This window comes from Spinacia oleracea, chromosome 1 (genome assembly GCF_020520425.1).
Source record: "Spinacia oleracea cultivar Varoflay chromosome 1, BTI_SOV_V1, whole genome shotgun sequence".
NCBI classification, from domain to species: Eukaryota; Viridiplantae; Streptophyta; class Magnoliopsida; order Caryophyllales; family Amaranthaceae; genus Spinacia; species Spinacia oleracea.
Window position 1 is genome coordinate 140,209 of NC_079487.1, and position 72,089 is coordinate 212,297.

The window sequence follows — 72,089 nt, forward strand, 5'->3', positions numbered from 1 at the left end:
CTTAAAACATGCATAAGATATTTGTGATCTAGTATGGCCCGACTTCATCTTGAAGCTTTAACTTCAAAGTCCGTCTTGAAAATCTCCGTGGGAGGCACCATTTTCTTCAAATAGGATAAGCTATAACTAATTACAACTATTTGATGGTACGCAGACCATATTTGAATTGAAAAATAACTTTGGTTCTTTAGACCAATTACATTCAAATTAATGGTACGCAGACCATATTTTCTATCCTATTTGGGCCATACTAGTCACTTCATAACCTGCAAAACAGTACATATACAATATATACCATTCACCCATTCATTATCATGAATGGCCCACATAGCTGGTTAGTAAAACACATTATGCATCACGTAAACATTTGCAGCAATTAATCAAGGGCACCAATAATCTACCAATTATTCAGTCCTTATTAATTCTAATCAAGTTGTTTTAACCTTAAGGATTTGTAGACCTAATCAAGAGTTTATGACTAAAAAACGCTCCCACTTAAACCAATAAATTTATATGCTTTACTAATTTTAAACATAAAAATGTATTTCTAGTCTAACCGGAAACATACAAATTTAATTAAAATTTAAAGCTCATATAAATTTATAATTGAATCCAAAAATTTAATTTAATTTCAGTCGTATTTAAATTAATTCATGATTTTAATTTTAGTAAAATAATTAGAATAAATAAAATTTATTATAATTACAATATTCAAAATTAAAATCCAAGAAAATAATTTAAATTATTAATTTTAAAATTAATTAAAATTACGTGAACTGAAATTTTCAAATTAAACATTCAAAACGATCTTTAATCGTAACGCAAACACCCTACGCGTTGCACGCCCATGGGCCGCACGCACACAGCCATTGCTGGCCATGTGCGCGCAGCCCATGCGCTCGTCGCATAGCTGCTGCATCCCCATCGCAAGCCTCCGCACGCATTGGTGCTCGCTGCGCGCGCCAGCGCTCATCGCACGCGAGCTATCGCTCGCAGTGCGCGCGCGACATCGCTCGCTGGGCGCGCGACATCGCTCGCTGGGCGCGCGAGCCATCGCTCGCTGGGCGCGCGACATCGCTCGCTGGGTGGGCGACATCGCTCGCTGTGCGCGCGAGCAATGCTGGGCGCAGCGCTCGTGGCACGCGAGCTTGCGCTCGCTGCGCGCGAGGCTGCGCGCTGTTGTGCGAGGCAGCGCGCGTTGTGGCGCAGCTCGCTTGCTGCCCACACGCGACTGCCTTGGCTCGCCCTTCGCCCATGCCCATTCGTCCATTGCTCGTGGCATACGACACAAGGCAGGGCTGCTGCCTTGTGCTCGTGCACTACGCCCTTGCTCATTGCATTCGTGCCGCACGGGCGACGAGCTCCCTTGCTCGTCGTCGCATGCCCGCATTATACAACACCCCTTAAGGGTAACACGAAGCGTCCATTGCTTCGTGCGTGCAAGTTTTATGAACGAATCGCATAAAAATTTAAAATTTATATTTAAAATTAATGACAAATTAATAAATAATATTAATTTCATAATTTTAGGGCGAAAAATCGAAAATTTATTATTCAATTGATTTCCGATTGTTATGGATTCAAGTCTAGGTCATAAAAATTTAAAATTTATCATAAATTTACAATTTTTATGGTGGTTTTTAATCATAGGTTTCTAATTAAATTACAACTAATTATGAAAATCAAATTAATTCTAAATTATTCTAATTTTCATTAAATTAATCATAATTACAAATTAGATTGCATAATTAACAAGACTAGGCATTCAAACTTGTTAAACATATGCAGTAGGTCAATCAAAAATTCAAGATTTATCAACAAGAATCGCAAATATTTAATTTAACATCTTAAATTTACGAAATTTTGCATTCGAAAAACTAAAACCTTCGAAAAGTCATAGTTAGGCTTCGAATTTGAGAATTCTGGGTTCGGCAGAAAAATACTATTTTTGTCAAAATTTTAGAATGCCTTTTACATGCGGAATTGACACAAAAATCACTCAATTCGGATGAGTAACGAAGAAACTGCCGAAAAACTGCGTACGTATAATTAAATAAACGCAATTTGCAATTAATTAACAATTACGAAAATTAATCACCCCTTTTAATTCTTGCAAATTTGTAATATTTAACCATGTTCATGCAATTTTAGATTATGAAAATAATAAGGGGCTCGTGATACCACTGTTAGGTTATGATACATATGACAATTCATAAATCATGCGGAAAAACCATAAACCCAGGAAAACATATTATTTACACATAATCATTTAGCATAGATTAGATGCATACTCTTTGTTGCGTGCCTTCCCTAGCTGCGCCCGAACCGAACAAGAACAAGTCTTTAGGACTCCAAGTGTCGTCCCTCCGTAGATAGTCCACAGCACGTCCGGATCCGCCTTAAGCTTGACCAACTAGGATCGCTGGCCATGTGCGCGCAGCCCATGCGCTCGTCGCATAGCTGCTGCATCTTCCATCGCAAGCCATCGCACGCTATGGTGCTTGCTGTGCATTCGAAAAACTAAAACCTTCGAAAAGTCATAGTTAGGCTTCGAATTTGAGAATTCTGGGTTCGGCAGAAAAATATTACTTTTGTCAAAATTTTAAAATGCCTTTTACATGCGGAATTGACACAAAAATCACTCGATTTGGATGAGTAACCAAGAAACTGCCGAAAAACTGCGTACGTATAATTAAATAAACGCAATTTGCAATTAATTAACAATTACGAAAATTAATCACTCCTTTTAATTCTTGCAAATTTGTAATATTTAACCATGTTCATGCAATTTAGATTATGAAAATAATAAGGGGCTCGTGATACCACTGTTAGGTTATAATACATATGACAATTCATAAATCATGCGGAAACAACCATTTAGCCAGGAATACATATTATTTACACATAATCATATAGCATAATTTAGATGCATACTCTTTGTTGCGTGCCTTCCCTAGCTGCGCCCGAACCGAACAAGAACAAGTCTTTAGGACTCCAAGTGTCGTCCCTCCGTAGATAGTCCACAGCACGTCCGGATCAGCCTTAAGATTGACCAACTAGAATCGCCCTTAAGGTACTATTATTTTCGGCACTTTATAGGCAAATGTGTGACTGAATTTTTTTCTCAAAAACTCACTTTGAATACTTTGAAACTTGTGTTATAAATTGTGAGCCCTAGCCTCATATTTATAGCGGTATGGAAAGGGAATCGAAATCCTATTCAGATACAAATTAATTAAACCTAGAATCCTACAAGAACTCTAATTTAATTAATTTATCAAATAGAATTAGGAATTTAATCATTAACCGAACTCTGCATGTTTTAGGAAACGTGCACGAACACAAACACTTGCACACACACGCACGGCAGCCACGATGGGCCCCATGCGTGCGCGCGAGCAGCAGCCCACTCAGCGCCCGCGCGCGCTGCGCGCTGCGCGTGCTGTGCGCGCTGCGTGCTGTGCGCGCTGTGCGCGCTGCGCGCTGCGCGCAGCCTGCTGGGCCTGGCCTTGCGCTGGGCCTGGCGTGGCTGTTTGTGCGGCGCGCTTGGCTTGCTTGGCGATGGCCTGGCTTCGTGCTGGGCCTCGTCCGGCAGGCCTCGTCCGATGCTTATTCGTACGATGCGCTTCCGATTAAATTTTCCGATTCCGGAATTCATTTCCGATACGAACAATATTTAATATTTCCGATTCCGGAATTAATTTCCGTTTCGAACAAATATTTAATATTTCCGTTTCCGGAAATATTTTCCGATTCCGGTAATATTTCCGATTCTGACAATATTTCCATTTCCGATAATATTTTCCGACACGTACCATGTTTCCGTTTCCGGCAACATCTACGACTTGGATAATATTTATATTTCCGATACGATCCATATTTCCGTTTCCGGCAATATCATCGTTTCCGGAGTATTCATTCCTTGCCTGTGACGATCTTAGCTCCCACTGAAACCAAGATCCGTCGGTTCCGAATATTCATAGATGGAGTATTTAATGCTATTAAATACTTGATCCGTTTACGTACTATTTGTGTGACCCTACGGGTTCAGTCAAGAGTAAGCTGTGGATTAATATCATTAATTCCACTTGAACTAAAGCGGCCTCTAGCTAGGCATTCAGCTCACTTGATCTCACTGAATTATTAACTTGTTAATTAATACTGAACCGCATTTATTAGACTTAACATAGAATGCATACTTGGACCAAGGGCATTATTTCCTTCATAGCCTCCTTTTACGGTGCGACGGTTGGTCAACGTCAAAGCAACCAGTTCTCAAACAAGTAATCTCAAATCACTCAGGTATTGAGGATTTAGTGTCTAATAATTTTAATGAAATTTACTTATGACAGATTTTCATCTCTTACAGTAAAGTTTCATAGGTCTTGTCCGATACTAGTCTTCCCAAAGTAAGTATCTATGCAAATGATTATGACATTGCCATGTCCACATAGTTCAAGAAACAGAACTACTAGTCATCTTGCATTCTAATCGTCTAACGTTTTCTATGCGTCCAATTTTATAGAAAACTCCGACTAGGGACCATTTTCAACCTTTGACATTCAAGTTCACTTGATAGACATTTCTTAGTCACAGGACTGGTCCTGACAGTCTATCTTGAATATATCGTCAAATTGAAGGGACTCATCATTTAATACTAAACCAAGATTAAATGGAATATGAAAATACATTTCATATATGATAAATGTTCAACCCCATTGTTTTACAACCATGGGCCTCAAACCCATCTTTAAAACAGTTCATAGAATTCAAAGCTATGCTTGATTTCCAGTGCTACAACGTGAGTGTTGCTTCTCACTTGTTGCATAGGTTTAGTTATCACGCTTTGCCAATCTTAACATCCTTTTCATCGAATGTTCTTCGAGATATGATGATAAGATCTTTTGAGTTTGTTTATTATGTGATCTAGTCTTTCATACTTCGATAGTGGTTCTACGCATTTTGCAATGAAGAACCATCAAGTTAGCAGACATGTGATCCACCCAAGTTCAATGAAGAACTCATTAATATAAACAACTCTGTTTTATTGCTTCTTAGGCAATAAGTACTTTTACTTCAACTGTTTAGGTTGCTAGTGATGCTTTGTTTGGATTTGCTTATCCAAGCAGTTCACAGATATGTGGAAGACTTTCCAGTTGTATCTTAGAACATAGAAATTAATATTTAATTTCCCACGCAACAATTCATGGTCTCCAATCCATGTTGCCATTTCAAAACACGATGCTCTTTAGCTCGTCCTTGTCATTGGTTAACTCCAAAGGGTCTTGCTTGATCCTTTGCCAGTGTTTATGCGTGTTGCATCAATATTTAGCATATCTTTATTTCCTTGAATCAAGAACTATTCCTATGTACCTTTTCAAGTACCATAAGTGTTCTTGATCTCAATCTAGTTGATCTTCCCTTAGATCAATAGAGATTGGTATATGTTCGTCATGCCTAAAGTCATACAATACGTTTTTGGCGATCCTCATATTATATTATATACATCATAAATTCTTTTGCAGAATAATTCCCAATTGCATTCTATTCATGTAACTTTAGCTCATTCAGTTTCAGTAGATACTGAATCCAACTAAATTCTTTGACATATAATATAGGTGAAGAATCTCATTAGATTCTTTGATGTTTAACTTAGTAAATGCTTATACATAGTTCAAACATTCTTTACTTAGATTTATTCACATGGGTCGAATATCTCCAATGGAGAATTTCGTGTTTGATTTAGTAAATGCCATTACTTAATCCAAAACAATAATATAAAATCTTTGTAAATAGATCTTAATACCCAGTATGTACTAAGTTCCGCCATGGTCCATCATTGATGAATAATCTCAAATCTAAGTCATTAGCATTTGAATGTTATTTCACAATAGAGAGATATGTGTGATACACATAGGACCAAATAAGTTTTACGTACTCCCACTAAACTTCTTATATATCTATAAGAATCATGTATATTTTATGAAACTAAAATGCTTATTAGCTTCACTATAATACAGTTCCAATTCCCAATTGCTTGCTTAAATATGTACTTAGATTTCATAAGTTAGCATTCCTTGTCAAGCATTTATTTGGATCCACAAATCCTATGACATGCCATGTACATAGTTTTCTTCCAAAATTTGATTGAGGAATACGTTTTGTCATCCAATTGCTATATGTACCAATATGCAATCATTGCTTGAATTATAGACTTTGAGCATTACGATTATGCATGAGGTTTCAACACAATCCACACCGTGAATTTGCTTGTAACCTTTTAGCAACTAATCTAGCTTTGTGTGAGAACACAATTTCATGTTTGATGGTTTTTATCCTTAAAACAAACTTGCAACCAATAGGTGTGAAACTATTCTTGCAAATCAACAAAATTTCAATTTTGTCATCAAAACACTGAGTATGTTTTATGGCCTCTAACCATTTATAACATTTGAGTCTATATATGGCCTCTAACCATTTTAGGGAATCTGGGTTTCGTCATAGCTTTCTCACAGGTTATAAACTCATTAATCTATATGATAATAGTTTGACTGCAAGTTGTAGGTTTCTTCACTATCTAATAGAAGAATCGCATAGCTTTAGTGACCTGAACTCCATGTTTCTTCACTATCCAATAGAAGAATATCATAGTTCCAGTGACTTGAACTCTATGCCTACTTTGGGTATAGAACATCAAACAAATAGAATATCAATAGCCACTTGAAAGTCCTTTGAATATTCTGTTCTCCTTGAAGCACTTGTAAAGTCTTCTAAGAGATGTCTATTCTTTAAAAGCCACTTCTAAAGTCCTTAAAGAATACGTGTTCGGATTTTCTAAAGAACTTCGAAAAGCCTCCGGAATGTCCGTTTATGTTTGTTGTTCGCCTCGAAGACTTTCGAGGTCTATTTTCTCCCACTTGTCATTTGGAAACGAATCTCCAAAAGGACATTATTTCGAGCAAACAAACATTATGTTCTCAAAAATTCGTGGTAGAAACAATACCCTTGTGTCTCATTTGAATAAATCATAATGAAACATATATCTATACTTGGGCCTTAGTTTGTGGAATGACAAACACTAAGCTCCCACTGAGTTTTGCAACTCTCTAGATATATTTTATGAAAAGTTATTCTGAAATTACTTTTCAATAGCTTTGACGAATTTGGTTTAATATGATACATATAACAATTCATAAATCATGCGGAAAAACCATAAAGCCAGGAAAGCATATTATTTACACATAATCATTTAGCATAGTTTAGATGCATACACTTTGTTGCGTGCCTTCCCTAGCTGCGCCCGAACCGAACAAGAACAAGTCTTTAGGACTCCAAGTGTCGTCCCTCCGTAGATAGTCCACAGCACGTCCGGATCCGCCTTAAGCTTGACCAACTAGGATCGCCCTTAAGGTACTTAGAATTTTCGGCTAATGTAGGCAATTATATGACTGAATTTTTGCTCTCAAAAATCACTTTTAATACTTGAATACTCTATACAAAATATTGACCATAGGCCTTTATTTATAGAGGTATGGAAAGGGAATTGTAATCCTATTAGGATACGAATTAATTAAACTAGAATCCTAATAGAATTCTTATTTAATTAATTCATCCTTTTAGGTTTAAGAATTTAATCATATGTCGAAACCTGATAGCTTTAGGATTCGTATAGCACACAAACACACACACGCACGCACAGCAGCCCACGAGGGGCACCATGCGCGCGCGCGCAGCCCGCGAGCTCGCAGCCCATTGCCACGAGGCCCACACGCTGCCGCAGCGTTGGCGCGCGCTGGGCCTGCCTTGCGGTGGGCGTGGCGCAGCCTTGGTTGGTGCGTTGTGGAGCGCTGGCTTGCTAGGCGATGGCCCGGCTTCGTGCTGGGCCTTCGTCTGGCAGGCCTCGTCCGATGCTAATTCGTACGATACGCTTCCGATTAATTTCCCGATTCCGGAATTCATTTCCGATTCGAACAATATTTAATATTTCCGATTCCGGAATTAATTTCCGTTTCGAACAAATATTTAATATTTCCGTTTCCGGAATTATTTTCCGATTCCGATAATATTTCCGATTCTGACAATATTTCCGTTTCCGGCAATATTTCCGATTCCGGCAATATTTCCATTTCCGATAATATTTTCCGATACGTACCATGTTTCCGTTTCCGGCAACATCTACGACTTGGATAATATTTATATTTCCGATACGATCCATATTTCCGTTTCCGGCAATATCATCATTTCCGGAGCATTCATTTCTTGCCTGTGACGATCTCAGCTCCCACTGAAACCAAGATCCGTTGATTCCGAATATCCATAGATGGAGTATTTAATGCCATTAAATACTTGATCCGTTTACGTACTATTTGTGTGACCCTACGGGTTCAGTCAAGAGTAAGCTGTGGATTAATATCATTAATTCCACTTGAACTGAAGCGGCCTCTAGCTAGGCATTCAGCTCACTTGATCTCACTGAATTATTAACTTGTTAATTAATACTGAACCGCACTTATTAGACTTAACATAGAATGCATACTTGGACCAAGGGCATAATTTCCTTCACCAAGCCCACCGCAAGGCAGGCCCAGCGCGCGCCCAAGGCTGCGGCAGCGTGTGGGCTTCGTGGCAGTGGGCTGCGAGTGCTCGTGGGCTGCGCGCGCGCGCATGGCGCCCCTCGTGGGCTGCTGTGCGTGCGTGTGTGTTTGTGTTCACTTACGAATCCTGAAGCGTATAGGATTCATTTGTTGATTGAATTTCCTAATCCTAAAAGATAGATTAATTAATTTAGAGTTCTGCTAGGATTCTAATATAATTAATTCGTATCCTAGTAGGACTCGATTACTTATTCCATGGCCTATAAATATGAGTTAAGGGCTCATAATTTACAACGAGTTTCAAGCATTCAAAGGTAAGAATTTGAGCAAAAATTCAGCCAAAACACTTGCCCATATAGCCGAATATTTTAGTACCTTAAGGGCGATTCTAGTTGGTCAATCTTAAGGCGGATCCGGACGTGCTGTGGACTTTCTACGGAGGGACGACACTTGTAGTCCTAAAGACTTGTTCTTGTTCGGTTCGGGCGCAGCAAGGGAGGGCACGCTACAAAGTGTATGCATCTAAATTATGCTAATTGTTATGTGGCAATTAATTTGGAATCCTGGCATTTATGGTTATTTCCGCATGATTTATATTCGTTTATATGTATCATAACCTAACATATTATTTATCAACATCATGTTAGGATTGTTCGTTTAATAGTATCTTGTTAAGATTGTTATTGATTTAGGATGTAGTACTCAGCTTTTCTAAATACTTGCTTTGTTTGTGTGTGTTGATCATGGCTATGCCTTATTAATAATGTGATGACCCATTTTTGTGAGCAGTCTCTAAGGATCAATAAGCATTGTTCATCTACAGGTTTGAAGATGATACATCATTGGTTCGAGATTGGAGAGCTTGTAGTTCAATTTAATGTTCTAAGTTGGATTTGGTTTGTTTAAGTGGACTTCAAACCTGTTGAATTAGTTACTTTGACCTTGCTTTTCGTGGTTTGTTTTTGGGAGTTAATTCCGTAGTTGGCCATTTATAAACTTAAAAAATATTTATCATGTTTTCCGCTGTAAAATTCTGAATAAGCCGTTATGTTTTCACACACGATAATACTTTGATAATTCTCTATATTTATATTTTTATTTATTTATATTAAAAAGGTTATTCTAGAAAAGGGAGAATTGTCGGGGTGTTACACCTTGCCTCTGTCTGACTGGATTCTGCTCCCGAGGCGGTCATGAATTGACCCCCTGGTGGCTGTAGATCGGGTTGACCGAGGGAGACTGGTTGTGAACTGGTCAGTTGGGAGTGTTTGGCTTCTGCTCAGACTAAGCCTTCGGCATAGAGGTCGATGTGCCTTGGTAAACAGATATCTGTAACGATCTCTTCTGCTTCGTGAGGGGGTTAATATTGTCTGATGGTTGGCAGAGAGGGTTGGAGTGGTGTCCTTATCCTTGTTTGCCTAGGCTATACATCGCTGCTTGACTTCCATGGCTGTAACAATTTGTGAAGCGGTCGGGATTGTGTCTGCTCTCGAGCTGGTATTTTCTCTTCTTGTCGACTTGGTGTTTCTCGTCCTCCTGCTTTCAGAGGTTCTATGGGTTGACAGTTCTAGGCTTCAGGATCCAGTGGACTCCGAAGATGATCAACGGACGACACGGGGTCTGGCCATAGTTTTTAGTATCTTCCCCACAGCTTTGATGATCTTGTGCTGCTTGGCGCTGTGGGCTATGATCTAGAATTCCATATTTGTCCATTGGGCTGCTGGGCTTTAGGAATAACAAAGACAATGAGCCCAAAGGTGGAGAAGCCAGTTTGGGCCCCAACATACTCTTTTCTTTTTACGGAATTATTATATATAACCCCGTTACTTTTTTAGAAAAAGCCTAATCATAAGTTTTATTTTGTCCCTCCCTTTTTAATTTTTTCCCTAGGTAGTGTTGTTCTTAGTTCTCATAAGCTACACAATATTTTTATGAGGGTAAAAATATAATGTTTATTAGATACAAAAAAATTAATTACCAATAATGGTTTACTTTTTCTGAAAATTGGATTATGAACAAGTGGAACATTAGAGAATAAGTGAGAGAAGAAAAACAAAATCTAACATACTATTATATTTATAATAAGCTTATGATAAGGGTTTTTCCATTATAAGAAATGGATTTTGAAGAAATAAAATGGGTATAAATAATTAAAATAAAAAAAATCCTTAAAAAAAATATAATAAAAGTAAGACAACAAATTCGGGTAATATTGCAGAATTCATTTTAATTTATAGAATTGTCATCATGTTCATTTTAATTTACCAAATTGTCATCGAGTTTATTTAATTTACCAAATAATTGGCGGATTTATTTAAATTTGTCAAAATTGTCACCGGAGAACTTTTTTTTTTTACTAAATTATCGTCGGGTTCATTTAAACTCATTTTTTCCAATTTGTTCAATTGGTCATATTCCACGAACGACATTAGATCTGGAACATCTTATCTGATGAACTATTGAAGGGTATTTCTTGCAAATAAGTTTTTGGAAAAGTTGATTTATTTTTATTTTATACAATAGTTTCTAGCAAAGTATTATAAAAATAAGAAGGTTGTGTTAAGACACATTTTCCTATGCCCAATAAATATAAATGTATAATGGTCCCAAAATATATGTTCCATGAAGATGGAAAACTGAAAAGGTTCATCGACAGGTTCCTTATATTTTACCCTATAGAAATTAGAAGCGCAGTTCTCTGCTCGTTAACACCCATTTCAGAATAGTATTTCCAACCAGCCAAGCCATTGGGATGCAAATAAGATGTCAAATATACAAAATGGCATAACTAGCTGTTGCAAATCGTCCATGGAGAACACAATAGAATGGAATTCTAAGAACATTCCAGGCCGAAAGCCCTCCGACCATCTCAAATGCCCAGAGTGCTACTATCCATTCTATGAATCACAGTTGAGCTGGTTCTGCAACAGGGGGTATACAATCTACCTTGTAAAACAGAGCCTGTTCCAAAGAAGTGAAATGAGTTGTAATCAATATAGAAATAGAAAGCCAGTGCCAGAAATAAACCAACAATGCGCTACCCTACAATTGCAGGGATAAAATCAATGATTATGAAATAGATACCTTCACTTCTTTAAACCAACTACAGCTTTGAACGGCATTACGGAAATCACAATCCCCGCCAAGAGTAATAAATTGCATGAGAAAGGGTCCAAAACATATTACTCCTATTAGTGTGTTAAAAACCATCATCATCTCAAAGGCTACGAACCCACATCTTCTCCTAGATTACATTTCAACTATCAAAATATCACAAGTCAAGGCTTTCCACCTCTATGATTGCAGAGACTAATTTAGCCTACCATAACATCTTTTTCCCTACCAGCAATTCAAAGTATATAAAATAGAAAGGAAAACAAAACCAGCATTGTGTAACCTAACAATGCATTCAAAGATAAATGCATTCATCAAGAACACACTACTAGCAAGAAGTGGACTGAAATCACATTGACTTGAAACACTTCTACCTTTTTGAAAAAGGTTGAATATGAATTGTCCCATATTAGTTTGTAAGTTCCAGCCATACATGTGCAAAAATTTCCCTGAAATTCATAGGTTTACGTAATTACACAACCTTGTGAGGAAGATCAGCAACGAAACAAAATGTCAACAGAACCACTCACCTGATCAGATTCACAACGGCGATAAGGCAAGATAAGCTGTAGCATGGAAGTCATATAATGTTTCAGTCACAAGTTTGTGGATGTTGTCATGGTGAAGCTCCATTTCCAGAAGCACGATAGATATAAGCATTTCCAATAAGAAAATATTTATTAATTCATCACTTACACTTTTTGCACCAGAAGAGTTGGTATATTCGACACTAAATCCAACATCCTGCATACAGCAAAAGATAAAACCCCATGTTAATCAGGATTAGTATAGCTTAAAGACAGAATGTTATACTTCATATAAATCTAATGACCATACACTACAGAAGTGTGAGAACAGCAGCAGCCTCAAATATGTGACGTCAAATATAGTCATGCCACTGAACCACCCCAGTGTTATCCTTTCTATTGTATGTACTTTGAATTTTATGTTTTCTAGGCCTCTGAGTCATTAACGGTCCTAAAGACGGACCCTTGGTAATGGCCAAGTTTAATTTTCCTAGTTATATGAAAACCATGCGCTGAGAGGTTAGCCACAGGGAGTTCCATAAAATTAAATATAATAAGCCTCTCTGAAAGTAGTGACAATCAAAAGCCTTCACTAGGCTTAGTTTCAATTAATACTTTGATACGAGTTTAAAAACTCGTTGTATAAACAAGGATAGTTGATTAACAAGCTAGACCTTTAACTCGTTGATCGTGAATGCAAGACAAGACCTATTGACTCACAATCGGTTCTTTGAATAGGAAACGCGTCCAAAACAAAGAAAAAGGCTGAATTATAAACTATAATTCGAAATGTAACAAACAAGTGTTTTAATCATCCAGTTGGTTGTTTATTCCAATCAAGAAGCTGACTATAAATAGCCAAAAACCAACAGCTACAAGAGCTTTAAACGGCTAATTAAGAGCCATTTAAGAGCCTTTAAAACTGGCAGTTACAAGCTCTAAAGCCTCCTAATTCAGTCACTAAATTGGAGGTTACAAAGGCTTAAAACTCTCCTTACAAACAGCAATAATCAAAGCTAAGTAATGACTGAATTTAAATTGGGGATTTAAACAAATATCCCTTTATTAAACCGACTTTAACCAAAGCAATTAAAAATAATAAGTGCGTACAATCTGTTTAAACAAGCGAACCAATGTGATTTAAACGGACCAGTTTGATTAACGTACCACCTTGATAATAAGGACCATATAACGAGCTCACTCAATCCAAGTCACCATGCACACAAAATGAGCCATTGAACCCAAATCAGTTTTGGTTCCAATTGCTAGCATAAGACTATCACTTTCATCCATAACCGTATCATCCCCTCCCCCTTTAAAAGGAATTGACCTCAATCCAGCAAGGCCATCATCATCAAGATAAGGTGAAAGATCACCTACATTGAAAGTAGCATGGACACCATAGTCTCCCGGAAGCTCAATCTTGTAAGCATTATCATTCACACGTGCAACCACCTTGTAAGGACCTTCAGCCCTAGGCATAAGCTTGTTCTTGCGTTTGCTTGGAAAACGCTCTTTCCTTAAATGAACCCAAACCAAATCACCTTCTTCAAACAACCTCGGTTTGCGATTCTTATTTGATTTCTGTTTATAAGAGGCATTAATAGCTTCAATTCGCTCACGAACTTGTTGGTGCAGTTTCATCATAGACTTTAACTTAGCATCGGCATCCTTGTGAACCAACTCATCTTTTGGTAATGGAATTAAATCCAAGGGCAAGTATGGATTAATCCCATATACTACCTCAAATGGAGAATGCCCAGTAGCATAAGTAGGAGACCGATTATAAGCAAATTCAGCGTGAGCAAGCTTGACATCCCAATCCTTTTGCGTTTTACTTACCAACCCTCTCAATAGCGTTCCCAAGGTTCGATTTGTCACCTCTGTTTGCCCATCAGTTTGAGGGTGATGTGAAGTGCTAAACAACAACTTGGTTCCCACCTTTCTCCACAATGTATTCCAAAAGTAACTCAAGAACTTGGAATCTCGATCAGAAACAATAGTCTTTGGAATTCCATGCAAACGAACAATCTCCTTATAATACAAATCAGCCACATTACAAGCATCATCCGTTTTGTGACAAGCAACGAAGTGAGCCATTTTTGAAAATCTATCCACCACGACCATAATAGCATCCTTACCTCTTTGAGTACAAGGCAAAGCCACTATAAAATCCATGGATACATCTTCCCAAGGGCGAACTGGAACCGGCAAAGGTGAGTATAAACCGGGTTTGAAAGAACTCTTGGCCATATGACAAGTCACACATTTATTCACAATGTTCGTTACATCACCTAACATTTTAGGCCAAAAGAAATGTTCTCTCAAGATTTCCAAGGTCTTGGCTATGCCAAAGTGACCAGCCAATCCTCCACCATGAGCCTCACGCACTAGTAACTCACGAATTGAATGCTTAGGAATACAAAGGCGATTACCTTTGAAAAGAAACCCATCTTGCAACACGTACCCCCCATAAGCACCAACTGCACATTTCTCGAATGCAACTCTAAAATCACCATCATCATGATAATAATCTTTTAAGGTCTCAAACCCCAACAAACGAACATCAAGTGTAGCAAGCAAAGTGTACCTTCGTGATAATGCATCAGCCACCACATTGCTTTTACCATCTTTGTATTTCCAAGAAAAATGAAAGGATTGCAAGAACTCAACCCATTTAGCATGCCTTGGGCTCAATTTTTGTTGCCCATTAATATACTTCAAAGATTCATGATCAGAATGCAAAACAAAGTGGCTAGAACGCAAATAATGACTCCAATGATCCAAAGCTCTAACAATGGCATAGAACTCTTTATCATAAGTGCAATAATTCAAACGAGCACCCCCTAACTTTTCCGAAAAATAAGCTATGGGACGCTTACCTTGGATCAAAACAACACCAATCCCCACCCCACTAGCATCACACTCGACCTCAAAAGGTTGAGAGAAATCTGGCAGCGCCAAAATAGGAGCAGCACACAAACGCCCTTTAATCACATCAAACGCCTTTTGAGCGTCCTCTCCCCATACAAAAGCACCTTTCTTCAAGCAACTAGTGATAGGACTAGTAATAGTACTGAAATCACGAATGAAACGTCTATAAAATGAAGCAAGACCATGAAATGAACGCACCTCACTTATAGTTTTAGGATTAGGCCACGATTTGATAGCCTCGATCTTGGACTGATCCACGGACACTCCATCTTTTGAAACCACATAGCCCAAGAATACAACATTGTCAACAAGGAATGAACACTTCTCTAGCTTCCCATAGAGTCTTTGAGTTCTAAGTGTTTCAAAAACATCCCTCAAATGAATCAGATGCTCCTCTTCGTTCCTACTATACACCAAGATGTCATCAAGATATACCACAACGAATCTGCCCAAAAATGATTTAAGCACTTCGTTCATTAGCCTCATAAACGTACTAGGAGCATTAGTGAGACCAAATGGCATGACGGTCCACTCATACAAACCATGTTTTGTCTTGAAAGCCGTTTTCCACTCATCTCCTTCACGCATCCGAATCTGATGATAACCACTTCGCAAATTAATTTTTGAGAACAACTTCGAACAATGGAGCTCATCTAACATATCAAGTCTCGGAATTGGAAAACGATACTTGATGGTAATGTTATTCACAGCCCTACTATCAACACACATTCGCCATGTTCCATCTTTCTTAGGCACAAGCAACACCGGAACAGCACATGGACTCAAGCTTTCTCTAACATAGCCTCGATTCACAAGTTCATCAATTTGCTTTTGTAATTCCTTTGTTTCCTCCGGATTGCAACGATAGGCAGCCTTATTAGGCAAAGAAGTTCCTGGAATAAGATCAATTTGATGTTCAATACCACGAATAGGGGGCAAACCTGGTGGTAATTCATCCGGAAATACATCCTTGAACTCAAACAGCAATTCGGCAATGGGACTGCCTTCTTTCTAATTTTGGCCTTCAATTGGACTCTCCTTAGCCACGAGCAAATACACCAACTCTCCATGATCAAGAGCTTGCTCAATTTCTCGTTCACTAGCCAACACGGTGAGATTCGGCTTTTTCTTTTGTTTCACACTCATGGATCGAACCGCTTGAGATGACATAGGCTTTAGCACAATTTTCTTGCCTTTGTCTCTCAATTCATACTCATTGCTTCTCCCTTTATGAATCACGTCCCTATCAAACTGCCAAGGACGACCCAACAAAATATGACAAGCATCCATAGGAATAACATCACAAAGAACTTCATCCACATACGAACCCATAGTCAAACCAACCCTTACTTGCTTCGACACTTTTACACTATTACCATCATCAAGCCAATGGAGTGCGTATGGCCTAGGATGGGCAGTAGTGATTAAGCCTAATTTTGACACCATTTCACTAGAAGCAGCATTGGTACAACTCCCCCCATCAACAATTACACTACACCACTTATCTTTCACTAGACATTTATGAAACAACTGATCTCGTTGGTCTAGATCAGTAGGTGAAATTTGAGTTTGTAGCGCTCTAAGAACCAGATTTGTGTCATAAATTGGAGCCTCATACCCTTCCTCTTCCTCCTCATCACCACTCTCATCAAACACAAATACGTCCCCCAACCTCTTTTCCTCTTCAAACAACTCCTCACGACATTCAACAGCTTCTCTCAAGGTCACTACTCGTTTATTTGGACACGCATTTTGATAATGCCCAAACCCTTGACACTTAAAACAACGCACCTTGGACAGACTTGTTTATTTGGTTGGGTTAGATAGTTTAGGGGCAGCCGTAGAATTACTTGAACCTACGGTACTAGGTGATGTGTTTGGTTTCAAGCTAGGTTCGGATTTAGCCCAAGACTTGGCTTTACCATCCATACTAGACCCTCCCCCATATTTTGCCTTCCCTTGATTTTCCAATTTTAAACAAAGTCCACAAAGAGTGTCAAAATCAGAATATGGATAAAGGTCTACGGTATTGGCAATATTATAATTTAGACCCCTTAAAAATCTGGACAGTTTTTGTTCCTCAATTTCCTCAATTTCTCCCATTAAGGACAACTTTTCAAACTCATCAATATATTCAGCGACACTCATTTTTCCTTGCCTCAATTCGGCAGATAAATTGTTATTCTATGAGTTGTTGGCACATACCTTTTACGTAGCTTACGTTTCAAAGACTCCCAAGAGGTAATTTTCTCCTTCCCTTCACGTATTCTCTTGGATTTCAGTCCCTCGAACCACAATGAAGCCCCTCGTCCTAGCTTCAATATGGCATATTTGCAACGCTTCTCATCATCAATGTCCTTGAAATCGAACATTCTCTCTATTTTGCGCTCCCACTCCAAATAGGCTTCCGGATCTGTTCCACCAACAAATTCAGGAAGTTCGGTGACTTTGAATTCATCCATAGCCCGTAGATCACGCCTAGGAGGCCTACGATACCCCCCCATCTCTAACGTTCTTCAAGGCTTCTTGGAGATGTTGTAGAAAGTCAGGATCATCAAAATCCATATTTCAGTTTGTAAGAATTACGAACAGCAGCTCTCTTTTTTTTTTTTTTTTTTTTGGGCGGATCACACGAACAGCAGCTCTGATACCACTAATGATACGAGTTTAAAAACTCGTTGTATAAACAAGGATAGTTGATTAACAAGCTAGACCTTTAACTCGTTGATCGTGAATGCAAGACAAGACCTATTGACTCACAATCAGTTCTTTGAATAGGAAACGCGTCCAAAACAAAGAAAAAGGCTGAATTATAAACTATAATTCGAAATGTAACAAACAAGTGTTTTAATCATCCAGTTGGTTGTTTATTCCAATCAAGAAGCTGACTATAAATAGCCAAAAACCAACAGCTACAAAAGCTTTAAACGGCTAATTAAGAGCCATTTAAGAGCCTTTAAAACTGGCAGTTACAAGCTCTAAAGCCTCCTAATTCAGTCACTAAATTGGAGGTTACAAAGGCTTAAAACTCTCCTTACAAACAGCAATAATCAAAGCTAAGTAATGACTGAATTTAAATTGGGGATTTAAACAAATATCCCTTTATTAAACCGAGTTTAACCAAAGCAATTAAAAATAATAAGTGCGTACAATCTGTTTAAACAAGCGGACCAATGTGATTTAAACGGACCAGTTTGATTAATGTACCACCTTGATAATAAGGACCATATAACGAGCTCACTCAATCCAAGTCACCATGCACACAAAATGAGCCATTGAACCCAAATCAGTTTTGGTTCCAATTGCTAGCATAAGACTATCACTTTCATCCATAACCGTATCATACTTCACTGGTGGTTTCATCGGATTCTACTTTTCATTCTCACATACAGTTAGCACTTAGCACACTTACTAACACGGACAAAGACAGTATAACAGCTTGGGAGTGAATGATTTGATGAATGGATATTTGATTCTTTTTTCAACTTGAATCAATTCACAAACTTGCATTTTCTCCTATTCATAATACGATCGGCTTTTTTCATGAAATGCCCCTGCGTTTTGAAAAAATTCACCAAGTAACCCACAAGTGTCAAAAATTCACCAAATACCCCAATTTCAAGACTCAGTACACCAACTACCGTTAATGACGTCATCACCCCCTAATTAGTCCACTGACCCCTAATTAACCCATTTGTTTCTTCCTTTTTTTCTTTTTCTTTTCTCTCCCTCTTCCATGTCCATATCCGATGGAGCCAAAGATTCATTTGTTATTTTGACTGCGGGATGTAATGGACTAAATCAAAATGGCTCGTAAAACCTCTTTGCTTCCTTTCCATGAAGTAGAAGATGGTCGTCCCGTTGTCGCCCCGTTATCTCTTTTGGGTCAATGGGAAACAACTTCTTTGCAATTGCAGGGGTAAGATTGTGTACACCCGACCGCCTTACCCCGCTTCTTACGGGAGCCTCTTTGAGGCAATGGGTAATGAGAATGATGATATTTTCTCTCCCTCTTCCTTCTTCCCTTCCCTCCATGGTTGTCATGGAAGCCACCACTTCTCCCTCCTCGCGGATCCCACCCCTTTCCTTCTCTTGTCATACCAATTTGGCAGCCATGGGAATGGAACCACCTTATCTCAATCGTTCCCATAATTCCAAAATCAGTGTAACCCCATTTCACCTTCAATCTCCTCACTACTCCCAGAGACAACAAGATCTCACCTCCGCCATGTAAACCCCTACATTTCTCTCTCCTCCATCTCCTACACGCTCTCCCTCCTTCCCCACCGGCTCCACCACCTCCTCCGGTGGCGACAATGAATTACCCAAATCGAAGAACTCCAAGCAATCGACGACCAAGAAAAGTCGACAATCTTCACTCTTCTTCATCGATTCCTCAATTTTCCTTGTCAAATTTCAATTTTGTGTTGCACATTGATTTCAATCTCCTCTTTCCAAGTAAATTTAGTTCAATTGCAACAATGATCAATTTTAAGTTTCGTTTTTGATTGCCGAAAAGAATAGCTATTTCATAAATTTGATCCCAAATTAATTTGCAGTACTTTAGAACTTTGGAAATCTTAGAACTTTGGAAACCTGAGCTCGATTTTTTTTTGACGATTTTGATTTATGTAACAATTGAATAAGGGAGTGATTTTGGCAAGGTGACGATTGGAGTTTCGAGGTTGGTGGAAGTTGTGGAGGTAAGGTCTGGTGCTGGTGGCAGTGGTTGGGCGGTGTGAGAGAGGGAGAGAAGGTCGTGAAGGTCGTTGATAGAGGTTGCTGGTTTTTTCCGGCAAGCAATAACAAAGCAGCGAAGCAAGTGACAACGACATGCAGCGTGAGAGAGGAGAGATACGGGCGACGCGGTTATTGCCAGCGAGCAACAACGAAGCAACTAAGCAGGCGACGGTGGTGCAGGTTTTTCTAGTTGCTGGTTTGAGGCGGGGAAAGAATGGGAGGAAATGAGTTGAAGGGTTAATTAGGGGGATAATGAGTGGGTTAATTAGGGGTTGATGACGTCATTAAGGGTAGTTGATGTATTAAGTATTGAAATAGGGTATTTGGAGAATTTTTGAAACTTGAAGGTTATTTGGTGAATTTCTTCATAGAGGGCATTTCATGAAAAACTGTAATATTATTATATATTTCACTTCATATTCTATAACTATATATAGAAAAATAAAAAAATTCAAAATAAAATATACATAATAGATTATGGGTAGGATTGGTGGGGGACCATAGGATAAGAATGGTAATCTAATTCGAATCCAGCCTGAATTGAAGAAAAAAAGTACGATTCGAGTCCGCAAAGTAAAGTCTGAATCTGAATTCACCAAAAATAGTCAGATTCCAAATAGGAGGCGGATCGGACGTCCGAAAGTCCGACCCGAGTCTGCATATTTAAAATAAAAGTATAAAACACCACCTAACCTAAATCTGGAAAACTAAACACCCTCCCCCCTCTCTTTTCCTTTGCTCCTTTAAGCTTTCCAGTTTTTCCATCTCTTTTTTATTTCTTCTCATCCTCGATCTACATCACCTCTGCTTGAAATATCCATCATCATTTACTCCCTCCGTCTCGTATAAGTATTTAAACTTTCCATTTACATCTGCCCCGGATTAGTTTTTATACTTCTGTTTTGGAAAAGACCCCGTAATTATTTGAGTACCTTCTCTTCCACTACCAAAAAGTTACGGTCTCGCACTCTCTCACATTTAATTGAATTAAATGATACTCTGTTGTCTTCTACCACATCTACTTTTCAATAAAATAATACTCCACTATCTTATTTCACATCTACTTTTCCAATAAAATAATATTTTGATAGCCAAACAACTTATCTCCCAAGTGCCTTGATAAGTGTAAAAAAGAAAATGGGACAAGGGAGTAACAATTTCAACAAGTGGATGTAGATGGAGGAGAGGAAATAAAAGAGAGATGGAATATTATTGTAAGATTTCTAACAAGCCAATAACCCCACCAAGTCTTGCATCTAAGAGAAGCAGGAACATGTACTCCAAAAGTTCAAATAACTACAACGTTGTCCTTAACTCTAGTATTAATATCTATTGTTGCAGAAGTCAACTTGGGGAAGGCAAGCAGATGAGTTAAATTCCCATATAAAAAATCTTCGTCTTGGGTGAAAACGTTTTAGATGATATTTAAGAAATTTATTTGTTTATGTATTTGTCACTACATTTGTTGGATTAAATTTTTTGATATGCAAATCAACTTCTGGTCGATTATTCAGGGAATTAGATGTATATTTCAAGTAAATTTGAATATTTAAGAGTTTATTTATCAACATATGAACAAGCATTAATGTAATTAGTTTTACTTTGTATTTGATTTTAAGGAGATTCTTTCCGAAGAATGGATGATTGCTATATTCTCATATTTTAGGATGATTTTTCTTTTCTGGATATGTAAAATGAGGAAAATTGAATGAAAGCTAGAGTACTTGGTTCGAGTCAGATTCGGAGGTTGTGGAATTCAACGTACTTGGAGTCGAATTATGTGATTTTGGAGTCAGATTCAGGTTCGGGTCCGTATTTTGCGTTCGGGTCGGAGTTGGATCAGGGTCCGACCCGAGTCTGATGCATTGCCATCCTTGGTGTAAGAAGACGTTAAACTATATTACTCGAACTCTTAGTTTCATCTCAAGTACCCATGCCCGAACCTCGGGCATCAGTAGGACTCTTAGACACTTCATTGTGGGTCAAAATCATAAAAAAAAATCACAAAGCCAAGTTGGACACTTGGACACATACCCTTGTCGGATATAAGTACCTGAATCCTAGTAACATAGCGCCACAATGCTGAGTGAAGAACATTTACAACAATGGTGTGCCATGAGATCTGAGTTTTCTTGTGAGAAGCCAACGCTGACAGGAGGACACGACTAGAAGAGATTGTGATTAGTTCGGTCCAGCAACTTGACCTACAACCGACGATTGGCGACGAACACCAGTTGACCTTGATGAATGAACAATGTGCTTGATAAGTGCACAACCTTTGTGCACATGGTAGGACAGCATGGAGGTGTTGGTGCAGCGAAAATTAAGCTACCAAGAATTTGATATTATGGTATCGCAAGAGACGCTAAAGAAGTTCATAACTCCATCTTTAAAATAGCTCCTCATCATGCTTCTTTACGAAGACCCTTCTATAGTGAAGACTTTCAAAGGGACCATTTTGTCAGAAAGAATTAAAAGATAAATTCTATATCTAACCCAAAACTACTTGGAGCCTCTGAGTCTCCCCATGAAGTTTCCTTCAACTCTCACGCATTTTTTACAAAATGCGGAAGAAGATGGCAAACCACATTTTGTATTATTTAAGTGCCTATTGTGAGGATTGGGGGCTCGCAAATCGTGCAATTATTAGTATACTAATGCGGAATAATAGACATGAATAATAAAGAACAATAAAGAACACAAGAAGATTAAACATGGAAAACTCCTCTTTGCTGGAGAGAAGTAAAAACCACCAATTTCCACAAGGCCATGTTTGGTATCAAATTCTTTTCACCAGTCTTAGTGGTCTAAGCACACAGGATTGGATTATGAGATTCGTAGTGGCAGTGAAAATTTGGTTACAGATGCGCTCTCTAAGGTCTTTCATTTTGGACTTCAACTTGGGGAAGCTAATTCAAGATAGCTATGCACTACAGAAAATTACAGCAGTTAGTAGACAAGTTGCAGTAAGAGCATGTTAAACTAAACTCTAATAGGGGGGTTTATTAAATAAGAAGAAAAGGAAATCTATTGGTTTGTCTTGATGATGCTCTAAAATCAACAATACTTCAACGGCTTCAAACTTCTACTCAAGGAGGCCATTCAAGCAGAGATGCTCTAAAATCAACAATACTTCAGTGACTTCATGCTTCTACTCAGGGAGGCCATTCAAGTAGAGATGCTTTAAAATCAACAGTACTTCAGTGGCTTCATGCTTCTACTCAGGGAGGCCATTCAAGTAGCGATGCACCTTTAAAGAGTGTTAAGGGTCTAATTTAGTAGAGGGGATTAACTATAGTCTGTCAAGTCAACCAGGTTTATTACATCCACTACCAAGTCCTAGAGATGCACCTTTAAAGAGTGTTAAGGGTCTAATTAGTAGAGGGGATTAACTATAGTCTGTCAAGCCAACCAGGTTTATTAAATCCACTACCAATTCCTCTTGGTATTGGTTAACACTTATATACGTTATTAATTCAAGGAAAGGACGTAATAACAACACACCTAAACCCTTATAAGTCCTAAGTCTTAACCAATAAGTGGTACCCAAGCAAAATAAGGAGATAACAAAGAGACAGAGAGACGCTGCACCGCAAACTAAACAGAACCATCTCCTAAACCTTTCAAACAATTCACCTTTGAATCATAAATATAAAAAATATAAAAAAAAATAAAAAGATTTTAACACTTAACCACTCAGATCTTCTGCAATTATCAACTTACGGCTGAATAATAACAAATGGAAACACATGAGAATGTAATAACAACACACTATATACAGGACCAAATTTAAATATAAAAGCACATCTTCTATACGTGCAACCAAATTCAGTAAGACATTAAAAAGTCCTAGAGCGTACCAATTTCATTTTACTTTGTTCCAACGAGAAGTCCCAAGCAATATATGAGTTAATCGAATCCACTGACAACACCACCTAGAAACAAAAACTGTGAGATTAAACAACAAAAAGAGATTTTCAAAAGAATTCAAGTCAAAGAAATAAATATAGTTCCTAAAACAAAGCAAGAGGTATAACTTTTTTCGTATGATGATTTCGTATCCTTCATCATAAAGACGGTCATATTAAAAATACACAGAGGGAAGGTGATTATTAGTAAAGCATAAGTTTAGTATGTCCTGGTGGCTGTTTACTCCAATGTTATTATTCTATATTCCGGCACTCCCACCCCCAAAAGACAAGCATCTCTGAAATATTAGTAATTGGTGTTGCCAACTCAGGCTGCCATTTTAATCTCTTGAAAAAAAGAACAAAGAAATCGAATAATTGAAGACAGGTTTTTAGAGGAGAGTTAAAGATTATGTATAAAATACAAGTGGAGTGCTATTAGGCCTGCAAACCTACATGCCCACACTGGCATGTGCACAATAAAGCATATTCCTGCCTTCTCGCAACGTTAAACCTAGCCAGATAAATCTAAAACGCAAGTCCAGAAATTGTCCATCCATAAACTGCAAATCAGAGATATAACAAAAAATCATCCTCTTTCAATTTAAGACCCCCCAACACAACCATGCTGCTATCCTTTGATCATTACCAAACTAAAATAAGAAAAGATGACAACAGAACTTTCCCTTTTCTACTTAAAAATAGCATCATCAAAAGTTTAATCTCCATGGCCTTTTTCATATATGTACAAGTCTTATATACACATGATGCGTGCTTAAATGTATGCATATTTTCCAATATACTTCTACGATTGGATCACTTGCTACTCAATAACTTAAAACGTGCCCATAACTTAAATTAAAAAAAATTGTAATGATTATCCTTTTTTTTGCTGATGTTCATCTCTTGTTTGGTTATAGTTCTTCGATCTCTTGTTTAATTTAACTATCAGTTGTAACTTCATATATTAGTCACTTGAGAAATCATCATCTCATATTTATAAGTTGGCTATACATGAAATACAATATTTATACTTTGTAGTAATATTGCTTTTTTTATAAAGATGATGCAAATAATAAGTTATTTATATGACATAGAAACACAGCATATAAGGAAGAATACAATTATTATATAACTTATTATGTTAAGGGTTGATGAAAAATGTAACTTATTTTATGAAAGTTATTCAACGGCGGTAATCGAATGGAATGATAAACTATAAAACTTACATAAAAATTGGAATCACATACGGAATATATATGACTCTGATTACCTGAATATGGAGTATGAGTGAACATATTTTATTTTACTTATTATTTAGTTAGCAATACTACCGTTTTTTTTACACCAAGTAACCGTACATTTATCAAAATAAGATTACAGAATACAACATCCTACTTATCTCGGTAATAATCTCAGTAATAAAAAATATTTTATAATTGGATGTCTATTAAATTTTGACTTTCTATTTTCTTACAAAAAATATTCTTTAATGTCAAAATATGAACTGGAAATTTTGGTTTTAAAAAGCGCACTTAAAGCACAGGGAGCGAAGAAGCGCAGAGAAGAACGCAGCAGACCCTTCTTTTTTAGATAAAAATAAAGCCACGTGACTCTTATCTTCTTTTTTAAAGTATCACGTGATTTATTTATTTTAAAAAGCGAAAATTTGGGGGGGTTTTGAAAACGCTGGTGCGATTTCTCCCGTCGCCGGATTTCTCTAGCATTCTCGCCGTATTTCTCCAGCCGGATTGTGGATTTTTCTTTCATCTTTTCGATTTCTCTTTGTTTTCATCTTTTCTTTCCATATTTTATCCATCTTTTATGAACTTTTGAAAATTTATTATTTCTTTCCGGGTGCGCTTCGCCTACGTAAAGCGTGCCCTTTCGCTTTGCAGCTAGGCTCCAGGGCCCTTGTGCGCTTCGCGCTTTTTAAAACTAAGACTGAAATTGCCAAAGATTTTGACTCTAACTATGGCAAAAGTTGATTTAGTGAATTACAAGAATATTGACTTTTTATTTATTTTTAATAAAAAAACTTCCAATGAATATTGTCGATTAATTCTACAGTATTTTTTCAAACTTTGGTTCAGGCCCTAATAAGTAGTGTCGAGAAAGGTATATAAGACAATAATCCATGATTGGTTTGGCGTATTTAAAATACTTCTATTTTATTTAATATTATAATTAAATCCAAGTGATGCATCTATTAAAAAATGGAGGTCGTGTAAAATAGAAATTATTCTTATTGGAAATTTTAAGTTATTTCGTACTTTTGGCAATTGTATTAAGTCCGAATTATTGTTTAGTATTCTTTTGACTTCTTATGTTTTCTCTCCTTCAATAGAATTATGATTGTGATGTTATGTAAAATTTGGGGTACTTTTTTTAACTTTATTTTACTGTTTCAGGTATTATTCTCTCCTAAATTGGGATATTATTGTTTATATATATTTTGGGGTATTATTCTCTCCTAAATTGATATATTAAGGCTTACACATATTATGGGTATTATCCTCTCCTAAATTGAGACATTATAGCATGCTTGAACTGTCAGATTGATTGCAAAGTTTTGTTTTTGGTATTATTTTAGATGTTTTCTTTGACTTTTTTCGCTAAATTTGCGTGAAGAAGAGATTGCAAATTTGCATTAAATAATCGTTTTTATAAATAAATTAAATTAAGTCAATGACATTTAAGTTAGTGAGGGTATTTGAGTCTATTCCCTGGGGGGGCACCAAAAGATCAATTGCTAAAATGAACTTAGGAGTTCCCTTATAGAATAGTGATCATTTCAAATGTGAATGAGGGCAAATATAGACTATTCCATAGGGGCACCAAAAGGTCATTTACTAAAATGAAAATAGGAGTTTCCCTTATAGAATAGAGATACTTCTTTATCATAAGTCCAATAAGAACATCCCCTTCATTGTTCGTCTTTAATCAAATCTGCTCATCATCCAACTACTTAATATATTGTTAAATATTCATTGTCTTCCATAAAGTACTTCAAAGAATAACATGGAATAGGCACCTCCCCCTCCTCCCACTTTGACTAGGTTAGTGGAATATCTTTTTATACGACAAGGACACAAACCTTATCGCCCCTCATCAAGAAAGCCCGAAAACTCGAAAAGGACAAAGATGTAAAGGATTGGTGAGGAGTCTGAGGACACATTACATGAGATATGAAGACATAGATAGTCACCCCAAAATTAAAAGAGACATTTAAATTGCATAAATCATTTCTATCTCCCCATATAAAATGCACTTTATGTTAGGATGAGGGGCTAACTAAGTCGCGTTTTTAGAGAACAAGTCCACACAATCGTGTACCAATACTAAACGACAGTTTGGAAAAAATTCTCATAATGTTCTAGGCAGGGGTACACGAGTACATTGTCATGTGCCCTGAAGTATATGGCAGTGTGCTATCATAATGTCCAATCACAACTTTGATGCCTTCACACATACATGCTTTCAAAGTCCAGCAAGCCTGCCCTTCTCCAAACATTATTCCAACTCTACAAAGTAACTAGGTTAACTGTGGATTAAATTGATGATAAAATTCTGGAGATATCCCTTAATAATGTTGACTTTAGTGGAAAAGTGAAGATTTACTATGTGTCCAAAACGTTAATTGAAGGAGGACGAAGAGACAAACTCTTTGGATATTTAATTGCAACTTATTTTGGCTTTTTTTTATTTCTTCAAAGGCAAGGAGGAAAATGCTTGAAATATGAGCCGTTGCATTTTATTTTATGATTGTTGATCTGGCGAGAACTAAGAGTAGTTCTCACGGTAACAACAACAACAACAACAACAAAGCCTTAGTTTTCACGGTAAGATGCTAATAAATGAAGGATCCACCTGGACCTCCCATTATACTTATATGTTCAAGAAGATACCTCCCTACTATCTTTCATTTTTTAAAATCCCCACTGATGTAGCACATAAAATTAAGAGGTTGAAAGTGGGATTTCTCATGGTCTTGGCCAGAGGAGGCTCGAAAAGATCATCTCGTAAGTTGGGATTTAGTATGTCATCCAGAGGTTGGTTTGGGGTTGGGGTTTGAATTTCAAAAAATACTGCTTTGGTGGATTAATGGTGGTGGCCATGGTGGGGTTTCCTCTTGAATGTCGGTCTCTTTGGTACAATGTCATCAAAAGCAAGTACGACTTATGTCAAAATGGGTGGGGTCCTAAAGATGCTAGGGTGACTCACCATTATCCATGGAAATTATTTCCCAAGTTTCTACTCTACTAAAGTCTAAAGCCATTAACGAGGTCCAAGATAGGAAAAGGTAAGATAATTCTTTTAGGAAGATGTTTAGAGAGATGAGGAACCTTTTTGTAGCCGTTTTCCTTGCCTTTTCAGCCTATCTTCTCTTTGTATCGAGTTTAATTAATGACAATGCGTGAGACTTACACTTGAGGAGACCACCCCATGACCGAGAGATAGAGGAGCTCGTTTCTATGTAAACTCTTTTGGATACAATTGAAGGATGTGGGGGATCCAAGAGTTTGGTCAGGAACACCTTCGAGGTCCTAGTGAAATGTAACTTTGAAGTTAGGTGGAATTACTTACAGGTCTGCCTTTCACTGCCTTCCACTTTGAGGACAAGGTGGCAGTCTGGTTGGGGTAATGCTAAGAAACTACCTAGACATCACATTGTGCTCACCTATTCTAGAAGATACCCCGAAGGTAATACAGAAAATGTGTACTGACAAGGAAGGGAAAGGTGAAAAGGGGAATCACAAAGAAGTTACTTACCAAGTTAAATAAGGAGCAACTAAGATGTGTAACTGATGAAATGTACTGGGGACTATGCTGATTGTAGTAAGAGAAATTTCCTTGGGAGGATATCCATCCCTGGAAGTGTGCTTAGTTTATAATTGATTTCACTAATCATTCAGTAAAAATTTCAATCCAGCTTTTATCTAAATTTTCTTTTATTAATTTCTCCCTTGCTGGTCGTCTATTTCAGATAAATCTTGCTTGTTTCTTAGCATAAATTGGGTTCTCACAGGAACCTTTCACACCATAAGGGTAAATCTCAACAGAACTTCACCCTATATACATAGACACACACTCACATGAACCTTGCTATTGCTTTGATAATTCTTCTTCGTTCATGAGTATGATTTTTGACATGTTAGTAATAAATTCATGTTTCCCATTGTCAATGCATGCATCTTTTTTCCCCTTTCATCAATTTTATATGTTTCTTTATCTTTTGTTTTCTTCTCATGTATCTGGTGGGGTGATGCAGATAACTTAGAGACGTTGTCCTATGGTGGCACAATCTCCAAATAATGTCAACAGGCGACATTACACTTGCAAATTTTGTTAATTAAGAAGTTCTTTTACAGCGGGCAGGACCAATAGAGAGGTGAAACCAGGATTTGGTAAGGCCCAAATGAACACAGCCTTAACCCAAAGCAGGAAATCCTCTTACCAAATACTTCATCCATTTATAATAGATGAAGTTTATTGACTTGGGACATTATTCACATAACCCCTTTTACCATCTTTGTTAGTTTATATACAAGGAGACATAGTCATGTACTCATGTGAGATCTTGTTAGATTGGTATCAATATATATCAACTTTTAATAATTGTCCAAGTTATGCATTGGAAGACTTGAAAAGGCTAATGGTAGATCTATAAAAAAACGAGAGGGAGTACAAACCACCAGAAATCCATTAACACATACAAAACACTACCTTTACATTAAAAGGTAATTGAAAAGGGCAATTGCAACAAACCTCATGGAGTTTCCCAGCAGGAATGCTTATTTCTTTGTAATCATCATTTCTGCTAATTCCAAATACAGATCAAAACATTTTTCAAGATTAAGACAAACAAACAAACTGAAAACCAATAATGAGCATTTCAAATGGGCCTTGGCCTACCCTCCCCAAAAAAAATGAATACTTCAGAGGAACTCACCTTGAATCTATGGAGCCTACTTCATCAGCTGATATAAAGAAGGGCGAATTTGCAAAAACCTCACTAACAACAGAAGATATGTCCATTAATTGATGCGTCAACAAAGCATCAAGATAGTGAAATCTAATCCAGAGATCAATTATTCTTTTATAAGAATGGTGAAAAGATTTACCCCATAAACTTTATAAACCTCTCAAATTCAGTAGTATAAGTGTTAACAGCTTGTTCCAAAGTAGCTAATTCCTTTTCTGTTCTGTATAAAAAGTAAAGCCATGATCAATTGTCAAAAGTTCTCAGGGATGGGAACTGTGCTACTAGGAAAAGAGACTAACAGCAATGCAGAATACACACTTTACGAAATTTGGCTGCAATATAATCTAAGACAAATCATATCAGAAACTGGGGAAGGGAAATAATCAAAGAATATCTCACATTTTTCTGGCATCAAAACGTGTCCACATAAGAAAAATAAACAGCCGTATAGTGAGCACCATCTTCGTAAGGCTGTACAATGGTGGTCCATACCGATGCCTTTGCTCTTCCATTGGCCTGTTATGGAAAACATTAAAAACGATACGTTAATGTAAAATGAATAGGATTATCATTTTCATATTTCTCTTAACCACACAAGTTAAAATAGGAGAAAGAGATTAAAACTAATTTAAGCAGTCGTATCATCAGGCAGGCAAACTAATTTAAGCAGTCGTAACATCAGGCAGGCAATTACTTAAGGTTAATTTCAGCTGACTTCAATCCCAAAAATAATTGAGCAGAGAAAGGTAACCAGTAAACAATGGACTAGGTCAAACCAAGTTTGGGTACAATCTAAAAAGAGCTTTGAGAATCGAAACCTTCAGCCAATCACCATAGCCAATAAATTGCAACAACCCCACCCCATGATTGATCCTACTATCGGCAGGTTTGAAGGCAGCATTACCAATCACCAAAAGAAAAAAGTTAGTACAAGGTGCTTCAAACATCCCATAGAGAAAAAATACTAGGAAAAAAAAGAAGAAAAATGTGATGAACATATTAGAAAATTGAAAGGTCAGATGACTCAGAATCTGTAAATTTTCATGGAAAAAGAAAAACACATAATAACCATCAAATTGCAGCATGACAACAAACTTTTTAATATCAAATAGAAGCATTGATAACAAACTTTTATATCTCAAATTGCAGCATTGACAATAAAATTTTGGTCAAAAGCTGGTATTCATAAGATGCAGTTTATTCAATATTATATCTACATTGGGTTATCATATATGAAAAATATCGAATGAAAGTTGTTATACATAGGAAATAACTTTTTAGTTCTTATTTAACGAAAATGATGTGTGTGCTAAACATTGCAAGGGAGGGAGGAGGAGGGAGGGGACAAAAGGGTTGACAGTTTGATACAAGTTATAACTTCTCTCCGTCTTTCTTTTTACTAGTTAGCTAATTGGCTTATAACGCAAGAGAACTATTACATTAACACCCACTTTTACATAACGCAAACCCACAACCCTAAACTGAATGCTTTCTCCTGTGTGGGATCTCTTTCCAGCAATGCAGAGATCAGGCTTGTTAGACTTGAGAGAGAATCTTATAAATTAGGTAGAGGTCTAAAGAAGTGGGGTCAACTGGTATCGCAAAATGGGAGGTTTACTAAAGTGGTACATATTTAATACCCAAACCTCCGACGTTTCTAATCGAAAACGTTTTCAGAAATATAAATATCAGCCTAGAATCATGTTTCTGTACACCAAGATGTAAGTACATACCCATCGTCATCATTTATCTGTCGAATAAAATCCAGCAATACCTACATTCAAAAACATCACTTAAATTAAATAATTCTTCAAAGCAACAGTACATACTTGCAAAACACTGAGTTATTTTTTTATTCATGATCATGGACAATATCAAGCTCAGCCAAAACAACAAAGTCCATCTAGTATGTCATATAATGTATGTAATTCAACAGCAGCAACATCATCAAAGTCAATTCTCCAATACACATTGACGTAATTATCACCCATGAAATTTATTCTTGTAAAACAAGAATATATTTAATTGGACTCATCACTGTTGCCATCATCTTAAAACTACAATGCTTCTAGCTCCAACAAACCAGAGCAAGAACCACCTGATATAACACCTAAATGACACAACGATGACCGTAACGTCGCTTTGCGACGGCCGGAAAAAAGACACCCTGGGTTTTGGTTGGATGAACCCTAAACCCCAATACCTCCTGAATTGGTGCCGTGTCAAAAATCAATCCTTTATAACGGTGGCTAGAAAATTGTTGAGACAGTTTTAATCATTCAAATCTGGGTTGGTTGAAGAAGAGGGATGCCGTTGTTGGAGAGAGGTAGAAAAGTTGGGGAAAGAGGATCCATTGCCATGGTTGTGAGAACTCATAGAGAAGAATCAAGGGAGAAAGAGAAGGGTGTTCAATTAATTGTAAATTTCAACCATAGTTAGCAAATCAAGTAATTTTAGGTTTCAATGGTCACTACTGTCATGGTTGATATAAACCATAGATGACAAATAAGAAAAATTATAAATATCAAAATTGTCCATATGATAACAAACAAAAGAAAGGGAAAATGTAAGGTAACAACGGTAAATGTGAAATGTGAGTAAGGATAAAGTGGGTAATTAGTGTGTGAACACACCAAAAGCATGTGAAAACATACTATAAAAGGAAATTGTGCAACTAATATGCAACTTCCATAAAAGGAAAATGGTGCAAGTAAAAAAATAGAGAAAAGTGGTAATTTGATGAGTTCTTCAAAAAAGTAGCAAATGAATACCTTATTTAAGCCGTTTTTTTTAGAAAAACGTAGAAGATGAATATGTTATCTGAGGCATTTTTCTTAACGCCGGCAAATTAAAAACGTATTCATTAGCCAACCTGCCATTTTCAGCTACCCTAAAACGCCTCTAATAGACCTAAAAGTGCCGCCTCTAGTAAATGCTTTTCTACTAGTTCCAACCACCAAAAATCAGTGGAGTAAAACCCAAAAAACAAAAGCAAATTATACAAACCTGTGGTACTCCTACTAGGTACTTCACAAGTGTTTTATATACACCTGTTGCAGATCCAAGCTGTGCCAGCTGTCGCCTCCTGAAAAAGAAATAGTCTGATGAAGTCAGAGAATAATGGTAGAAAGAATTAACCAACAAACAAACTCTAAGATATCCACCTTTCCATCTGTTGCTTCCACAGCAACGCATATCGATCATGTATACTGCCTCCAGACTTGACCAAAGCATCGATTTCAGCTTGTTTAGTCCTCTCTGAGCGTTCCCTTTGTTGTCGAATCAAGGTACCACGGAAGTCTTGAGGCATATAGCTCATGACTAATTGTAACAACAAATGAAAAAGAAAAGAAATTAATGAGGTCCCTACTACTAGAAGACCGCAAAGTAGTTGTTGTTGCACATCAGCTAAGTAATACAACTACAGTGGTAAATCACTACATCCCAAAACAATAACTCTCTCAAACCTTTGGCCTTAAAATGTACAAGTGTAACAGCAGTTATGCAATATACAGTTTACACATGACCATGCAGAGAGATGAAATTCATTCTCTTATAAACTTAATTGAACTTAGCTGAACTTATTTAAAACAACTTAACTTATCTGAGCTTATTTTGCTGACAAAAAAAACTGATTTTTGCTGAATTTATTTTTGCTGAAATAAGTTGAAACAAACAGTTCCTTAAATCTGAAGTATGATAATTTTTCATTATGTTTCCATTTTGTAGACAATTAGACATAATTAGGCAACTGATAAAGGAAGATACCAATATAGGCACACAATAATTTTACTTAAATTGATTCGTCGAGAACTTGCACATAAACTCATTACAGCTGCAATACAAATTACAATGCAACACCTACACAATCTTCTTTTTCTTTGTAAGACGAAAAATATAATTAAAACTGCACAAACAAAAGTTAAAGTACATCAAGAGGACAAGGTCCTCTAAAGAGAGAATGGAAATCAAAACTACAACTTAGCCTTCCTTTGTATGGGTTAAATAGAGTAATTTGGGAAAGCCTCAACCGCCTTGGCCTATAAAGAAGCTAATAAAGTTACTTTATCCCATAGTAGATCATGTGGGACAGCAACAGCCTTAAAAAGACCATTTTGCTTGCTCCAACAAGACACACCACAAAATAGTCATAATGGCATTCATCAAAGCAACAAGAAAATTTGCAACCACTACTCACAGGTCTGACCAAAGACTCTTCACTGCAAAAAGTCATTACAAAAGGTTGCGAACCATATCACAATGATGGAAGACATGTGAGGGCGACTCATTATTTGACACATACACCAAGCAAATGTCAGGTGATATAGTCATTCCCAGTCGCTGCTTTTGGACCATATCATTAGTATTAACTATTTAGCCTTCCCAAGCTAAGGTCTAAGCGAAGATCTCACCTTTCTAAGGGAGACCTTCGTCTTCATATGAAGCTCGCTAACGGAAAAACGGGATATCTAGGGGAACGAATCAAAGAATTAAGAAAGGATTTACACAATATTAGGCCATAACACTTGATCTATGGTCCTTAGAATCTGATATGAGTGTTGGTCTTGAGTGTGAATCCAAAAATCCAACATGGATAAAAACTTTAGCCTTGGGATATGGGATGGGAACCAAATAGGACATGGGGCATTGAGAACTTATACGATTTAACATTTAATTTTGTCCATTAAAAAGTATCCACAATTTTTCCTTTTATATGTTTTTATCAATTGTGTATTGTTTGCTACATTTCATCTTCAATTTCGCATACCATTTATCTGCATAGATAAAGAACGATATTTTCTTCTAACCTTCAAATAAAATGGGGAGCGTTTTGTTTTTTGCGAAGATCTCGGAATATAGAGTAACCACCTTATACTCCGTAGTACCTTTTCTCTGTGTTCCTAATAATTGTAATATCATACTCTTATTTCATCACTTGGGTGAGGGATTGTGATATTATTTCATGGAATTTTCATGTTAGAAGCTATGTTACTTGGACTCCGGTACTCATGTCAAAGTGTGCGACTCGACTACTTAGTGAAAACAATTAATGATTTTGCCCCAAAAGAATTGTCCGAGTGCTACCAAGGGTGTTTGTAACATAGTTAGAAGAGACTTGCTAGACCTCACTAACTTGTTAAACATCTTGAATTCTTTGTCAAATTCTCATGATAGAAGAGTGAGCTTGGATGATTTCTTGCGGTCCTTAACTTGTTACTCTAACAAACAACAACAATATCAAACCCTTAATGCATGAACCTAATATTATCTCATGTAATTATTCACCAAACAAAATTTCCCTTTTTCGTCTATCTATTGTTGTACTTCCTCCGTTATTTTTTAGATGACACAATTTTTCAGGCACATTACCAAAGCACGATTTCAAACATCTTCAATTACGGATAAGAAAAAATTATAAAAGTTGATATTTAAAAAATATCTATTAAGACAAATCTAATAAGACCCCACATGACCATGTTTTTTCTTAAATACAAATCACAAAAAGGAAGTCTAAGGAACTTGTGTGAATAGTGTCAAAATCGCATTGTGTCATCTAATAAGAAAAAGAGACGTAAGATGTTCTAACTAAGAGTGTTCAAAACTACCTGACCCGCATTACCCGACCCGTCGACCCGCTGACCCGACAAATATTATACGGGTATTTTCTGTTTTGTCTAAAATAAACAGGTTGGGTACCCGACCGGGAGTTTATTAATGTATCTGGATCGGGGCATGGGCCGTTCTGTTCCTTAAACGGGTCCATTGTCATTACCCCATTGCCTCAAAAAGTCTCCCGCAAGAAGCGGGGTAAGGGGGAGTCGGGTGTACGCAACCTTACCCCTGCAATTACAAAGAGGTTGTTTCCAATTGACCCAAAAGCGATAACAGGACGACAACAGGACGAGCATCTTCTACTTCATAGAAAGGAAGCGATTAGGTTTTAAGAGTCATTTTGATTTAGTCCATTACATCTCACAACCAAAAGAACAAATGAATCTTTGGCTCCATCGGAAATGGACATTGTTCCTTACACAGGTACCGGTAAAATTTATTTTCTTAGAAAAAAAAGGAAGTTGAGATGGTTACTTGGGTAGAGAGCAAGAAATCAACAGGACGACCATCTTCTACTTCATGGAAAGGAAGCGATTAGGTTTTAAGAGTCATTTTGATTTAGTCCATTACATCTCACAACCAAAAGAACAAATGAATCTTTGGCTCCATCGGAAATAGACATTGTTCCTTAAACAGATACCCGTTAAAATTATTTTCTTAGAAAAAAAAGGAAGTTGAGATGGTTACTTGGGTAGAGTGTAGGTTTTTAAAACTTTTTTTTCATTTCCTTCATTTTCCAGCCGCACAAAGCTCCTATCCTCCTCCCTTTCTCTCTCTTTTTCTTGTTTCTTGCTCTCCTTCTCTTTCAATTCTCACACAAACTCAATCTAACTCACAAAGTAGGTCATCGGATCCACCGCATCACGTCACCACATATTGCGTCAGCTCCACCACTTCGCCGACCGCACCAGCAGTACTGCTCCGTCGCCCCCTGTTGTTGTTGTTGTTGCTGCTTAAACAATCCTTGGTTTCCTTCTTTTTAATCTTCCACGACCCTTCGTCAAATGACATGGGTTATATGACTATGAATTTAAGTTGGAGGATGTTGTAAAATAATAGTATTGGTTCGTTGTTTGTTGTTTTTAAAAAAAATATTAGAAAATAGAGAAAAGGTAATCTCTAGATGAATGATTTAGACTTGATTCTCATTGTTATTTGGTGAGAAATTGTAGCAGAAGTTTAGTGTCTAAGAAAGGTAATTTAATTGACATGTTTTTAGAGTTCGATACAGAATTTGGTAGAATGGAAATGCAGCGAAATAAATTCGGGTACCCTATGACACAACCCGGGAAAGCCGGGTACCCAACTTTTGCTGGTCCGGTCATGGGCCTCTTTTTCACTACTCGACAAAGCGGGTACCCAAAAACAGTGTATAAAAAGGCACGCCTAGAAGTTTGAGTGCAAGGCGTTATGGCTGGGCGACGATTTCAATGAGGCGCACCTAAGTCGCAACAAGGAGCACCAAGGCGCACCTTGAGGTACACCTCCCGAGGCACACACTATTTTTTCACATTCTTTTACTTTTTATTAAGTGCGTCTCACTTCAATGAGGCACACCGAGGCGCACTGAACCGCGCCTTGGAAAATCCAAACGCCTTGTTGCGCCTTTAGCCTTTTTATACATTGCCCGAAAAGCATGATACCCGCTCATGAACACCTCTATTTCTAACACCCATTTTCTTCATATCCGTTTTTAGACATTGTGTCCTAGTCATCTTCGTTCTCATTGGCTTTCTTCTGAAATCCCCATAATGGGCATAATCACAACTGCCAACTTTCCAAACACGTGCATTTATAGGTCGGCGTCGCTCAACCACCAAGGGTAAAAAAGCCAATATTGCATTCCTCCCTCTTTCTACACCTAATTTAGAAGCTAAAGTTCTAAAGAGGGTCGAGTGGTGGACGCTTTCATATAGGTGCTATTTTTAGGGAAGCTCAAACAAGACTTTATCCTCACATATGCACTCTATACCTTGCTACTAGAGAGACCAATAATCAATTGTTGTTTGCATTGTTAACCTCTTAAGCAGAGGCAATATAATTTGCTTGGGATTCATTGGGCTCCCCATCGACTCTTTCCCTATTTCCTCTTCTAATTCATTTGCGTTTATCATCCGCATGTATTTCAACCGGCTTTTCTTTCTAATCGAATGATGCGCTAAATGAAGAGACATAAATGGGTTTTTCCTTGCTGCAGGGTTTTCTTTAATTTCTTTATTTTCTTTATAGGATTTTGTGGTGTATGAAGCTTCTATTTGGGATTTTGGGCTCACATGCATAGGTTGATCCCTTGTGCTCCTTTTAGATAGAACGCAAGATTGAGTTTATTTTTCCTTTTTATCACCCTTGTATTTCTTCAACCTCTTTTAGTGGAATTCCTTTTTTGATCTAGAGAGCTTAAAAAGAAAACATAAGGTAGCCCTTTGGTTGATTCTTAGATTTTAAAAGCACAAAGCGCACCAAAGCGCAAAGGGTCCCTATAGCCTAGGCGTAAAGCGCAAGGCGCGCGCATTGTACATATAACAACAACAACAACAACAACAAAGCCTTAGTCCCAAAATGATTTGGGGTCGGCTAACATGAATCGTCGTAGGAGATCGTCATTTTCACCAATCAAACCAGAAAGGAGCAAGATGTAATAAGAAAAATAAGGAAGAGAAAGTGGAATTAATGAAAGTAAAATAAGAGAAAAATGTGTATATATATATATATATATATATATATATATATATATATAAAATATTGTAAGAGCTAATAAAAAATAAGTAAAGTTTATAATAAATGAATAGGCAAAATAAGTACATTTCAAAATAGCATGTAAAATTAAAAATTTGAAAGAATTTTAAAAATAAAAATAGAGATCATCAGAAATATTGAAGCTGTATAAATCAAATGAAGTCATTAATGTATATTCTCTCCCTCCACTCTGTCCTATCCAAAGCCATATTTTCCTAAATCCCAAGAAAGCTCATATCGTGCTCAATCACCTTCCTCCAAGATTTCTTAGGTCTTCCCCTAGCCCTTGCAATTCTATCACTTTGCCACCCTTCTATCCTCCTAACCGGGGCATCACTTGATCTTCTGCTTACATGTCCAAACCATCTTAAACGATTTTCCATCATCTTAAACTCAATCGGTGCAACCCCTACGTTCTTCCTATAATCTCATTCCTCAAACGATCCTTTCTTGTATGTCCACACATCCAACGTAACATGCGCATCTCCGCCACATTCATCTTCTGCACGTGGCAATGTTTCACTGCCCAGCATTCTGTGCCGTATAACAAAGCCGGTCGAATTGCCGTGCGGTAAAATTTTCCCTTCAATCTTTGAGGCATGCCTGAAATCACATAGGAACTCCGTGGCAACTTTCCACTTCAACCAACCTGCTTTGATTCTATGGGCCACATCGCCATCCAATTCTCCATCCTTTTGGATAATAGATCCTAAATAACGGAACATTTCAGAGCCTTGGACAATTTTCCCATCTAAGGTAATCGCCCCCGTCTCTCTATCTTGGACTCCACTAAACTTACACTCCATATATTCCGTCTTGTTTCTACTCGGCCTAGAAACCCGAGATTCCAAACTTACGCTCCATATATTCCGTCTTGTTTCTACTCAGCATTGTACATATAATTTTATTTTATTTTTGTGTGTATATTTTGAAATAAAAGAGCCCAGAAAAATTAATATTGTTGTTAAAATACCTGTACAAATTAAAAGTTTAGATCGTTGCAAGTGCATATTGTATAATAAAACATACAAACAAATCGAAAGGCCCACTGGTCAATGGATAGTGACAACTCAGCAATAAAAATTTATATTTTAGTCCCGTCCAAAAAAAATTAGTATACAAAAATTTAAGAAAAAAACGGGTAGCTGCACTTTACTACTTTATAGCTATTTTTTTAAATCAAAAAAAAAGTTGTACTTTATAGTCAACATAAAATACGGAAGGAAACCCGAAGGAGAAACCGAGGAAGAGCTCTAGCCGAACTGGTTGTCGGCTTCTTAAAAACATGACCGATAATGGCCAAGACGGTGAGATGATCGGCGACAAAGGCACCAAAGTACTCGTGGTTAATCTCTGTCACAGTTCAAGTGACCGATGACCTCCAATTTTGACTCACTATAAAATTAGGGTTCTGGTCTTTGATTTAGGGTCGAAATTGAAGCAAATCCATGCAATAATCAAAGTCAATTGCCAATAAACACTTAACACTTAATTCTGTAGCCACCTAAGATGTTAATTTGAAGAAATTCCGATATTGTTTAAGCTTTTTTCTTAATCTTCTCTTCCTTGTCGCTCCAATTCTGAAAGGCGGCCGCCTTGCGCTTCAACAAAAGCGATATGAGGCGCACGGAGGCGCGCGCTTTCTGTAGGTCCCCTCGCAGAGTTACCTGGTTCGCTCCTAACCTCCGCGAACCGCGAACCGGTTCGCCCGTACCGATTCGCGGTTCGCCGGCGAACCAATTCGCTATTTTTAGAGAACCAAACCAAAAACCCTAGTTTCAACGATTGAAGGTACGGGAAAGGGATACAAGATAGTTGGGGCTTTTGATTGTGAAGGCGATACGCATTGAATTCCACCGTCAATTGAAGTTTTTGTTGTTTTTTCATGTTGCTGAAAAGAGACCACCATGGACGACAAAGACCTAGAACTCGATGAAGATGATGGGAGTTCAGGCAATTTTTGTGGTTGGCAATTGACTTTGATTATTATTGTTATTGTTATTGTTATTGTTATTGTTATTGTTATTGTTATTGTTATTGTTATTATTATACGAAAAATACGTTAAACTACGGAGCACAATAACGGACAATGCCGAAATATGAGGGAACTAACAACTTTAACATCTCATGGCCATCACCGGGAACATAACCCGGAGGAAACTCAACCTCTTCTGAATCAGGAACGAAATATTTGTTGCGCGGCTCTTCATCTTTCTCTTTGAAAGGCACTTGAATTTTCTTTTTACCAAAGTTGTTCAACAAGCCAGCCTTCTTTCTGCTTCTCTTTATCATCTCAGATAGAGGTGTGGACCTCTTGTGTTTTGGAGTTTCCGGCACCACCAACTCTGGTGGCGGCGTCAACAGCGAAAAGCTGGAGGCGGAAGCCCAACCAAATACCTCATCATCAGAAGCAGTGACAATAGGTCGAGATGGAGTTTTAGGAGAAGCAGGGACGGGGGGGGTGTTGGGTACAAATTCTTCACCCTCTTCAACATCAGAATCGTATGTATAAACCCAAGGATCCATTACATAAACCAAAACCTCACTTACGACAAGAACCACCACCCCCGTATACTTGAATTTATAATGTGATTGTGAACAAATATTTAAATTCAAAGATGAATATAAACTAAAGATATTCATTCCTAATTATCAAATTAAACAAAAGGGAAACAAAATAATTAAAAGAAACGTTACATGGCAAATTATATTAATTGTTACGTAATAAGATATTAACCGATTGATTATATGTTAGACCGACCGATATCGATTGACCGATGTGTACGAAGTTACTAAATATTAAATTATACATACATCTTTTTTGTTTATTATAGTATAATATAGTAATACGCAAATCATTAAAATTATATGCAAATCATTTTAAAAAGCAAATTATATGCAATCAAGTTAACCGCATATTGCATATTAGTATAACAAAATCCCATAAACAAGTCAGAGTCAGAGTCTAAGGGGGAAAAATCATTACTATTTTGTATGTTAAGCATAATAAGCCATTGTTACGCATAATAAGGGGACAAAAAGAAGGAATAAATCTTTGCACCTAAATCTTTACATAATATAAACAACCAGTTGAAGAAATTAGGACTCTTATCATCGGCAGATTTGGAAAAAAAAGAAAGCCCGGTGATCGGATTGACTGATTTCACTCCAAAGGTTTAAGGAAACTACACAACTCTCACGGTATATAATGAATCAACCATAAACAATATAGGCACACCAATATAGACGCTTCTACCTAATTCCTCTTTCTTTGTAATACAGATTACATAAGTCTGTAATATATTCTACAAATTAACATGGCTTTTGGGAAAAAGAAAGTCAGTCAACAAGCAGTAGAAGAAGAAGAAGATCAATATCCCATACTTTACAATGATGATGCCATGGGATTCGAAAGTGAAGATGATGATTCTGGGGATGAAGTAACGCCTCCACCACAACAGGAGGTGAAAAACACAAGCCGTAGTTATCTGCCTTTGTTAAATGGTGAAATCACAATCCTGTCAAGAAAAGTAGAAGGCAAGAATCCAGGAGGTTCAAAGTGGTGGACTTGCAACCATTGCAAGGAAACACATAAAAGCTCCTATACCAGAATGCATGTCCATATTTTTGGACCGCGCCCCGGCATAAAAGCAGACGTTAAACGTTGTTCTGCACTGCTGAACAACCGTGATGCATATAGAAAGGTGATGCAGAAAGTTAAAGATGCAGAAAGTTCGGGGCAAGTGTCAGCAAGATTGAAGAACTCAATCCTCATTAAACATACAACACCAACTCCTAGCAGATCCCCACTTGAAATACCATTTGGGACCATGGAAAGGGCAACAGTTGATTTGAAAATCATGAGGTGTATTTGTGCAAATGCCATAGCTTTTTTAATTGTCTAAGAAGCCCTCAGTGGCAAGAGATGGTACATGCTATTAATAATGCTCCAAAAGGTTACAAATCACCATCATTTGAGAAAGCACGTACCACTTTGCTTGATGAATGTAAGAGGAGCGTCGAAAAAGATTTGGCTCCAGTAAAAGATACTTGGTACACTCATGGTGTATCTGTTGTCTCGGATGGTTGGTCTAATTGCAAAAGTGATCAACTTATCAATGTCATTGCAACAAACAGTAGAGGTGCCATGTTTATGTATGCTGGAGTATTCAATGCGGTGGAGAAAACAGGGAAGGTGATAGCTGATTATTTGCTCTTGGCAATTGAAGAGATTGGCCCCTCAAATGTACTGCAAGTGGTGACAGACAATGCTAAGAACTGCATAGCTGCTGGAAGAGAAATAGAAAAGGTACACAAACACATATTCTGGTCTCCATGTGTATGTCATACTTTGAACTTGGTATTTAAAGATCTTGCTGCTGCTTTTGATTGGATGCGAGGCACTTACAAATGTGGAAAAGAAGTGGTGAATTTTTTCACTAGTCATAAATACTTGTTAGCATTGTTTAAAGCTCGTTCAACTAGAATTTTTATTGAAGGTAGCAAAGACCAGATTTGGCAGTCACTACATAATGTTGAAGAGGTTACTCTCTCGTAGAGAGGCACTTGAAACTACTATTGTTTTCAAGGCATGTAGAGAGTGGTTGAAGAGACAAGATGCAGATACAAGAGCTATGGGTGAATTGATAACAAGAACTATTCAAGATCCACATTTTTGGAGTGAAGCTCAAGAAATTGTAAGTTTCACCAAACCACTTTACAAATTACTGAAGTTCTGTGATGGTGATGGTCCTAAGATGGGGGAAATATATGAGAGAATGGATAACATGATTGGTGAAATAAAAGATATTATGAGGGATAGCAAATATGTCTCTGAGTTTGCTAAAGTAGAAACAATATTGGTAACAAGGTGGGATAAGATGACCATTCCTCTCCATTGTTTAGGTTTTGCTCTTTCACCTCGTTTTTATGACAAGATTTACTTAGAATCTCCTGCTCCTGGGGGGTATACTAGAAGGGCTCCTAATCTTGATAAAGAGGTGGTTATGGGTTGTATGGAAGCATTTGGGAAAATAACTGAAGACAAATATGAAGAAAAAAAGTTACGTGATCAATTTACTGAATTTCAATTGAAGAAAGGGATATACTCGCTGCCACAAGCCCAAATGGATGTTGTCACCATGGAAGCTATTGATTGGTGGTCTATGTATGGATCACAAACTCCCGAATTGGCAGAGGTGGCTAAGAAGGTGTTAGCTCAACCCATTAGTAGCTCTTCGGCAGAGAGGGCTTGGAGTACATTCGGGCTTGTTCATAGCTTGAAAAGAAACAGATTAAATTGTTCAACGGCAGATAAGTTAGTTTACATCCATTCTAATCTTCGTCTTTTGTCTAGGTTCTCTGAAAGTTACAAGCAAGGTCCCTCCAGAAAATGGGATATTGATCCTGAAAATTCTTGTCTTGAAGACTCACCTGCTGAATTAGAAGACATGAGATGGGCTGGATTGGATTCAAATGTTGAAGATGAAGAGGATCTCATATAAAAGAATAAAGGTGGAAGCAAGTGAAATAAAAAGTCAGAAGGCAAAGGGGAAGGGGAAGAAACAGATGCAGTAGTAGAATTATTTGTTTGTTTAATGTTCATGCAGTAGAGTTCTTTGTTGTTTAGAATTCATGGCAGTAGAGGATCTTTGCTTTTTAAGTACTTCTTAGTTTGTTTAACGTTCTTTGTTTTTTAAGTACTTTGTTTGTTTAATGTTTATGCAGTAGAGTATTTAAACTTCTTTGTTTGTTTAATCTTCTTTGTTTTTAGTTTTTTATCTATTGAATTTTATTTAGTTGACTTATTTTTGAGCATCAGTATTAATTATTAAATGTTTGATCAATATCCCATACTTAGAGAATTACTAAAAGTCAGACTCTGCAGTGTGCACAGATCAGCTAGTTCTGGTTGTACGAGTACTTAAGAATTTAGGCCTCAATTTGAATGACACTAAAACACACACACACACACACACACACACACACACAAAAAATCCCATAAACCTCTCACGAACCGAAAATCAGCTACCCGCGAACCCGAACCCGTACCCCGTACCGAAGCGAACCACGAACCAGGTAACTCTGTCCCCTCGCCTGGGTTGGCAGAAGCGATTTTCTGTTCGCCCCTACTCGCCCCTCGCTTAGGCGTCGCTTAAGCGCTCTTTTTAAAACTAAGGGTTGACTCTCCTCATCCTCTAACTTCTTTTGGTAGACATAAGACATCCTTCCCATTTTCTCAATCCACAACGCAAAGCAACCCTTAGGCCATTCCACTATATTGCATGGTTTTTTCAGTTTTCTGAAATAGTTGTTCTGTTTCTCTTTTTGGTAAAGCATTGCTCTCCAAAGGTCCTTCACACCCTTTATAATAAAATAAAAATGCTACTCTTTGCCCACTACTCTTTAAAAATGTGCCACTTAGAATTGGAACAAGTCGAACAACTAAAACCAAAAGAGATGGTAAAATGTAGATTCACCCTCTGAGTTATGATTCCAAATTACAAAAATTCAATGTAAGAACTTAAAACTAATAATATCTCTGTAAAGTAGAGATATATCTTTAAATTGTAGCAATTACACCAAGCATATGGGATCTCAAGCCCATTCACATCTAGTCGTATTCCTACCTCGGTTTTGAAAAGTGTGCCTAGAGGCGCCTTTGACGCTTTGGGCTTTGGTTCGCGTGTGGATGATGTGTTGGTTTATTATTTTTGTTTTTTCCATTATTTAGTTCTAACATGACTTACTTACCTCCCAACGATAAGATAGTCTCTAAGAAGAGAGAGCAAATTTGTATATCCCAAATTTGATTTTAATTTTTTCGCCAATGGCCACAGCCGAATTCTGAGCATTGCTCGCTAGTGATTTTAGGGTATGTGATATCTTCTTTCTCCTCTCTTCTTCTCTCTTATTTTTTCTTCTTTTTTGTTGCTCCTCTCTTCTTCCTTTCTCTCTTGTTGTTCAGTGACTTCTGTCTTTCGGTTTTTGTCTTTCTTACGTTTTTTTCTAGTTCTTTATCGATCAAGATGCTTCACCGATTTTTTCTCTTTTTCTATTTCTTATTTTATCTTCTCCCTTGCGTCTAGGCTCCAAGGACCCTATGCACCTGGCACTTTCTAAAACTAAGATCCCTATACCATGAAGATCACAAAACACTAACAAACACAAATCCCTCTAAGAAAATGAGTTAACCTACATATTGCCTTAAAATGGATGTCATATTCTTGTGTTCCTTAATCATTCCAACAAGAGCACAATAGGGGATCCCCTCTATTGTATAACAAACCCTTTCTTACTAGACCGACGAAGAATTGTTTGAGTATGTAACAGAACACCTGAACTACCAACACAGCAGCGGGTTTGGAAACTGCATGACTTAGGCAAACCTTCTATTTTCCATATTCCACTGGTCTAAAAATATTTGATTACGTTATTCTAAACAGTCAAACACACATCAACATCATCCCTCATACCACCTTCTCCATTGCTCCACGATCCGTGCAAGAGAAAACGATGTTAATGCCACTGATGTACCTTCAGAATAGGAACTTTAGCCAATTTTTCAAAAGCCTAAAAGAAGGAGATAATCCATCGTCCTACTCCTATATCCTATATCCGGAGCAGGGAAATTTAATAGTAACTTTATTTTATTAGAGATTACTACTAAAACAATCGGAAAAAGACCAGTGTCTAAAAAAGCGCGACTAAGGCGCTGAGGGGAAAGGCGTTAGGGTCATGCACTTTTTGTGGTCTAGGCACATCGATTTCAACGAGATGCACCTGAGGGGCATAAAAGTTCCCTGAGGGGTAAGGCGCAGGGAACTTCCAATCACCTTGATGTGCCTTGAGATTTTTTATACACCGAATAAGACCAAAAGAAAAGCTAGAGAAAATCCTCTGCTGCAATAAGAACCTTCTGGCAGTAAAACCAGATCCATTATAATACTTTTACCTTAAGATAACATTACAAGGGACATTTTATTTCAGATATGAAATCGGTCAGGAAACATTTGAAAATGACAACTTAAGTTTTGAGCTCTTACATACCACGGAAGAATTTAAATGGATATTTTACAACTTCGAGCAACTTGTGGCATATACCATTCATTTCAATGTTAGCCAGCCAAAAAAGCACTTAGTATTATAGGAGTACCACTCAAACTCATGCTACAAATAGAACGTGAAATTTTTCCGAAGGAATGAGGAAAAGTATCAACTATTGACGTTGCTTCAAATCAAATTTATAGATGGAGAATGTCTCTAACCAAAATTCTAAACTGAATACAGAAATAGTCGAGAAATGTTATTCAATTACAGTTGGTATCTGGAGAGAAGAGCTAACCTGTATTAAATACATTATCCGCGTTTTTTGATTGAAAGGATTCCAATGTGTTCAATGCGTTTTCACATTTAAGTTTGAGATGCTCAAAAATGGGAGGCAATCTGGATTGTTGATGAAGCTGTATGCACAAGAGAAGTGAGTTGACACCGTTAACAGAATGATAGAGGTTAAATGGATTGAGCTAGTTGGTGAATACCGTAGTTGGCCATTGTGGTGGTTGAAGCATAAAGATGATCTCTTCTATGTGTTCTCGGTTCTTCCACATATTCTCGTCAATTTTATGAGGTGGTTGATGATCCACTCCATCCACCACAAGACTCTCACCTGCAGAACGATGCACAATTCGTATTATATCATATCATATGATTAATTAACTTAGCAATTCAATTGATATACAAGCAATCAATCAATTAACTTAGCATTCTCCGAATTCATATCCAAGCAAATCAATCAATTAACTTGGCATTCTCCCGATTCAATTACAATTAACCAATTCATTTACAAAAAACAAATTAATAAATTCCAAATTGAAGGAAAGAAGTAAAAGAAGGAATAGGAACCTTGAGTAAGCGGAGTATGTGTCTGCAAGTCAGTGATGAAGGAGCGCATATCCGTAGTGAGGGTAGCTACATCGTCGGAGAGCGGTTCGAAAGGATAGTTATCATAATAAGAAGACAAATAAGCCCTAGTTATGGGAACCAAACCCTCCGTAGAAGCCATCGCCAAAACACCAATTGGAAACCAGTTGGAGCTTTTAGATCTTACGATCAAGGTGGTTTCGCAACTCTTCAACACCGACAAATGACGCTTCTAATCCAACACACTACCAGTAAATCCAGTTATCGTATATTCGTATTCGTATTCGTATATGCCACCCTTACCAAAGTGTATCGTTATTTGACGCCCGCGTTTTCCAAAAACGCCCTCATTCAGAGTAGAAAAGTACGATTTTGCCCTTCTAATATTAACACTCTCAAATAATAAATAATAATAATAATAATTAATCAACAATAATTTCAGTCCCTTCATATAATTATGCTTTTGTATTATGTCAATTTAGGTACAAATGATGGAAATAGTACGAAACTGAACTTAATAAATTATGGACACAACAAAATGGATCATGATTTCAAAACTTTGGCACGATTTCACGAGTGCGCAGCTACCTCAAGATGGCAGAGTTACTTCACAGATGAGATGTTACTCAATAAATTTAAACTGAAACTGGACTTGATTAAACTGATAATGAAGCCAAGTTCTTACCAAAATGGAAGTCTGACGTCGTCTCATCTTAGCAAGCTTGAACTCAACCTTAACCATCTCTTCGTGGACCCCTAATCCATTGCTGCTCAAGATATTGCGAAGACGATCAAAGAATGTGCAGACAATAATGACATATCGCTGCTTCTGCTTCTACCGTTTTTATTTTTTTTAATAAATCACTGCGCACAGCCATTGCGCCGGCAGCAAGGTTGCCGCGCACATCTATTGCGCCGCCGACACAGCCGTCACGCACAACATCTGCGCGCCGGTCATGTCGCCAGCGCAATAGTTGTGCGCGGCTTCCGTGCCACCGATGCAATGGCCATGCGCGGTGGTTTTAATTAAAAAAAACAAGCTTAAATTCTCAAGTTTTCGGTAATTTTGGAACAAATGCCACAAAGCCAACCCTTCTCGGATCCTCTCTTTGTAAGCAAGGGTGCATTCCTCGATCTGTTAAACCGCAACAATTCATTTTGAATTGCAGTTCATGTTGGGATTGGAACGGTTCATGATAATGATGATAATGATTGTTGTTAATTTTTTTTAGGGAATCAAATTATTATTATAATAATCATTTATGGTTGTTGTTTTTGTTGTTGGAGGAAATAAATATTAAAAGGGTAAAATCGTATTTTCTTACACTAAATGCGGGCGTTATTAGGAAATCACGGGCGTCGTTTAAAATCTCTCACCATTCCCCAGCCTAAAGAGTCAGTTATCGTATATTCGTATTCGTATATGCCACCCTTACTAAAAGCATCACCATTCCCCAGCCTAAATAGTAAAGACCAACTTTTCTTATTTTGTGTGTGTTAGTGCGGATGAGACGTACTGGACAATCTATCTATCTATTACTATATACTAAAAGGGACACCAGGAATGACACGTGTCAGTTCCTGATGCAATTTTTTCCCGCCAAAAACAATTTTCCAAAAAGAGTGTATCTGTTTTATTTTATTTTTATTCTCTACCTTTTTTTTATAAACTATTTATGTAAAATTTTAGTTTATAAATTATGGCAATAATAGATACGACGTAATAATAAATATTCTAAATTGGGTACTCTGTAATATTTTAGTCAAATCGCTATATTAATAATGGAAAATATATCACTCAATATTTTGGTCAAATTGTCATATTAGCATTTTAAATATGCATATTAGATGAATAAATTCAAACGGTTATGTTAAAATTTTTATAACTATGTAGTAGCTTGGGAGATATTCAGTTAAATATTTTTTTTAAAGGATGATCATAATCCGTGCGTGCACGGGATCTAATCTAGTACAAACAACTACGGAGTAATAGGGTAGGAGAGGCAATACAAATTACTAATAGGGTAGGAGAGGCAATACAAATTACTAATAGGGTGGGAGATTCAAACCTGAAACATATCATACACAGTTTTTCAATCTTAACTATTAGGTCAAGACCTCATTAGTTAAGATCAATTCAATCAATTTTACCAACTCACTATGTCTGTATGATTTTCCCCTAAAAGAATTCATAGTCTACCGATAACTGATAAATATTGTGAATAAATTTCAACTCTGATTTTCTCATTAACTGACCCTAATATTTATAATACAATGTACTTTCCTAATTCTATACAAACATGTATTTAGGAAGTAGTATCTTAATGAAACTCTTATACTAGAATATGACATACAATATAATTATTTCCATAATTCTATCGTAACATCCCCCTCAAGGTGGAGCATGAAGATCTCGAATGCCCATCTTGCCAAGAAAAAACTCAAATTGTGTCTTTCCCAACGCTTTAGTGAAAATATCTGCCAATTGCACCTTCGTCGACACATACGAAGGGCTAATAATTCCTTCTTTGATCGCATCTCGGACAAAGTGACAGTCTGCTTCAATATGCTTCGTCCGCTCATGAAATACCGGGTTTTGTGCAATGTGAAGTGCTGACTGACTATCACAAAACACATTCATACTCTGTCTATGTGCTACACCCAAATCTTGCAGTAGTTGTTTCAACCATTTCAACTCGCACGTCAAAGCTACAATGGAACTGTAACGCCCCGACCTCTAATTCACTTATTAAGGAATACTTAGCAGCGGAATTAACCTAATTCGGTCGGACATTACTACCGTAACTCCCTCTTGGGAATTACAAGGCAACCATCATAATAATTACTATTAATTCTCCAAATAACATAATAATCCTTTTTTAATTCCTTAAGAAAAGTACGTAATTTAATCAAGAACCTTTACTTAAACTTGTTACAACTTAACATTAACTTAGGTGAACATAGTAATAGTGAAATCCTCGCCACTACTCGTTTATGTGGTCCCCAGCAGTACCTAAAACAGAAAACAAAATGGTGAGCCGAAGACTTAGTAACGAGTTACCCTAGCATCATAACATCATTTCAATTCATTTTATTTAATAGGAAAAATTGACATAAATAATCCCACCTTTCACTCATCTTCTCAAAATAATCCCAACTTTGGATTATTTTAGAATAATCCAAACTTTAAAGGTTACCTTCTCAAAATAATCCAAATTATCAATTTACCTATGTACAATAGACCAAAAATGGATTAGTAATGACAAAAAAAAAGACTTCGGATTATTTTGAGACGATAGCCCCTAAAGTTTGGATTATTTTAGAATAATCCAAAGTTGGGATTATTTTTAGAAGATGTGTGAAAGTTGGGATTATTTATGTCAATTTTTCCTATTTAAATAAACATGGAGAATATAATATAGTAAAACATTTAATAAATCATCATTTCAGAAGCATAATTTTGGAAACATCATTTCAGTAATATCATTTCAGGAATATCTGTAATCCCCCGTAATTTTATACATTTCATTTATATATTTTACCGTATATTTAATATATTTAAATAAGAATTTATGAATTTTGGAAATAAATATATAATTAACATATATTTATTTATTACATTTTAATATTTTCAACGATTTACGAAATCGAAAATGATTTTAGAATTCTAAGTAGAAAAGAATTTGAATTACGAAAATTGATTGAATTTAGAAAACGATCCTATTCAGTTTTGGATTCGAATCATAAAAGCTAAATCCTAATTCTAGCCCACTTGGGAAAGCCCAATATTAAAACCCAAAACTCAAACCCTCCCTTTACTCTAATTCACGTGAAACCTAAGCAAACTTGCATTCCCTCTGTTTCACGTACAAGAGCAACCAACAGTTTCTCTCTCCCCTTCCTTCACGCCGTCGACCCAGCCACCGGACCACCGTCGTCCTCCCCGCTGCCGGTAACTCTCTCGCCCTCCCCTCGGGTTTCTTTGTCTCTTTCGTAGTTTTGTTTCCCTCACTCACCGGCTCTCTGTTTTGTGTCTTGCGAAGCACCACCGGCACGCAACAGCGACCACCGTGCTTGCCGTCAGCCCAGCCGCACCACCGCCCTTGCTGCGCCACCCCTTCTCGCGCCTCACCGCCCATCCGCGGCCAGCCACTCCCTTTCTCCTCCACGCTCGCAGCACCTTCATCTCTCCTTCCTATCTCGCCACCACCACCGGCACATACAACCACCACCCAGCGCAGCCACCTGCCCCTTCAGCCTCGTCGCCCAGCCGACTACCACCCGCCTGCTGCCGCCGCCACTGCCGCCGGCCAGCAACCCATTCCCTCACTTTTTGGTTATTTCTTTAACCCTAAAACTATTTAATTCTTTAATTTTGTTTTAGTAATTTAATTAATGTTTTCATGCTTTAAATTTATAGTTTTAATTATCTAAATATAGAAATCATATTTCATATTTTGCATAATGAATTATTTAATTTTCAGATTTATTAATTTTGTTAAATAAGGGTTTTAAATTATAAAGCTTGAATTTTAAAGGTTTTATTAGTTAGAAAATCATAGTATGATGTTTGGGAATTATTAAATTTATTGTTTTTATGATTTCAAACATGTTAATATGTTTTGGAGTAGTTTGAAATTAGTTATATTGCTGGAAATTTAAAGTATGATGCTTTGAAGAGTTTTCAACGAATCTCAATAATTAATATAACAATTATGATGCTAGGAAATCAAATATTCAAGTTTCGATATTGGGAAATGTTATAATTATGTTTAGGAAGGGTTTGAAGCTCCCTAATGTTGCTGAAAATTCAATATGAATTGATATGAGTCTATATTGGTTGTTGTTAGGTGGAGAATTCTCTTTAGGCGACTTTTAAAAGTGTTAAAGTGACGTATCAGTTTGTTTACACAAGGTACGTACATACCTGTGTGCTTGGAATGTGTGCTAATTGTTGAAACCATGTTGAATTATTGATGAACTTGGTTATGTTGATGTTGTTGATGAACTTAGTCAGGTTGAAATTGCATGTTTGATACTGTTGGATGAACATATTAAACCTTTATTGCATTTTGAGGATTATAACATGTTAGTATGGAAGATTGATGCAAACATGTTTGATTGGGAACACTAGATTATTTAGTATATAATTCAGATCAGTTAATTGTTGTTCCCTTTTTAGCTTTTCACTACTTTATGAGGGCGGAGGACCTTATTTAGTAAGTTGAAACCTTATACCCATATTCAGGGGTTGATCAGTATTAAAGAAAAGATTGGAGTTAATTGGAATGAGTCTTGTTTGATGCCTTTGTGATCACTTACTCAATTCCAAGATAAAAACAGTTATAAATAAATGTGAGTTGCATGCCTTATGTGATTGTTGAGTCATAACAGGGTGTCAATTTGTAAATCATGTAAAGTGAAACTGAGTAGCAATAGCTTTAGACTGTGCACGTCTAAAGTGACGGACAAACAGGAGTTGGGGTTCATGGTGGTAGCCCATGGCCTTTCATTCGGACCGGATTGATCACCGCGTCCTATTTTCAGTCAAACGTTCCTCGATATCGCAGGTCACTGAGGTTACGGAGTCGCGCCCGTACCTCGCCTAGCTAGAAAACTCGGTCCATTGCCTATTTCAATTAAAATAATATTATTGTTATAAAAGTCTAGTCCAGTCTAGCCTAGTCTAGTTAAGTATGGTCGTCAGATTATCATGCTTTGTCTGCCCTTAATTATGTTTAATAGTATCATGTTAGGATTATTATTGCTTTAGTATGTAGTACTCAGCTTTGCTGATTACGTGCTTTGTTTGTGTGTGTTGATCACGGCTATGCCTATTGATCCTGTGATGACCCATCCTTGGTGAGCAGTCTCTAAGGATCAATAAGCGTTGCCCATCTACAGGTTTGAAGATGATGCATCATTGGGATCGGGATTAGAGAGCTTGTAGTTATATTTGTTTTATTAAGTGATTTGGTTTGTTAACTTAGATTTGAAAGTTGTCGTACTATTCATATTTCCTTATTTCCGTTAATTGGTTTTGGACTTAATATGTAATCGATTATTTATGAACCTAAAAGTTAGTTTTATGTTTTCCGCTGCAAAATTCTGAATAAGCCGTACGTTTTCACACGGGCGATAATGCCTTGATAATTCTCTATAGTTATATTTATAAAAGGGTTGTTTTAGAAAAAGGGAATTGTCGGGGTGTTACAATATCATTTCAGGAACATCATTTCATTAATCTTTTCCTTTTAACAGTATTATCTGGTCGTCAGGACTTTACAGGAAAACATGGTAGGACGTCTCCTACGAACAAGGGAAGCCAGTGCTTCATAACAGGGGGAGCCAGTGCTCCATAACAGGGGAAGTCAGTGCTTCTTATCAGGGGGAACCTTGGTTCTATATCAGGGGAAACCAGTGCTTCTTATCAGGGGGAACCTTGGTTCCATATCAGGGGAAGTCAGTGCTTCTTATCAGGGGGAACCTTGGTTCCTTATCAGGGGAAGCCAGTGCTTCTTATCAGGGGGAGCCCGGGCACCATATCAGGCGAACTTGACCAGTTCTTACACTTTCATTTATCATGTTTACATTTATTTTAATGGAACATTAATCAGGAAAATCTCATTCATTCAGGATATTTCAGCAAAACCATTAAATCTCGTTATTTCATAAAATCATTTCTTTCAGGAATAATAATTCATTAAATCAATACTTTGCATAAAGCTGCATTATCATAAAACAATTCAATCAAATCATACTTGTAATCCTGCAAATCATAAAACATCATTATAAAACATCAATTGTTCATAACATCATTGTACATAAATACATTTTGAAGGGATTGCGGGTACTAGCAATAATCGTTACCTCAATACCACGAGTTTGCTAAGCCTTTTCGTTGGTTCGTTCTTCCTGAGCTACGAGTCTGAGTTCTTTCAGAATATTAAATTATTGAATTAGTATTAAAACGATAACTGCTTTAAAACCAATATTTTATAAACAATAAATTTATAGATAATGAATTTTGAAATAATGAGTTTAATAAAAATTTAATTTTTACAAAATGTTGGAAATATTATTAAACAAAATTTAAATCATATGTATATACATACATTATATATATACATATATATATATATATATATATATATATATATATATATATCGATTTACATGAAATATTATTTAATTTCATAAATTAACGAAAATATTATTTAAATCAAATTTTCAGTCAAAATATAAATATGAAAATATCATCTAAATTTATATGATTAAAATAAATAACAATTTATTAACATTAGTGTTTAAATAAAAGAATAGGCTTACTTTGGGATATTTGGGTCAAAACAAAGGATTGGGCTTAATATTGAGAAATAAAATATCAAAGTTCCAATTACTGGAACTGTCTCTCCCTTTTTTTTAGTTGGGCACGAAGAACAGGGGAGGCAAAGGAAGAGGGGAGGCACGAGGAAGCACGAAGGGGAGGAAAGAGAGAAGGGAGGCGGTGATCGGGGTCTGGGCTCGGGTTTTGGACGGCGCGGCAGCACCGGAACCGCGCCTGGGAGGCGGCGGAGGTGGGGTGGTTCCGAGGCGGCGGAACAACAAAGGGAGTGGAGAGGAAGGTCGAATAAAGCAGGGGATGTTGAGGGTATTTCTGGGCGATTCTGGGCGGGGAGTGGATGGGAATGATGGGCGAAGTGTGGTGGTTGCGGCACGGTGGTGTAGCAGAGAGAAAAATACGAGGGAGGCAGGGGAGGGCGGCTCTGCGGGCCAGTTTGGTCGAAGAAGAAGGGTGGGAGTTGTGGCGGTGGTGGTCGACTATGGTAGTCGGGCGGTGAAGCTGGGTGGTTGGCAGATGATGGTGGTGTTTGCGGTGGTTGTTGGTGGCGGCAGTTACTGCCGGTGATGGTGGTGGTCCGAAATAGAAACAAAGATGGTGAACTTAATTCATGGGTTTAAATGGTGATGTTGAAATTTGCTTGTCTGGAGGAATGAATCAGATTGTTGCTCATTTTATAGTGTTATGGAAAAGCTATTGACATCATCAAATGAAGTCAACATGAAAGTAGTGTGAGGAAGAAGGATGAAATCCTTGGAGACCAAGGCAATGAATATGGACTGATTTAGGGGAAGGGAGGAAAATGCTCCTTCTTGTTTTGTACGTGGGAAGCAAAGAGAAGAGGAAAAATGGAATTTTGGCTTTGCAAGGGAATTTTCATAATTTCACATGGTTGGACTAAAATTCAGAAAATTTGGTTGCTATTTTTGGAAACTACTAAAAATAGAAATGTTCAGCCAAAATAATTTCTTATAAAAAAATATCGTTAACGGAAAATAAATTTAGTTTTCGAGTAAAATAAGTACGTTTAGAAATTATCAAAAATCCGAAAATAATTAAGATTTAAAAATTAAGATTTAAAAAGGTCGTTAAGCTCGTAAATATAGAAATTAAATTATATAATCCGTAAAGTAAACCGTGTAACAACCTTAAAATTTCAAGAGAAATAAAACTTCTTTAATTAAAATAAAGTTCGAAATTAGGATTTAAAACGTTTTTAAATTAAATAAAAATAATTAAGCATAATTAATCGAGTTTTAAAATTCGGGTATTACAGGAACGATACTCGGCTTCGGCTGAGGATTGCTACATCGTATGTTGTTTCTTAGTCTTCCAAGACACTGGAGAAAAACCTGTTAGGTTATGATACATATGAATAAACATAAATCATGCGGAAAAACCATAAAGCCAGGAAACATATTATTTACACATAATCATTTAGCATAATTTATATGCATACACTTTGTAGCGTGCCCTCCCTAGCTGCGTCCGAACCGAACAAGAACAAGTCTTTAGGACTCCAAGTGTCGTCCCTCCGTAGATAGTCCACAACACGTCCGGATCCGCCTTAAGCTTGATCAACTAGAATCGCCCTTAAGGTTACTAGGATTTTCGGCTAATAGGTTGCAAGTGTTTGGCTGATTTTTGCTTCAAAATCTTACCTTTAGAATACTTCAATTACCATCTGTTAAATATGTGACCCTAGGCCTATATTTATAGAGTTTATGGAAAGGAATTATAATCCTACTATGATATGGATTTATTAATTAGAATCCTATTAGAACTCTAAATAATAAATTTAATCTTTTAGGATTAGGATTTAATCAATGCACGAATTCCGATAGGATTAGGATTCGTTACGAACACGAGTGTCGCACGACCACGAGGGAAGCACGCACCGCGCAGGCCTTGCGGCCCACACGCGTGAGCGCTGCCTCGCAGCCCACGAGCATGCAGCCCGCGCTGCCTCGCAGCCCACGAGCATGCAGCCCGCGCTGCCTCGCAGCCCACGAGCATACAGCCCGCGCGCGCCTGTAGCCTTGCTGGGCCTGGCCTTGCGCTGGGCCTGGCGAGGCTGTGACCTTTCGTGTTGGGCGCTTGGCTTGCTGGGCACGGGTGACAGGCTAAATCGCACTCCTATCAAAGATAAACCTAACGTTCACCAACTAAAAATATAGTAAGGGAAGCAGGGATCGTATCCACAGGGAAACAGTGTTCTTTCTACTATTAATTAACTAATCTAGACTACTGGTAACAAAGAGTTGGATTGGTTTGTATATTAAACTAAGGCAAATAATCAAACTAGAATATTACAATATTAAGGGAAACTAGGGCAGCGGTTCACCATAAACACAGACCGGGATTGGACAACAGACAATAACAATCAATTAACAATCATAACTAGGAAATCATGCATCTCTCGAATCTTATGAATTCCTTAGGATAGAACAACTAGCGGGCTCTCGCTACGTACGTACTAGAAATAATTCCTATCTAATAGCCACAGACCAAAAACATCAGATTTATATCTCTCGGCGCATAATCTAAGGTTAATCAAACTCAAATCAAAATAGTCCGGCCGAACAGAATTGACGAGCAATAATAATAAGCTATAGAAATTATAATCAATCAACCAAATATCATGTCCACGTATAATCCCAATCATGCATTCATGGATCCCCTAAACCCTAGAAATTAAACTACTCACTCATGATAACAAATAACAAAGCAATTAACATAATAGAAAACATGATTAAAGAAATAAACTGAATTAGAACAAGAAGCAATACCTAATTGAAGAACAATGAATAATGAAAGCTGGAATTTTTGATTGAAAATAAAACTAAGTGTTGGAACCAATTTGAGAGAATAATAAGCTAAGAAAATAAACTAAGGTTAAAAACTAGAATAAAAGATGTCACTAAAAATATAAGGGGCTAGTATTTATAGTTTGCCCAAAATAGAGCCCAAAATCGGAAATAAAATCTCGCGAAATACGCTGGAGGTTGGCGTGGCCCGATCGGGCGACGCTTCGCCCGATCGGGCGATGTGCTCGATAGTCGGCCCGATCGGGCGAAATTCCGCCCGATCGGGCGGTTGCAAAATGCCCAGAACAGCGCCCAGAATGACCGCCCGATCCGGATCGGGCGAAGCCCGCCCGATCGGGCGCGTGGTTAAACTGCACGATCCTCTATCTTCAAAACGTCATATCTCCTTCGTTATTCGTCGGAATCAGGCGAGTGACCACTTGTTGGAAAGATATTGAAGTCTATAATCCAACCCAATTGGAATTACATCATTTGGAGTTGTAGAACTTGAGTTATTCTTAAAATAGTGGACTATAGTCATTTTTGTACTTCCTTCGTTATTCGCTTTGCTTCAAAACTCTCAAACTTAATGTTTGTGCTCTCGAAAGTACATAATCTCTTTTATTGATTCAAATGAGTAGGAAATGCACAAAAATATACTAATTCCTACAATGATGAACCTGAAACTACAAACACACTACAAGGAGCACATTAGTACTAAAAATCGCTCCGAAGAGATCATTTGAGATCAAAAAGTACTAAGGGACGGGGGTAAAAACTCTACATAAAACACACATATCAAACTCCCCCAAGCTAGATCCTTGCTTGTCCCTAAGCAAGAAAATCATCGATGAATACAAGACCAACTTCACCCCCACCATATTTCAAAATGAAAAACATAATTCAAGGCAAAATCTAACGAGCATGCATCAATGTCAACCAATCAAATCCACCCAACCACAAATCCTCCCTAACAATCGTCACGCAAAGCGAACCACAAGTGCACAATGGAATTCAAGACTAGTGCTCACACACTCATCACTCATTTATGTGGCGGGTAAAAGATGTACCCGTTCGCTCTCCTCCCAACATATAAGTGAACAATGCCCTCCCAAACTCACAACACTCGTGTGTCTAGAAAAACATACACTCAACCTAGTAGTCGACTTGAAATGTGTCATGTCATAACTTGCATTGATAAACAACTATTTTCACATAAGTACGACTCTATGCACAAAGGTCGGAAGGTCTTCAAAGCTTGTAATGTTAGGCTTAGGTAAGGGTGCGGTAAATTTGGGTATAATGTGAGCTTTAAAGCCTTGGCTTTGGGGAGCATAAATCCTAAAAACAACCGTGATCAATCAACATAATGACCATAATCTCCCACTCAACACATGACAAAACAACAAATAGCCAACACCGTACTTTCTTGCATTTTTTTCACAATTGTAACCAATCACTCATAAGGATATGAATTTGCAGAACTTGATTGAAACAACACTTTGAACTTTTTTATGAGAGTAATAGATTTTTCTCTTTCTTTTCCTTTTCAATCTCTCTTTTTTTCTTTCTTTTTAGAAACCTTCACATTTGTTTTGTTCTTTCATCTCTTTTCATTTTCAACTCATTTTCAACAACAAACATGATAAGACGAACTCCTTTTTCAATACCTACTTTGTGCTCAAAATGTAGCACATTACAACTCCCTCACCTCACTACTATTAGCTCCCCCAAGCTAGGCTTGGGACTAGTAACCAATGGGGTTTTTTATGGGCTTGTAATATGGCTAGTCACCGAATAAAAGGGCACAAGCAACAACATGGGTAGAAAAGGAGGGGACAAATGTATCTAATTTCATCTGAAGGCTACCTAAATAGAAAAATGCCTTCGTCCTCCACAATGTGCATGTATATGAGTCATAAAACACTACTAATAGTTGCAAATCAATACTCAAAATCAATGACACACCAGGAAGCTATCACGCATCCTAACCAAATCAACTAGTCAAGCACCAAGTCCACAAATAGTTAGTCGGAGTTGACTCATGTTAAGGCATCAAAGCAATCGAATATCAAATCATGGCTAACACATCTACATTGCCCATCATCAAATACCAAGAATCAAAACAATTTTCGTTCAAGGGGCACAGGGAAGCATGATATTGTATTCATCGGAACGTATTTTTGTATTTTTTTTTTCAAAGCAATAAACTACTCTAGAAAACATTAAACACACCAAAATAAACACACAAAAATAAGTAAATGCAAAAATAAAAGGAAAAACATACCTAATATGTACAAGTGAGTGAAACACCCCCCAAGCTAAATCAGACAATGTCCTCATTGGCTCAAGGGGTATCATGAGGAAAGTGAGCAAACCGTGGCTTATTTGTCACTGATTCGCAAATCGCCCGATTGGGCAGCAGATCGCCCGATCGGGCGAAATGCAATGCCTTGTTTTATTGACTTTTCTCAGCCCAGAATCCTTCCTTGACCTTTCTACGACGTCATCATCAACCGCCCGATCGGGCGGAATTTCGCCCGATCGGGCATTTCACTCGCCTTTTGTGTGGATCGGGCAACCGTCGGCGATTTTCCAACATTTTCCTTGAATCGACACGCGCCCGATCGGGCGCTCCTCGCCCGATCCGTATCGGGCAAAACGCAGACTACTCCGTTTCAGCTTGAATTCAACTTTTTCGAACTTGGAGCCTTAGACCTGCACATCATTAAACGTCCAAACCGTAAAATACCCTCTTCTCACCTCTCTAACACCAAAAACTACAATGAAACACACACTTGCTCAAAAATTATACTAAAACACACAAACAAAAGCGAAAAATACACTAAGAAAAGCAATAAAAAGATAGTGAAATACTCATCCCCTATTAGATTGATGCAATGTCCCCATTACACAATCTTAGTTTATGTACAGACAACGAAAGGAAGGGGATGAGAGCCACGACAACTCATCGAATGGGGCACCAAAGATGGTGCCATCTGGTGTCGAATCAATTGCCTTGGATGAGCTATGTGGCGCGGGAGGTGACAGACCACGACCCCGATCATGAATACGGTGCCCACCGTTCACCGAGCTTTCGGCCTTTCGGGTCTCAGCATCATCAAATCGTGCCTCCCGCAAAGAGATTGGTTAGTAAATAACCGACGAACGAGCGCAGAAGCTTGTCATGCGCACTCGCACAACTTTCGTGCAACAAGACATGCACGATAATCAACAACAACATTTGCATAAAGTCCGAATGAACTCAATGCCAGTAAGGAGTAGGATGCCTAAAGGAAGAAGAACAAAAAGAAAAAACAACAATAAAAGAAGAATAAGAAAAGGAAGGAAAAGAGAAAGTAGGCATACTCTCCTTATGGAAGTTGTTTTTACGGACTATTGATTCTTCAACCTCAATGATCAATGAAATAGCTCTCTCTGTGTTTTGGAATTCATGGTGGATAGGCTCTTCACCATATAGAGCTCTCTGCAAAGCATCCACCTCTTCTTTGTAAGTATTGTAAGTACCTGCGAAAGATTCACAAAGAGGAACATACTCTATTGGGTCATTGGGCTTTTGATTTTCATGGGGAGGAGGAAGATCCTCAAGTAAAGGTTTTATGGGGAAAGAGAAGGGGAGTGAGACGGTGTAAACGGGGCTAAGAATAACCCTTCTTGGACTTGGAATATGAGGGGTAGGGGTTGACACAACAACAAGGGTTTTATCAACTTCAACTTCCTCATGGACTTGCTCTATGACATATGGCTTTTCAGTTTCAACAAATCCTTCATCCATTGATCCAACAGTCAAATCATCATCCTCCCACTCATCCCCAGCCTCTGTTATAAGCTCCTCCCACTCTTGGTTGCCTATGGGTTCACTCAGTTGACCCCCATCCCCAACACAACTCGAATCATTATTTTCAATAATTTCTTGAACTTTTCTAAATCTCTCAAGAGTAGCCTTACTAGCTTTAATAATCTCATTAGTAGCCTCTTGAGATCTAGTACACTGAATCTCAATCTCAGAGTTTAATCTTCTAGGAAGCTATCTCTGCTTTCTGATTCGGGTTGAACAGGATTGAGCAAGGGTTCACAATAATACACGGGGGAAGCAACAGTGGAATCATGAGGCAAAACATTGATATCCATGCAAGGGTTAGATAAGTCGTTAGAATATACATGATTATCATAAACATTAGAATGCACCTCATTATAACAAGCATTCAAGGGAGAGGGGGTAGAAACATGTAGATTATGCTCATAATTTGGATTAGCACATGTAACATGAATTGCCATTTCACGCTCATACAAATCCCTTGCAAACCACATATAGTAATCCCACATATAATCCAAAGACAAGGCTTGAAAATCACCATTAAATCTACTTTCTATCACATTCCTTGTATACTCATTTAAACCACCATAAGCAAAACCACAAGAATCCCAAAGATTAAAATTGTGGTAACCAATAAAATCATTTAGCCTATCGAAATACACCCAAAAAGGCTCATTTAAGAATTGAGGGAAAGAATAATAATCCATTTTTTTCAGGGGAAAAAAAAACTAAAAAAAATAAAAAAAAATAATAAAAAAATAAACTAAATAAAATAAAATATATACATGGTCTCAAAGAACAGGAAGTTCTATGAGACTCAAGAAAATAATCTAGATCATAAAATTAGTAGCAGAAAATTAAACCGTTTCCCCAGCAACGGCGCCAAAATTTGACAGGCTAAATCGCACTCCTATCAAAGATAAACCTAACGTTCACCAACTAAAAATATAGTAAGGGAAGCAGGGATCGTATCCAGAGGGAAACAGTGTTCTTTCTACTATTAATTAACTAATCTAGACTACTGGTAACAAAGAGTTGGATTGGTTTGTATATTAAACTAAGGCAAATAATCAAACTAGAATATTACAATATTAAGGGAATATAGGGCAGCGGTTCACCATAAACACAGACCGGGATTGGACAACAGACAATAACAATCAATTAACAATCATAACTAGGAAATCATGCATCTCTCGAATCTTATGAATTCCTTAGGATAGAACAACTAGCGGGCTCTCGCTACGTACTAGAAATAATTCCTATCTAATAGCCACAGACCAAAAACATCAGATTTATACCTCTCGGCGCATAATCTAAGGTTAATCAAACTCAAATCAAAATAGTCCGGCCGAACAGAATTGACGAGCAATAATAATAAGCTATAGAAATTATAATCAATCAACCAAATATCATGTCCACGTATAATCCCAATCATGCATTCATGGATCCCCTAAACCCTAGAAATTAAACTACTCACTCATGATAACAAATAACAAAGCAATTAACATAATAGAAAACATGATTAAAGAAATAAACTGAATTAGAACAAGAAGCAATACCTAATTGAAGAACAATGAATAATGAAAGCTGGAATTTTTGATTGAAAATAAAACTAAGTGTTGGAACCAATTTGAGAGAATAATAAGCTAAGAAAATAAACTAAGGTTAAAAACTAGAATAAAAGATGTCACTAAAAATATAAGGGGCTAGTATTTATAGTTTGCCCAAAATAGAGCCCAAAATCGGAAATAAAATCTCGCGAAATACGCTGGAGGTTGGCGTGGCCCGATCGGGCGACGCTTCGCCCGATCGGGCGATGTGCTCGATAGTCGGCCCGATCGGGTGAAATTCCGCCCGATCGGGCGGTTGCAAAATGCCCAGAACAGCGCCCAGAATGACCGCCCGATCCGGATCGGGCGAAGCCCGCCCGATCGGGCGCGTGTTGTAACTGTACGATCCTCTATCTTCAAAACGTCATATCTCCTTCGTTGTTTGTCGGAATCAGGCGAGTGACCACTTGTTGGAAAGATATTGAAGTCTATAATCCAACCCAATTGGAATTACATCATTTGGAGTTGTAGAACTTGAGTTATGCTTAAAATAGTGGACTATAGTCATTTTTGTACTTCCTTCGTTATTCGCTTTGCTTCAAAACTCTCAAACTTAATGTTTGTGCTCTCGAAAGTACATAATCTCTTTTATTGATTCAAATGAGTAGGAAATGCACAAAAATATACTAATTCCTACAATGATGAACCTGAAACTACAAACACACTACAAGGAGCACATTAGTACTAAAAATCGCTCCGAAGAGATCATTTGAGATCAAAAAGTACTAAGGGACGGGGTTAAAAACTCTACATAATACACACATATCAAACTCCCCCAAGCTAGATCCTTGCTTGTCCCTAAGAAAGAAAATCATCGATGAATACAAGACCAACTTCACCCCCACCATATTTCAAAATGAAAAACATAATTCAAGGCAAAATCTAACGAGCATGCATCAATGTCAACCAATCAAATCCACCCAACCACAAATCCTCCCTAACAATCATCACGCAAAGCGAACCACAAGTGCACAATGGAATTCAAGACTAGTGCTCACACACTCATCACTCATTTATGTGGCGGGTAAAAGATGTACCCGTTCGCTCTCCTCCCAACATATAAGTGAACAATGCCCTCCCAAACTCACAACACTCGTGTGTCTAGAAAAACATACACTCAACCTAGTAGTCGACTTGAAATGTGTCATGTCATAACTTGCATTGATAAACAACTATTTTCACATAAGTACGACTCTATGACCAAAGGTCGGAAGGTCTTCAAAGCTTGTAATGTTAGGCTTAGGTAAGGGTGCGGTAAATTTGGGTATAATGTGAGCTTTAAAGCCTTGACTTTGGGGAGCATAAATCCTAAAAACAACCGTGATCAATCAACATAATGACCATAATCTCCCACTCAACACATGACAAAACAACAAATAGCCAACACCGTACTTTCTTGCATTTTTTTCACAATTGTAACCAATCACTCATAAGGATATGAATTTGCAGAACTTGATTGAAACAACACTTTGAACTTTTTTATGAGAGTAATAGATTTTTCTCTTTCTTTTCCTTTTCAATCTCTCTTTTTTTCTTTCTTTTTAGAAACCTTCACATTTGTTTTGTTCTTTCATCTCTTTTCATTTTCAACTCATTTTCAACAACAAACATGATAAGACGAACTCCTTTTTCAATACCTACTTTGTGCTCAAAATGTAGCACATTACAACTCCCTCACCTCACTACTATTAGCTCCCCCAAGCTAGGCTTGGGACTAGTAACCAATGGGGTTTTTCATGGGCTTGTAATATGGCTAGTCACCGAATAAAAGGGCACAAGCAACAACATGGGTAGAAAAGGAGGGGACAAATGTATCAAAAATTATACTAAAACACACAAACAAAAGCGAAAAATACACTAAGAAAAGCAATAAATGGATAGTGAAATACTCATCCCCTATTAGATTGATGCAATGTCCCCATTACACAATCTTAGTTTATGTACAGACAACGAAAGGAAGGGGATGAGAGCCACGACAACTCATCGAATGGGGCACCAAAGATGGTGCCATCTGATGTCGAATCAATTGCCTTGGATGATCTATGTGGCGCGGGAGGTGACAGACCACGACCCCGATCATGAATACGGTGCCCACCGTTCACCGAGCTTTCGGCCTTTCGGGTCTCAGCATCATAAAATCGTGCCTCCCGCAAAGAGATTGGTTAGTAAATAACCGACGAACGAGCGCAGAAGCTTGTCATGCGCACTCGCACAACTTTCGTGCAACAAGACATGCACGATAATCAACAACAACATTTGCATAAAGTCCGAATGAACTCTATGCCAGTAAGGAGTAGGATGCCTAAAGGAAGAAGAACAAAAAGAAAAAACAACAATAAAAGAAGAATAAGAAAAGGAAGGAAAAGAGAAAGTAGGCATACTCTCCTTATGGAAGTTGTTTTTACGGACTATTGATTCTTCAACCTCAATGATCAATGAAATAGCTCTCTCTGTGTTTTAGAATTCATGGTGGATAGGCTCTTCACCATATAGAGCTCTCTGCAAAGCATCCACCTCTTCTTTGTAAGTATTGTAAGTACCTGCGAAAGATTCACAAAGAGGAACATACTCTATTGGGTCATTGGGCTTTTGATTTTCATGGGGAGGAGGAAGATCCTCAAGTAAAGGTTTTATGGGGAAAGAGAAGGGGAGTGAGACGGTGTAAACGGGGCTAAGAATAACCCTTCTTGGACTTGGAATATGAGGGGTAGGGGTTGACACAACAACAAGGGTTTTATCAACTTCAACTTCCTCATGGACTTGCTCTATGACATATGGCTTTTCAGTTTCAACAAATCCTTCATCCATTGATCCAACAGTCAAATCATCATCCTCCCACTCATCCCCAGCCTCTGTTATAAGCTCCTCCCACTCTTGGTTGCCTATGGGTGAAGGAAATAATGCCCTTGGTCCAAGTATGCATCGGAAAATTTAATCGGAAGCGCATCGTACGAATAAGCATCGGACGAGGCCTGCCGGACGAGGCCCAGCACGAAGCCAGGCCATCGCCCAGCAAGCCAAGCGCGCCGCACAAACAGCCACGCCAGGCCCAGCGCAAGGCCAGGCCCAGCAGGCTGCGCGCAGCGCGCAGCGCGCACAGCGCGCACAGCACGCGCAGCGCGCAGCGCGCGCGGGCGCTGAGTGGGCTGCTGCTCGCGCGCACGCATGGGGCCCATCGTGGCTGCCGTGCGTGTGTGTGCAAGTGTTTGTGTTCGTGCACGTTTCCTAAAACATGCAGAGTTCGGTTAATGATTAAATTCCTAATTCTATTTGATAAATTAATTAAATTAGAGTTCTTGTAGGATTCTAGGTTTAATTAATTTGTATCTGAATAGGATTTCGATTCCCTTTCCATACCGCTATAAATATGAGGCTAGGGCTCACAATTTATAACACAAGTTTCAAAGTATTCAAAGTGAGTTTTTGAGAGAAAAATTCAGTCACACATTTGCCTATAAAGTGCCGAAAATAATAGTACCTTAAGGGCGATTCTAGTTGGTCAATCTTAAGGCGGATCCGGACGTGCTGTGGACTATCTACGGAGGGACGACACTTGGAGTCCTAAAGACTTGTTCTTGTTCGGTTCGGGCGCAGCTAGGGAAGGCACGCAACAAAGAGTATGCATCTAATCTATGCTAAATGATTATGTGTAAATAATATGTTTTCCTGGGTTTATGGTTTTTCCGCATGATTTATGAATTGTCATATGTATCATAACCTAACAGTGGTATCACGAGCCCCTTATTATTTTCATAATCTAAATTGCATGAACATGGTTAAATATTACAAATTTGCAAGAATTAAAAGGGGTGATTAATTTTCATAATTGTTAATTAATTGCAAATTGCGTTTATTTAATTATACGTACGCAGTTTTTCGGCAGTTTCTTCGTTACTCATCCGAATTGAGTGATTTTTGTGTCAAGTCCGCATGTAAAAGGCATTCTAAAATTTTGACAAAAATAGTGTTTTTCTGCCGAACCCAGAATTCTCAAATTCGAAGCCTAACTATGACTTTTCGAAGGTTTTAGTTTTTCGAATGCAAAATTTCGTAAATTTAAGATGTTAAATTAAATATTTGCGATTCTTGTTGATAAATCTTGAATTTTTGATTGACCTACTGCATATGTTTAACAAGTTTGAATGCCTAGTCTTGTTAATTATGCAATCTAATTATTAATTATGATTAATTTGTTGAAAATTAGAATAATTTAGAATTAATTTGATTTTCATAATTAATTGTAATTTAATTAGAAACCTATGATTAAAAACCTCCATAAAAATTGTATATTTACGATAAATTTTAAATTTTTATGACCTAGACTTGAATCCATAACAATCGGAAATCAATTGGATAATAAATTTTTGATTTTTCGCCCTAAAATTATGAAATTAATATTATTTATTAATTTGTCATTAATTTTAAATATAAATTTTAAATTTTTATGCGATTCGTTCATAAAACTTGCACGCACGAAGCAATGGACGCTTCGTGTTACCCTTAAGGGGTGTTGTATAATGCGGGCATGCGACGACGAGCAAGGGAGCTCGTCGCCCGTGCGGCACGAATGCAATGAGCAAGGGCGTAGTGCACGAGCACAAGGCAGCAGCCCTGCCTTGTGTCGTGTGCCACGAGCAATGGACGAATGGGCATGGGCGAAGGGCGAGCCAAGGCAGTCGCGTGTGGGCAGCAAGCGAGCTGCGCCACAACGCGCGCTGCCTCGCACAAGAGCGCGCAGCCTCGCGCGCAGCGAGCGCAAGCTCGCGTGCCACGAGCGCTGCGCCTAGCATTGCTCGCGCGCACAGCGAGCGATGTCGCCCGCCCAGCGAGCGATGTCGCGCGCCCAGCGAGCGATGTCGCGCGCCCAGCGAGCGATGGCTCGCGCGCCCAGCGAGCGATGTCGCGCGCCCAGCGAGCGATGTCGCGCGCGCACTGCGAGCGATAGCCCGCGTGCGATGAGCGCTGGCGCGCGCAGCGAGCACCAATGCGTGCGGAGGCTTGCGATAGGGATGCAGCAGCTATGCGACGAGCGCATGGGCTGCGCGCGCATGGCCAGCGATGGCTGTGTGCGTGCGGCCCATGGGCGTGCTACGCGTAGGGTGTTTGCGTTACGATTAGATCGTTTTGAATGTTTAATTTGAAAATTTCAGTTCACGTAATTTTAATTAATTTTAAAATTAATAATTTTAATTAATTTCTTGGATTTTAATTTTGAATATTATAATTATAATAAATGTTATTTATTCTAATTATTTTACTAAAATTAAAATCATGAATTAATTTAAATGCGACTGAAATTAAATTAAACTTTTTGGATTCAATTATAAATTTATATGAGCTTTAAATTTTAATTAAATTTGTATGTTTCCGGTTAGACTAGAAATACATTTTTATGTTTAAAATTGGTAAAGCATATGAATTTATTGGTTTAAGTGGGAGCGCTTTTTAGTCATAAACTCTTGATTAGGTCTACAAATCCTTAAGGTTAAAACAACTTGATTAGAATTAATAAGGACTGAATAATTGGTAGATTATTGGTGCCCTTGATTAATTGCTGCAAATGTTTACGTGATGCATAATGTGTTTTACTAACCAGCTATGTGGGCCATTCATGATAATGAATGGGTGAATGGTATATATTGTATATGTACTGTTTTGCAGGTTATGAAGTGACTAGTATGGCCCAAATAGGATAGAAAATATGGTCTGCGTACCATTAATTTGAATGTAATTGGTCTAAAGTACCAAAGTTATTTTTCAATTCAAATATGGTCTGCGAACCATCAAATAGTTGTAATTAGTTATAGCTTATCCTATTTGAAGAAAATGGTGCCTCCCCATAGATTTTCAAGACGGACTTTGAAGTCAAAGCTTCAAGATGAAGTCGGGCCATACTAGATCACAAATATCTTATGCATGTTTTAAGTTATTTATTGTTTTAAATATGTCTTAAAATGCATGAGATCAAAAGCTTGATTATGTTGCATGATTAAGGATTTTAGTTCACTTAAAATCTAACCAACATAGTAAGAGCCTTAAGTTCCAAACTTAAAAATTGAGTTAAAAGGTGCCATGCCAAAATATACACTTGCTTGGATATCCTTTACATCAATCTAGTAATAGTTTTCGCTCAGCGAGGTGTTACTTATTGGTCCTAAAGGGGCAAGGTACACAAATAATTGTGAGTACATGTTAGTTTTGGTGAAACTCAACGATATAAGTAAGGAGTCCTTTTATGTCGTGGCAAATTCGATAGGTTTACCTAATAAGTTCTTAGACGTACCTATCAACCAAGAATAGTTTCTAGACTATTAGCAAAAGGCTTTTGCTTACCTAAGATGTTCTAGGATTAAGTCGACAAACTGTGCTTAGTTCTTCAATGATTTTAGGATCTTGGAATCATTTTATTCACACCTGCCGGAACACATAAATTGAATAAAATGCTTAATAAACATTGAATTATGCATGTATGCTAGAATTTAAGTTTATTAAGAGAAACTGTGAATGGTTATTTATTTGTTTATTCTTTTCAATTGTAGTTTTTAATATGGCAAACAACAATTCATTCAACATTCGATCAATTCTCGAAAAGGAGAAGTTGAACGGGAAAAACTTCCTTGACTGGCAAAGGAACTTGCAAATAGTTCTTATGCAGGAAGAAAAGGAGTATGTCCTAGATGAGGCGATGCCCGAAGCTGCAGGCGACGGGGTCACTCAGGCAGCCCTCAATCGTTGGATTGATGCCAACAAGGATGTGAAATGTCTAATGCTCGCCACCATGAGTGCGGATCTGCAGAAAACGTTCATCAACTCAGATGCTTTCACAATCATCAGTGAGTTGAAGAACATGTTCCAAGATCTGGCTCGAGTCGAAAGATTCGAGACTCATAGGCAAATTCTTGAGACCAAGCTTAAGAAAGGCGAGCCCGTAAGTCCACATGTTCTCAAAATGATTGGACTCATTGAGAATATGAGTCGGCTGGATCAGCAATTTTCTCAGGAAATGGCTATAGACACCATCCTCCATTCTCTTCATAGCGGGTATGATCAGTTCAAACTGAACTACAGTATGAATAGTCTGGACAAAACGCTCACAAAGCTTCACGGTATGCTGAAGACCGCTGAAAAGACGCTCAAAAGTGATAAGCAGGATGTGCTTATGGTGCGTGGGGGCAAGTTCAAGAAATCTGGAAAGAAGAGGAATGCTAAGAAAGGTGGCAACAAGGCCAACCCAACTAAGCAAACTGGCGCCAAATCTGCAAAGAGAAAGGTCAGTCAACCCACTTCTGAATCCGAATGCTTCTACTGCAAGAACAAGGGGCATTGGAAGAGAGATTGCTTGAAGCTAAAGGAAGATCAGAAGAACGGAACAGTCGTTCCATCTTCAGGTATTTTCGTTATAGACTGTATACTTGCTAATTCAACTTCTTGGGTATTAGATACTGGTTGTGGCTCACACTTATGTTCCAATCCACAGGGACTAAGAAGAAGTAGAAAGTTAAGCAAGGGTGAAGTCGACCTACGAGTGGGAAATGGAGCACGGATTGCTGCATTAGCTGTAGGAACTTACTATTTGTCGTTGCCCTCCGGGCTAGTTTTGGAACTGGAAGAATGTTTCCATGTTCCAAGTCTTACTAAAAACATCATTTCAGTTTCTTGCTTAGATGCTAAGGGATTTTCCTTTATAATAAAAGACAATAGTTGTTCGTTTTATTTTAAAGAGATGTTTTATGGATCTGCTAGATTAGTCAATGGACTTTATTTATTAGATCACGACAAACAAGTATATAACATAAATACCAAAAAGGCCAAAAAGGATGATTCAGATCTCACCTATCTGTGGCATTGTCGATTAGGCCATATAAACTTGAAACGCTTAGAAAGACTTCAAAGAGAAGGAATTCTAGAACCATTTGACTTAGAGGATTATGGTAAATGCGAATCATGTTTACTTGGCAAAATGACGAAGCAACCTTTCTCTAAAGTTGGAGAAAGAGCAAATGAACTATTGGGTTTAATCCATACAGATGTATGTGGACCAATGAGTACAAATGCTAGAGGTGGTTTCAGCTACTTTATCACTTTCACTGATGACTTCAGTAGGTATGGTTATGTCTACCTAATGAAGCATAAGTCTGAATCCTTTGACAAATTCAAGGAATTTCAGAGTGAAGTAGAGAATCAATTAGGCAAGAAGATTAAGGCACTGCGGTCTGATAGAGGCGGTGAATATCTGAGCTATGAATTTGATGACCATCTGAAAGAATGTGGAATTCTATCAGAATTGACTCCTCCTGGAACACCACAATGGAACGGTGTGTCAGAACGGAGGAACAGAACCTTGCTAGACATGGTCAGGTCAATGATGGGTCAGGCCGAACTTCCATTAGAATTTTGGGGACATGCACTAAATACAGCTGCACTCACTATAAATAGAGCTCCGTCTAAAGCTGTCGAAAAGACTCCATACGAATTATGGTTTGGAAAGCCTCCAAATGTGTCTTTTCTTAAGATTTGGGGATGTGAAGTATATGTCAAACGATTAATTTCAGACAAACTTCATCCAAAATCTGACAAATGTATCCTTGTGGGCTATCCAAAGGAAACAAAGGGGTATTACTTCTACAATACATGTGAGAACAAAGTGTTTGTTGCTCGAGATGGTGTCTTTTTGGAGAAGGATCACATTTCCAAAATGACAAGTGGGAGAAAAGTAGACCTCGAAGAAATTCGAGTCGAACAACAAACTCTAGAGAATGCTCAAGATGACATTCAGGATGAAACTCAGAGATCTTTAGAAGAATCTGGTGAGAATCATGGTCAATCTAGAAATGTTACCCCGCGTAGATCGCAAAGATATAGATCTCAACCGGAAAGGTACTTAGGTATTTTGACGAACGAGAGCTATGACGTTCTATTACTTGAAAGTGATGAACCTGCGACTTACAAGCAAGCTATGACGAGCCCTAGCTCCAAGCAATGGCAAGAAGCCATGCAATCTGAATTAGACTCCATGTCTGAAAACCAAGTATGGGATTTGGTCGATTTGCCAGATGGCTACCAAGCCATTGGAAGCAAATGGGTTTTCAAACTGAAAAAGGACAAGGATGGGAAACTTGAAGTTTTCAAAGCTAGATTGGTCGCAAAAGGTTACAGGCAAGTCCACGATGTGGATTACGATGAAACCTTTTCACCAGTTGCAATGCTAAAGTCTATTCGAATAATGTTAGCAATCGCTGCATATTACGATTACGAAATATGGCAGATGGATGTCAAAACTGCTTTCTTAAACGGCGTTTTAACAGAAACTGTGTTTATGACACAGCCTGAAGGTTTTGAGGATCCAAAGAATGCTAAAAAGGTATGCAAGCTAAAGAAGTCAATCTACGGATTGAAGCAGGCATCCAGGAGCTGGAAT

General features: G+C 37.8%; 1 protein-coding gene across 3 annotated transcripts; it reads right to left on the minus strand.

Moving 5' to 3' along the window:
* Nucleotides 1-11,171: 11,171 nt before the first annotated feature.
* Nucleotides 11,172-47,328, minus strand: LOC110777277 (uncharacterized). 3 transcript variants are annotated; one of them, XR_008926248.1, is made up of 16 exons: nucleotides 47,057-47,312; nucleotides 46,693-46,820; nucleotides 46,497-46,614; nucleotides 32,968-33,124; nucleotides 32,810-32,888; nucleotides 31,537-31,577; nucleotides 30,203-30,319; nucleotides 29,943-30,023; nucleotides 29,771-29,833; nucleotides 29,587-29,638; nucleotides 23,770-23,844; nucleotides 12,405-12,452; nucleotides 12,239-12,274; nucleotides 12,083-12,157; nucleotides 11,679-11,838; nucleotides 11,172-11,555 (listed from the first exon to the last, which is right to left on the minus strand). XR_008926248.1 is itself a non-coding variant. In XM_021981884.2 (15 exons), the coding sequence occupies exons 1-15, from the start codon at nucleotides 47,214-47,216 to the stop codon at nucleotides 11,499-11,501; spliced, it is 1,284 nt and encodes a 427-aa protein (XP_021837576.1). In that variant the 5' UTR covers nucleotides 47,217-47,328; the 3' UTR covers nucleotides 11,172-11,498. The 3 variants fall into 3 exon arrangements, 2 of the variants coding, with proteins under 2 accessions (XP_021837576.1, XP_021837575.1); XM_021981884.2 differs by lacking the exon at nucleotides 11,679-11,838 and having other exon boundaries at nucleotides 29,587-29,635; nucleotides 47,057-47,328; XM_021981883.2 differs by lacking the exon at nucleotides 11,679-11,838.
* Between the last annotated feature and the right edge of the window lie 24,761 nt (nucleotides 47,329-72,089).

Bases quoted from the DNA above. Each gene is read 5' to 3' on its own strand.
- LOC110777277 (XM_021981883.2), bottom strand. From the start codon at position 47,216: ATGGCTTCTACGGAGGGTTTGGTTCCCATAACTAGGGCTTATTTGTCT. The intron at 46,821-47,056 runs GTTCCTATTCCT...ATCGTTCTGCAG, and splicing joins ACATACTCCGCTTACTCAAG to GTGAGAGTCTTGTGGTGGAT. The intron at 31,578-32,809 runs GTTTGTATAATT...TTTTGAATGTAG, and splicing joins ACCTAGTAGGAGTACCACAG to GTATTGCTGGATTTTATTCG.